Source organism: Rattus norvegicus, chromosome 1 (genome assembly GCF_021556685.1).
Source record: "Rattus norvegicus strain SHRSP/BbbUtx chromosome 1, alternate assembly SHRSP_T2T, whole genome shotgun sequence".
Taxonomy (NCBI): Eukaryota; Metazoa; Chordata; class Mammalia; order Rodentia; family Muridae; genus Rattus; species Rattus norvegicus.
In genome coordinates this window covers 70,239,396-70,311,484 of record NC_141534.1, presented here as the reverse complement: position 1 = coordinate 70,311,484, position 72,089 = coordinate 70,239,396, and the positions used below count along the sequence as shown (strand labels likewise).

The following is a 72,089-nucleotide window of genomic DNA, read 5'->3' as shown; positions in this document are numbered from 1 at the left end:
AAAACTTTGGCTCAGTGTACACTTCATTACATTCTGAAATTTCTAAAATCCAACATTAGGCAGAGGGAGGCAATCAACTATGAGATAAAAGTCAATGTCTGTGACATCATCTGCCTTATTATCTTCAGATTAATTTATATCTGCAGCTGCAATGACATTTGTTTTGGGAGCCAATAAATTTTCAGGTGCTTTTTTGATATCTATATACCTAAGCTTATCATTAAATTCATGTGAGTGTCTCCAAAGAGACAATCTAAAGCGTGTTTGAAGCACCTATACTTACATTCTTATGATCCCTGAAGGATAACGATTTCAGAGTATACCAAGCACACTGATGTCTGTGTGTAAAAATTTTACAAAGAGGTTTCTGTGACTTATTCTACTCAATCCTTCTCTCAATTCTTCTACAGAAAGTTCAGTCTGTCATTAATTTTCAGATTCTAGCACTGCCCATTTGAATCACATTAGGCCAAATATAGCCACTCAGAAATTCAGGAATAGCTACTGAAGTGTTCATGTTAATGATTTACACCAAAAATCATTGTTGTTCTCTTAAAAACAGCCTACAAATTACAATGCATAATGATAAGGAAATATGCTTGAAAGAGTTACAAATATCATCATGGACCTGACAATATCTCTGAGCAAGGCTCTATTCATTGAGGAATTTACATGCAAATATCTCTCTTTCCCAAAAGCAATCAATTGTCTTCTTTAAATAGAAGATATAATATGTTGCACTTTTAATATAAATTCCTTTAGTGAACTTAGAGTATTCACAATTAATCTTGATGAAAAATATTGTGAACATTAATATTTTATCATTAGTAAGAAAGATAGTGGATAATATAGCAAATTAATATTTACGTTCTAACCAAGAAGAATATTTCTTTGAGTATTTAAATATGTCAGAGACACTAAAGCAATATAGTCCATGTCAGACATCTAAATTTTTGATTCAACTGTGCATTCCGTTCCCAGAATTCTCTGAATTTCAAGAATTAAATTAAATAAATTTCAACCATAGAAATTTGTTCTGGCCTGAGCAAATATCACCACTGACAGAAAAACAAAATCATCAAAACAACAAAAACAAACAAACAAAAAAAAAAAAACAAAATCACCTGTTGCCTAAAGTGAAAAAATTATAGGATCTTTGCATAGTCAGTTGTTTGGATGGTGTTTTGTTGGGTTAAACATATGAAGTAATATTTGGTTGAAGAAAACACATTTGAAAGGCTAAGGCAGACTTGTAAAGGAATGTTTGGTTGAAGCAAACACAGGTGAAAGACTGTTCTGTTAAACAAAAATGTAAAAGAATAAATAATGAAGGATTATCCATTAATAAAACATGTATTGGTCTGGCTAACATTGTGTGGTTTAACTTCCTTTCTGAGGACTGTATATAAAGAGAGGCACCAAATATTTTCTGGTGGAATGGTTTAGCTTTTTCTTGCTCTTTTGGACTCAGAATGGTTGGCAGAGTGATATCACCTGAGACAGACCTACGTGTTAATCCTAGGCATGTTTTGAGACAAGACCCATCAAGGACACTTGATTTTTGTAGGGACTATAAAGATTTCACAGACAGTGACAGGGACTTAGGTTGGCCTGTTTATCTCTCTAAAGTTTGTTAGTCATGTGTCTTCATTGATATTTATTCTTCTGGGAGAGGTACAGCCAAGAACTTTTCTGGGCTTTCATGTTGGCCCTGATCAGTCCTGTTGACTTGCGGTGAGGTTGAGTTCTGGCTGTGTCTGTTTGATAGAGTCACTGCTGTTGACTTGTGTTTATTGTCGAAACTCTACTGAGCTGGATTGTTTGAATATCTTTGAAGTATTTGTGAGTGGATCAAGAAGTCGTTGCTGATGTGCAAACTGAACTGTCAATATCTAAACATATATGAGAGTTGCTCTAAGAACTATTTTAAACATGTCCACTTCTCACATTTTTTTTACTAACTCTGGTAGTAGGTGAGATAAAAGTGAGTTTAACACATTTGAGAACCATCATTAAACATAGGCTTTAAAAAAGTTAGAGTTCCCATTGGTTTATGCTGTTTAGAGAGGCAATCTTAATGGAGAAAGGTTTGCATTGAAGAGGGAATTGATAACGACAACTTTGTAAATATGTGGTAATCTTCCTGCTATTTCTGAAGACATGTATATTCCACATATTATTTCTGAATCCATGGATCTTGTTTTCTGCTCTACTTCCCAACCATGATAAACAGTCTATAAGGATACAGACAGAGCACTACCAAATTCCTTCTATGAAGCCAAGATCAAGAATCAGCAAATGGGACCTCATAAAACTACAAAGCCTAAGTTCCTGTGTTTTTTGGATATTTTGGATATTAGCCCTCGATCAGATTTAGGATTGATTGGTAAAAACTGTTTCCCAATTTGTTGATTACCATTTTGTCTTAATGACAGTGTCATTTGCCTTACAGAAGCTTTGCTATTTTCTGAGGTCCTGTTTGTCAATTCTTGATCTTAGAGCATAAGTCAATGGAATTTTTTCAGTAAAATTTCCCCACTGTCCATTTGTTTGAGACTGTTCCCCACTTTTTCTTCTATTAGTTCAAGTGGATCTGAATTAATGTGAAGGTCCTTGATAAAGTTGGATTTAAGCTTTTTACAGGGTGATAAGTATGAATTGATTTGCATTCTTCTGCATGCTGACTACAAGATGAACCAGCATTTGTTGAAAAGGCTATCTTTTTTGCATGGGATACTTTTCTTTCCTCTGTCAAAGTTCAAGTGACCATAGGAGTGTGGTTCATTTCTGGGTCTTCAATTCTATTCCAAAGATCTTCCTGCCTGTCTCTGTACCAATACCATACAACATTTATCACTATTGCTCTGTAATACTGCTTGAAGTCGGGGATGGCGATTCCCCCAGAAGTTCTTTTATTGTTGAGTTATTTTGCTATCCTGGGTTTTTTGTTATCCCAAATGAATTTGCAAATTGCTCTTGCTAACTCTATAAAAAATTGAGTTGGAATTTGACAGGGATTGCATTGAATCTGTAGATTATTTTTGGCAAAGTGGCCATTTTTACTATGTTAATCCTGGTAATCCATGAGAATGGGAGAACCTCCCATTATTTGAGATTTTCTCCTATTTCTTTTTTCAGAGACTTGAAGTTCTTGTCATACAGATGATTCATTTGCTTGGTTAGAGTCACACCAAGGTATTTTATGTTATTTATGACTATTTTGAAGGCTGTCATTTCCCTAATTTCTTTCTCAGCCTGTTTATCATTTGAGGGGAGGAAGGCTACAGATTCGTTTGAGTTAATTTTACACCCCGTCACTTTGATGAAGTTGTTTATCAGTCTTCAGAGTTCTCTGGTAGAATTTTTGGGTTCACTTAAGTATACTATCATATCACCTTTAAATAGTAGTATTTTGACTTCTTCCTTTCCAATTCATATCCATTTGACCTCCTTTTCTTGTCTGAGTGCTCTGGCTAGGACTTTGAGTACTATATTGAATAAGTAGGGAGATAGTGGGCAGTCTTGCCTGGTCCCTGATTTTACTGGGATTGCTTCAAGTTTCTATTCATTTAGTTTAATGTTGGCTACTGGTTTGCTGTATATTGCTTTTACAGTGTTTTCATATGGACCTTGAACTCCTTATTTTTCCAGGACTTTTATCATGAAGGTGTGTTGAACTTTGTTAAATGCTTTCTAGCATCTAATGAAACGTGGTTCTTTTTTCCCTTTGAGTTACTTTTTATCATGGATTACATTGATGCATTAAACTATCCCTTCATCCCTCTGATGATGCCTACTAGATCATGATGGATGACTGTTCTGATGTATTTTTGGATTTTTTTGGAGAATTTTATTGAGGATTTTTGATTCAATATTCATAACGGAAATTGTTCTTATGTACTCTTTCTTTGTTGGGTCTTTGTGTGGTTTAGGTATTAGTGTAATTCTGGCTTCATAGAAAGAATTGTGTAATGCTATGTCTGGTTTTTGTTTGTTTCTTTGTTTGTTTGTTTTTGTGAAATAGTTTGGACAGTATTGGTATGAGGTCTTCTATGAAGGTCTGAGAGATTTCTGCACTAAAATCTTCTGGTCCCAGGATCTTTACAGTTGAGAGACTTTTATTTCCTACTTCTATTTGTTTATGAGTTATCGGATTGTTTAAATGGTTTTACTGATCCTGTTAAGATGTGATTTTTAATTCCAATCTTGCATTTCTGTTGTGTTTGTATATCCAGTATTTGCATTGGTGGGAGAACTGGGTTCTAATGTTGCGAAGTAAACTTGGTATCTGTTGCTTAGGTTCCTGTGCTTGCCTCTTGCCATCAGGATGTCTCTGGTGTTAGCCTGTCTTGCTCTCTCTGACAGTGGCTATATCCTCCTGTAGGGCTGTGTGTCAGCACTCCTGTTTTCTTTCAGCTGGATCTGGGAACAGAGAGCTGCTCCTGGGTCTGTGTGACCTGAAACCTCCAGGTGGTTTGCTTGGCACAAAACAATTGGTCTTATCTCTGATTACATGTGTATAGGTCCTCCTGGCAACTGCCTTTCAGCTCTCAGCACAGGCAAAAACCTGAAGGGTCCTGCCTCAGATGGCACAAATGGCACTAGAGAGTTTTCTCTTGGTTCAGAAATGTGGGCAGAAAGTAGTTGTGTCCTCTGAGTTCTCAGGATTGTCTGCACTTGTGACTGTCCTGGATTTGGGTGTGGAGAGCTATGGGCCTTATTCAGTTAAGTTCAGGAAGCAGGCAGAAACCAGAAGGTTCCTGCCACTGACTGATCCTATATTCTAGTATCCGGAGGCCACTATGCAGATTATTCTTGGGCCAGAATGTGAGTAGAAGTAGTGGTCTCCCCTGAGATCTCTGGATTGTCTGCCCTTCTGGGAGTTCAGCTCTCTACTCATTGGATTTGGGTGCAGGGAGCAGATCTTTTTTTTTTTCTCCATCATTATTAAATTGGGTACCTTTCCTGGTTTCCAGGCAAACATCCCCCTAACCCTCCCCGTCCCCTTCTATATGGATGTTCCACTCCCCATCCTCCTCCCATTACTGCCCTCCTCACAACAATCCCGTTCACTGGAGGTTCAGTCTTGGCAGGACCAAGGACTTCCCCTTCCATTGTTCACTAGTGGTTCAGTCTTGGCAGGACCGAGGACTTCCCCTTCCATTGGTGTCGGGGACTGGACTGCCAGACTAGGCAAAGCTAGACCCCTGCCCTGAGCAGATTCCTGAGAAGGGCTGGACCTTTTCAAAGAACAAGTCCCCCGAAGACTGTTGCCTCATTGTCTAAGGAGAATAACTTGCTGTTTAATGATTCACCTTATGTCCTTGGGCACTTCCCAGTACTCCTCCCAGGCCTAAGCTTCAGTTCCTGCTTCAGTTCCTGCTTCAGAGCTTTAAATGCTGTACATTTTTCTCAATAAACAGATCTTGACAAGGACACTGCTTGGTCTTGCTCCTCTTTCTTGCCCATTCCTCCTCAGGTTTGGATCCCCCTCGGTTCCTGTAAATTACGAAGCCCCTGCAGGCAGGGGCACACTAGTGCTCTTACTAGGCTATTCATTCCTATCTATGCAGTTGGAGCCCAGGATCAGTCCATGTATAGTCTTTGGGTAGTGGCTTAGTCCCTGGAGGCTCTGGTTGGCTGGAATTGTTGTTCATATGGTGCCTCAAGCCCCTTCAAGCTCTTTCAGTCCTTTCTCTGATTCCTTCAACGGGGTTCCCGTTCTCAGTTCAGTGGTTTGCTGCTGGAATTCACCTATGTATTTGCCATATTCTGGCTGTGTCTCACAGGAGAGATCTACATCTGGTTCCTGTCAGCCTACACTTCTTTGCTTCATCGATCTTATCTAGTTTGGTGGCTGTATATGTAGGGGTCACACGTGGGGCAGGCTCTGAATGTGCTTTCCTTCAGCCTCTGTTCTAAACTTTTCTTCAGGGAGCAGATCTTAATAAGCTAATGTGCTTGTAATCTGGAAGACTGTTAAGCTGAGAGAAAAGTAGATGTCCATTATTAAAGCTTGTGTTTCAGAAGTACTTAGGGAATATAGCAGTAACTGTTATAAAATTCACTTTTATCATCCTGAGTGGGAGAGGGGCCTAGCTTAACTCTTCTGTGACCAGCTCTCCCCAGAAGCTAAAAGAAACAGACTCAGATAATAATAGCCAAACATTAGACAAAGCATTGGGATCCTTATGGAATAGTTGGTAGAAAGATTGAAGGCCCTGAAGAGGATAGGAACTCCACAAGAAGATCAATAGAGTTAAATAACCTGGACACCTGGGAGCTCTCAGAATCTAGGCCACCAATCAAAGACCATAAACATGCTTCACTGTGGACCCCTATACATTTGTAGCAGACAAACAGCTCAGTTTCCATGTGGGTGTAAACCACAACTACTGGAGAAGTGGCTATCCCTACTAAAGCTGTAGGAGATCGTGTGATTAAATTTCATATAGGGCTGTCTTTTCTGGCTTCAGTGGAAGAGTTTTGCCATAATCCTATAGAAAATCGATATGGCAGGGAATGTAGAAGCCTAGGTGCATGTGTATACTCCCAGAGGAGAGCAGAATGTGGTATGAGGAGAGGGAGACTGTGATGGGGCACCATAATGAGGCATTAATTGGCATACAAAAAAATTGAAAAAAGAAAAAAATGAAAGAAACTAAGATACAAAATTAGAGAGATGGTGGTACAAAGAAAAAGGAAGGAAGGAAGGAAGAAAAAAGAAAAAGAAAGAAAGAAAGAGAAAGAAAGAAAGAAAGAAAGAAAGAAAGAAAGAAAGAAAGAAAGAAAGAAAGAAAGGCAGGAAGAAAGAAGGAAAGAAATTGTTAGGAGCCATAGTATGGTCAGGTTATTGAGTATAGAATATATATCTCAATAAATGAATTAGGAAAAAAACATCACTTTTTGATAGGCACAATGTTTATGGAAATTTTCTGCCAAATCCTGAATTTTTTATGAGATGGCCTTTAGGAGTAAAGGTTTAAAATATTTGGCCCAGTAAATTTAAAGTTGGCATATCATTGTCACCATGGAAACTTAACTACTGCTAATTTTTATTCTGATTGAGAGTGAAAATGGCAGTTGAGGCAGGAAGTGCTGTAAAATGTATTGTTTGGAAAGAAAAGATGTATGAGAGATACATGAAAACCAAGGCATAGGACAAAAGAGATGCAATATTTACTAAAAAGATTAATGACCTTGAAAGGAAATATCCTGATGCTTAGTTGAATTTGGGGTAGTAGTCTCAGGGAAAGACCCTACCAAGTTACTGTGCGTAAAAAAGAAAGTTTGAGGTGTTGCCTGCTAATGGCTTTTTTTTAATTAGTCTGTAATCTTTTGCACACTTAAATCATCATTCACTTCCCAGTCCACCCTGTTACCGTTCCTCATCCCATTCCTACCACCCTTCTCCAAGAGGATGTGCCCAACAACCTCTACCCCACCATGCCTCCCCCCTTTCTGGGGCCTCAAGTCTTTCAAGGATGAGGTGCATCTTTTCCCACTGAGACCACACTTGGCAGTCCCCTGCTATATAAGTGTTGGGGGCCTTATATCAGCTACCTGGCCTGTGGTTTAGTGTCTGAGAGATATCAGGGGTACAGGTTAGTTAATACTGCTGGTCTTCCTATGGGGGTCACCATCTTCCTCAGCTTCTTTCAGCTTTTCTCTAACTCAACCACAGGATTTCCCAGCTTCTATCCATTGGTTGGTTGTAAGTATGTGCTTCTGACTCTTTTTTTTTTGTATGTTTTTTTTTTTTTTATTAACTTCAGTATTTACATTTCGAGTGTTATTCCCTTTCCCGGTTTCCTGGCAAACATCCCCCTAATCCCTCCCCCTTCCCTTCTTTATGGGTGTTCCCCTCCCCATCCTCCCCCCATTGCCACCCTCCCCCCAACAATCACGTTCACAGGGGGTTGAGTCTTAGCAGGACCAAGGGCTCCCCCTCCCACTGGTGATCTTACCAGAATATTCATTGCTACCTGTGAGGTCAGAGTCCAGGGTCAGTCCATGTATAGTCTTTAGGTAGTGGCTTAGTCCCTGGAAGCTCTGGTTGCTTGGCATTGTTGTTCATAAGGGGTCTCGAGCTCCTTCAAGCTCTTCCAGTTCTTTCTCTGATTCCTTCAACGGGGGTCCCGTTCTCAGTTCAGTGGTTTGCTGCTGGCATTCGCCTTTGTATTTGCTGTATTCTGGCTGTGTCTCTCAAGAGAGATCTACATCCGGCTCCTGTCGGCCTGCACTTCTTTGCTTCCATCTTGTCTAATTGGGTGGCTGTATATGTATGGGTCACATGTGGGGCAGGCTCTGAATGGGTGTTCATTCTGTCTCTGTTTTAATCTTTGACTCTCTATTCCCTGCCAAGAGTATTCTTGTTCCCCTTTTAAAGAAGGAGTGAAGCATTCACATTTTGATCATCCGTCTTGAGTTTCATGTGTTCTAGGCATCTAGGGTAATTCAAGCATTAGAGCTAATCGCCACTTATCAATGATTGCATACCATGTTTGTTTTTCTGATTGGGTTACCTCACTCAGGATGATATTTTCCAGATCCAACCATTTGCATACGAATTTCATAAAGTCATTGTTTTTCATAGCTGAGTAATATTCCATTGTGTAGATGTACCACATTTTCTGTATCCATTCCTCTGTTGAAGGGCATCTGGCTTCTTTCCAGCTTCTGGCTATTATAAATAAGGCTGCTATGAACATAGTGGAGCACGCGTCTTTTTTATATGTTGGGGCATCTTGTGGGTATATGCCCAAGAGAGGTATAGCTTGATCCTCAGTTAGTTCAATGTCCAATTTTCTGAGCAACCTCCAGACTGATTTCCAGAATGGTTGTACCAGTCTGCAATCCCACTGACAATGGAGGAGTGTTCCTCTTTTTCCACATCCTCGCCAGCATTTGTTGTCACCTGAGTTTTTGATGTTGGCCATTCTCACTGGTGTGAGGTGAAATCTCAGGGTTGTTTTGATTTGCATTTCCCTTATGACTAGTTGCTTGTTGGGCTTCACAGAAGGCAGCCATGCTAGGTTCCTGTTTGTAAGCACATCATAGAATAGAAAACCTACCATGATGCCATATAGTTGGTGTTTGTAAGGGTGCATCTCAAGCTGTATTACTTATGTGTCCTTATATCACATGGAGTGTTACATTTGGAAGGTTGTCAAATGGAGAACAAGTGATTCGCTGAATCTTCTTTAGATTTAACAGAGCCAGAGCATATATGCAGTGTATATTATAGCATCTGGAAAGCCATAAGAAGTCATCCCATATAGCTATTGAATTGTAAGCTAGATTTCAGTGCAGAAATAGGAAATTAGAAAGATTGTTCAGATACTGAAAAATCTGAATTAGATACAGGGAGTAGACCTAATGTGAGAGAAAATGAATGTTATACTTCTAAATGGATTTGTGTAGTTTTCTAAGCCTTTAAATCAAAAGTTCCAGAGAATAACTAAGGAGATACAGTCTTTGGTAATATCCTGCTTAGTTACTGTATTGATTTTATCCAGTGTTTCCTTACCAGGTTGCCATTTCATATTGGGAATAGAAAAACATATTCTTTACTGTACTGTATAGGAATTATTAGTATACATTTAGATATTAAATAAGATCACATTTAAGATACTGCCCTGTGTCTCAGAAGAAAATTTAAATGTTGGACTTTTGATTCTAATATTGTAAACAAAGCATAAATTGCATGCTGATCATGAGCCTAAACATAGTTTTATTTCATATTTTTATCTATTTATTGAGAATTTCACACAGTATATCTTAATCATAGTCATCCTTATTTCCAAATTTCCTCAGATCTACCCACTCCTTCAAGTTATTGCATTTTAAAATCCATCAAGGTTTCCTTGTGTTACTTAAGTACTCTTAGTTCTAGTGTAAAACAGTGAAAGTGTGCAGCCTAATAACTACTCACACAGTTACAGAAAAGTGAATCTCTACTTTCCCCAACTGCTATCAAATATTACTAGGATTTCCTGTAGTCTTTGGAAATCATGAATGTTAGCTCCCTCCCCACCACATTGTTGGAATATTATTTGACTTGATCTTGCATAAGTCTGATATATACTGACACTTAATATCTTCATGAATAGATATATCTGGAAAATTATGAGTGATAAAATATGAGGGTATCCAAAAGGTACTTACTTGCAAGGCTTAGGTGTAGTCTTTTATACTCATTGTTCTGGAAAGTTATACACTATCTACTAGAGGAAAAAAACATGCATGAACACTGGTTTCCACAAAAAAAAAGACTAAATTTACAAATGGGCTGACATGTGAAATAACTGGGCAAATACATCAGAAGGAATCATCCACAATATAATAGAATCATAGGCTCACTGAACGAAATAAAGTCTATACTTATAAAATATTATTGGTGAAAATCCTATGTCTATAGATTACTAGGAAAATATGGATCAATTCTGCCGTGAAATTATAATAACTTTGAAATAATCTCTCCACATATGATCTCCCTGATATATTGAAAGATACAAGTGACTCATTCTAAGTTCATCAACGAAAAATTTCGTATAGCATTTATTATTATTATTATTATTATTATTATTATTATTATTATATTTCTTAACTAGGTAAAGCAAAATCTGGAAAACGTGGAATGATGGCTCATCACAAATGGGCCTAATGTAGGAAAACACATAGAAATGATGGATGTGATATTTATTGTCCACCAACTGGAGTTATGTGAAAGTGCAATATTATCTTGTAAAATGGAAGAGAGAGTACAAAAAGCTAGAAAGGTGCAAACCAAGACCAGGATTGTCTGTGTGGCTCTGTTTTCAGGGTACATTCTTTGGAAAGCATGTGTGCTGAGAATCTGTTGAACCCTCTTCTTGTGCCCATAAAGTGTGACAATCATGAAGGTGCTGGAACATACAATGAGCACAGAAATTAAAACTTCAGGGAACACCCAAAGTGCTGTGTATATTAAATCGATGATTTTGTCACGACTTAGAGAGAGGCAGAATTCATAACCTCTCCTTTTTGTCCTATTTTGCTATTCCTTTGTGTAGATGTGGACACAGGAAAAAACATATTTATTAGCAGGAACAGGCTCCAGCAGAGTGAAATTAACAGTCCCATAAACTTTGTAGTTTTAATTTTAATTTCCTTACAGTAGAAATTTCTGGGGCTGGTGATAATTGCCTGAAAGACACTCAAGAGACAGGTGGTACTGATGGACATGCTCCTGTCAAGCCATTGAAAATATAAAATATGTTTGCATCCAACATCATTGAAGAACTGGTTCCAACCAAAGGCCCCCATTATCTGGGCAAGACCTTTGGAGAGAATTATAAAGAGTTAGATATGAACACATGTGTAAGAATCATGTCTACAATCTTTAATGTACATTCCTTGTAGTAAAGAATTAGATAGTAGAAAAGAAGAGAAAAGTTTCCGAAAATTCCATGTATACTCTGTACTAAGAGTATTATTCCTATTGCCATGTTCCTATTTTCCATTCTGTCAATTAGTAGTTTCTCCTTTAATTTATAGAAGCAATCACATTTGTGTACCAAAGCATGTATTGAGGATTTCTAGGTAGGACATTTGTGAGCAAGAACCATATGTGCTCAAATTCATAAAGCCATGGTGGGCAGCATATCATGACTCTCTTTCAAAGCAAATATATTTCATCAATAATAACATGTAATCAAATTATTGAAGCCTATAAATGAACACATTTAAGAAGAGAGCTTCCAAGATATTTGGTAGAAAAGTTATTATAAATAAAGAGCATGCCTTCCCACTGTAAGAGCCAATGGCTAGTAAATTCAAGGGACTAATTGTTGTATTCTACAATATTAGATGTAAGTGTTGTTTAAAAGTCATACTCGAGGAAAGAAATAAGAAAGAAAATCATGCAATTCTCATGTGGTATAAAAGACATAAAATTATACATGTTATACAACAAGGTAGATATGTAATCTTATAAAATATATTAACTATTAGGGGTCGAAGATAATAACCATAAGTATACACTAAAATTTCAAATAGGTTATGCTGGGAATAATGATCATCAAATTTATTAGAAGCTCATACATAATGAAACATGAATGATCTCTTAGGTTCAGAGTGCGGTAGAGAGTCAAAATATGCATTCTCTGTGAAAACTTATACCAAGTGACAATTTAATTAAAGTAGGTGATTCAAACTAAAAAAAAAACATTAATGAAGAGAATACAGGGGAAGAATGTCTGATGTTCTTAATAGATACATGGTTTAGTATAATTGTGATATAGTAAAAATATAATTAAAATAACATTGGAAATAACAGTTCTTATAGATGTGGATAATCTCAGGAAACTTTGATAGGTTTACCTGACTGAAATATTTAATAGAATAGATAAAAACATATCTGTCAAAACTCATTCTTCTAATAGAATTTTCAAAGTCAAAGGTCGAGGTTAACAACCAGCTGTGGTCTCTAATAAGAAACCTCTTTACATATCCATTAGAAATGCACTGCCCAAGTTGAAACACAGTGAGGTTCTCTAGACATTGTGGTTGAAAGATCAAGACTAGCAAAAAAATCAAACACATCAAATTGTCTACCCACAAAAGTGTTTATTTTTTTTTTATTTTTGCATTCATCAAAGTACAGCTTAAATCTGTTTTTATCGTACTTCTTAAAGGTTAAAATAAATAGGAATCTAAGAATGCATGAACACTCACCACCTCCAAAAAACACAGAGCAGTGTAACAAATACATTGGCAATATTCTCTTTCTCTTTTGTAAAGCTTAGGAATTTTGGTAGTATCTCAGTCTAAATAATTAATAGCTAGATCTTACCAAGACATTTCTAAAATCTCAATACAACAACCTACGGATTCATGTAATTGCTACTATAGATGATATTCTGTTCTTTCATGTGTGTGCTTAATAGTAAGATATATTTCATTTATGAATTACAGTGAATAATTTTTACCTCATATAACTAAAAACACAATATGGATTGGTACAAGGGTTCTGTAAATGCAGTGCATACACAGTAGGCAGGAATATCTTTGTAGGATTACTTAAAAGGATTAACAGAACCAGATTATGAACACTAACTTCAAAAGACTCATAAATATCAATGAAAATCTCAAAAATGAGTACTTTACTACTTTTTAAGATTCACCCTAAATTGAATTTAAAACTAAAAAAATAGCTAGCAATAATCACTGAATATATCCAGGTACATTTCTCACCATTTCTAAAAACAGAGAGAAGATTTTGTAGATGATTGCCTGTATTCAAATGGTAATTCAGTAATGCTAAATTTTGAAATATTTAACTTAATATTCAGTTTATTTTCACTGCAACTTAAATTTGTGACATCTTATAAAAATACAGTTTTTATTCAGGTTAAATCAACAGAACTTACCTATATCTAAGTTTCATTTTATAAGTTAATGCAGACCCAATAGGTAGTTTTACATCAAATGCTTATGGTTTCATGAAACCAAAAAAGCAGTGACGGTATAACTTAAATGAAGACAAGTGCAGGATTATTTTTAAGAACCTTGTTCAAAATATATAATCTGCTATAAAACATGAAAAGGATTATGTGAAATTAGATTGTTGCAAACATTGTTATTACAGGAGTGGGCAGAAATTGATAACTTGTTTTCTTAAAATCTTAACTAAAAAAATAATTAGTGTGCTGTCACGTATTCTTTAAAAACTTATAATTATTTCATTATAATAAAGTTAATAAGATTTTTCCTTTTTCTATTATATATGCCAACAAGTATAGGTATATATAATATATAAAATATGAAATATATCATATAATTACTTATGATTTTTGTAACATATGTATGTATAATATATATTATATAGATGTGAATATATACACATATTATGGTATATCATATACAATGTGTTTATATATACACATGTTTTAATGTATCAATTAAGTATGTGCAAATTATATACAATATAATTTAGGTTCAGGATGGAGAGCCATCTGATTTTACTCTCTAAGCTGGCTCAACTAACAAAAAGTTTTCCAGAACTAGATAGCTGTTATTTCATTTCATTCTTCAGAAGAAATATGAAGATTTTATATAAGAAATTATGATGTTCACATTGAAAATTAATGTATAAGTCATGTAGAATAAGGGGACTAAAAACAAAAAAAAATGCCAAAATTACTATGATATCTAAGCACCTTTGATGTAAGATAAATTTGAACTGGGATGATTTACTAAAAATCAGCATTAGAGAAGATTTTAACACGCAATATCTAGAAGTCAGAATTGAGCAGCAGGTTAGTTACACTGTTCGTTTAAGCAAATCTACTTATACCTTATAAAGTTTCCTTCTCATTTAGATGAGATTTGTATACATGTTTTCACCCTAGAATCCTTTCTTTAAACTTGAGCAATTACCCAAACTATCATTTTTTTTCTGCTTCCCAGACTCAGTAAAAGTTGCATACCTCACTCCTTTTCTCAATATGTCTTGGTGTGAAGGTCCTGAAATTGCAGTACTATGAGGGAGGAAGGGAGAGTAAGACTCAGATAAAGATCAGAGCATGTGATTTCATCGCCATCATAATTGTAATCTTTTTGTCACATCACCTGGCAACGACAGCACTTGCTTTGTGAAACTATACCTGTCCTGAGACTTGCCAGGTATTTCCATGCACTTAAGATGATTTCTCTTTGTTATTAGTGTCTCAAAAGAGACAAAGTGCTTGGAGAATATCATAACATTTCATGATTACTGAAGGCTGACATAGAGGGAACCTGCTAGGAATATCAGTGTTGATGTAGGGAAGTTTGTAATGAAGCCTGGGATTCTCATTAGATTCCATCTTTCTTTTGTATAGTTCTTACACACACACACACAAACACACACACACACACACTCAGAGAGAGAAAGAGAGAGAGAGAGAGAGTGAGAGAAAGAGAGAGAGAGAGAAAAGAGAGAGAAAGACGGAGAGAAACACAAATGATCACACAAACACAAGATACACATGTATTGATACATATATATGTATGTATAAGTATGTATAAGTATACACATACACTTATACATATATTTTAATTTTCAGGTTTGAGGGATTTCTCATATTAGAGGTGTAATATGAGACAAAGAGAAGCTTGTCAGGAATTCAGGGATAGCTAATCATTATCAGTAAGACGGAAAGAATCTGTACTAGAAAATATTTCACTCTTTGTAAGACAGGATGCAGAATAACTAAATTTGAGTTATTAAATGTTCTAAAAATGTTTTCATTGTTATCCCAAAAATACCAAGAATAAAGATCAAGTGGCTAGTAGGACAATGAAGAGCTTCTGTATGATTGAACTTCACATATCCTTTTTGACAATTTTCAGAAATAGAGCTAGGCAGCAGGTCATGATTTTTTGAAAGAGGTATTCTGACCATAGCAATGAGTCCAATTTCCCATTTCTCAACACCTGTGATGTTTAGAAGTTAAAACACACTCATCATCCCTGCCTTATATGCAACTAGAGTGATTATTTTTGTTTAATTCCAACTAGGCATTCTCCCACTGTCATATTCCTGTAGTGCATCTTTGTTCAGCATATCCAGGAACCCAGGCATTATTATTTTTGTTTCTTTGCCCTTTTCTTATAACTGACTCAGTTGAAATATCTGAGCCCTTTGAATTGAATGCTTCTCCAAACACTATATAATCCCATGGTACACGAACTTAAGGCATTTCCATTTTTTATGTTAATACCTGACTGTGAACACTGTTTTCTGTCCCAGTGCTCTGTAGCCCTTGAAAATTATTCGTATTTCTTCTAACTCACCATGCTCACCGTCCTTCACATGTTATTGTCTCATACTTTTATCCTTTTTCATCCTTCTTAAGCAGCATCATCTCTTTACAAGCCCACGTTTCTTTCCTTATACAGTTTACTTATTAAATATCAACTTCTCAGATTCATATTTTGAACTCATGTTACAAAGTTTATACCATTAATTTTCAATTTTTTTTGAAACTTAAGCAATGAGACATAACTAGAGACTATGAGATGTGGGTCAAGAGAGGGACCTGGTCGGTAAATATGGGTAGTAATACCTGACAACACTCTTGAGGTATCACCATTTTCTAGTACTTCAACTGTTGATGTGCACAGGATTTCTTCCATTCATGCTGCTGCTGAGAATGGAAGTTCTGTATTTATTTTTATTTGTATTGGCCACACAACTAGGCTTTTCTATCCAATGTAAACCATGTAAGCACAAGGAATATAGTGAAGAAAATCCTTTATGAGTATAATAGAACAAAATGAAAGATTAAGACTCAACAGACATAGAAGTCCAGATGACCAACCTGCTCATTTAACGTTAACATACTGGTATATAAAAATTATCATTCTCTTAATCATGTCCATACATATTCATGCCTTCCTGGCATATCAGTAGGAAAACACAAAAAAACAAAAAAACAAAAAAAAACAAAAAAAAAAAACATGACTCCAGCCAGTTCTTAGGCTGAAACAGATGTTTATGTTTACAATCTTTTTTGGGGGGGGTATTAAAAGCCAAAAATTTTTTTAACTTCATATGTGTAAACAAATACAGAAAATCAACGTGTAGCAACTAGTTTTATTTGTTATAATGTTAAAGATGTTTTTGTCACCAGTTCCAGTAAGTACTCTTATCTAACTATTAAGATGCCAACTCTCTACAAAGTAATTTCATAGACTCAGAGCTAAAGAAAATAAGATTTATGATAATCAAGCCACCTGGAATATCTCATCTTTTCTCAAAAATAGTATGTTTAAAATTGTTAACTGATCTTTCAAATAACCCTTAAAAGCGATGCCAGGGGTTCCAGAGTAAATCCTGTGCGAAAGCTTCCCTCTGGGTGGCAGGAACACACCAGGAAGATACACTGGAAACTAGGGAAGAAGTCACCGCCAATGCAGATCCCAGATTTGTAGAGTTCTGTGCAGGTTTGTACAGAACCAGAGAGTGTCTATGAATGGGATCTTATTTGGCCCTGGTACCAAATGTTAGAGAATAAAGTACTTTTTATTCCCAAATAACAGCATTTGCCATAACTAAAAACTTTATGTAAGTTTCCCAACACACTGAATCTTTAAAGACTTGTTTTCTACTCAGAATCTTACCACATTTTTATAAGCTCCTGGGAACTGGAGTAAGTCACATGCATTCAGTACAGCATTACACTGTCAAGATGGCCTCATGCCCATCAGGAAGTACTAAGGAGGCACTGCCATTCAAAGGAGTCCTTCCCTGAGAGAGCAATTTTGGGATCTCTCCAGCTCACACAAATAAACTACGGTTTCTAACACAGACTCAAGATTGGAAAATTATAACTCAACAGGAAACTGTTCTCATAACTATTTCACTTTCTAGAGTATAATTTCTTACAGAGCAAACATAAAATTTAAGACACGATTTTTTCTGTAACATAAAAGACAGCATATTTGGTCAATAGTGATTACAGTCTAAACACTACAAATTTTCCTATAATTTTTTATAGGCAATTGTTTACAAGTGGATAAACTAAGGCACACAAACTTAAGTTAATATCAAAGTTATCTTGATCCTGAGAGAAAAAGCAGCCTTCAGTTTCTAGGTCAGAGATTAATGAGTAACAAGTCTCCCCAATGGGAAAAAATGATTTTTTCCTGTAGGCAAATACTTTTAATATTTTAAGTTTTGAGATGTACGTGATGAATTCGCTTGAAAATCTTTGGCATGTAAAAAAGCCCTCGAGGTGAAAGATTCTGGAAATTTTCTCCTGCAAAATATAAAACTGCAGGGGAGTCACCCTGTAAGTTAAAACAAGATGAATCGATCAAAATTTCAAAATGACCTGAGTTCATTTTACATGATAATATATAATTTACTTGAAGTTATGAATCTTGTGAAAGACAAAGGAAGGCATAACCCTTCACAATACAGACACACACACACACACACACACACACACACACACACACACACACACACACCATTATAGGACTTATTTCCAGTTACGTCCAGAATTAAGCATATGTCTCAGGTTTTTCCCCCCACAGGCCCACCAAGTTGAAAATGTCAGACTCATTACAGGAGAATTATTAATTCACACATTGAATACTGTATGGCTTGGAGTTATCCCCAAGGCCAAGCCCTGATAACCTTCCACCCATGTGACAGTCTTTGTTGTGGTTGCGATGTAAACTGAAATCGACTTGGTGTTTGCCAAGAGCCTGTTTCCTATCAGTAAATCCTTCATCTCCTAAGTCTGTTTTGTTAAGAACTCAGGTACGTTTACAAGGTCACAGCATGATAAAACAGAATGTACTAGGTAAGAAACACCATTGTCAGTTTGTGTTTAAAGTGCCCCACATGCAGTATTAATAGAAATGACTAGGAACACTCTACCACCGGTCAGCAGGTGAGCCAGAGTGACCTTTTCCAACTGAACACGCAGACCGAATAATGCTAAATATCGTTAGAAACACTCAAATCCAGAGCAAACAAAAGCTAAAGAACCCCACTACTGCATTGCATAATCAGAGATGTGGCAGAGGTAATGGAGTAAGGTCACACGGGTGTAAACACAAAGTCATTCTGAAGAGTTGGATATGAATTTGTCAGACAGAACACTGAACAACAGAAAATATGCACTTAATCCTTATCCAAAATCAAGTCCATACAAATTCTCAAAGTTTTATTGGCAAAACATCTGGAGACTTTCATGGCTAGTAGGTGGCTTCCTCCATGTTGTCATCGCTGTCTACCACAAAATCATCCCCCTTGTCGAAGTAGGAGTTAATGTATTCATTCTCCTCCTCTTGTTCCTATTCCTCATACTCCTCCTTTTCTGCATCTTCCTCGCCGATTCTTTCCCATCGTTTTCTTCATCCGACCTTTCGCCCTCGCCTCTCCTTATCAGTTCCTCAATCTTTTTCAACACATCTGCAGAATTCATGAGAAAGTACCCTTGCTTGTGGCTTTGGCCGGTTTGGATTTTGGATACGCTCTTTTTCACTTTTTCCTTGGCATTATCTCTCTTGGAAGTCTTCTCCAATCTAGTTCCCATTCTTCTTTATAGACCTTCACGCATCACTTGCTATACCTTTAATATCATCTTGTTTTTCTTCGGGTGTTCCGATAAATTAAGGCAATCTGTCACTGTTTCCCTTAACTCCTGTTTCAAGGCCAGCATGTAATCGTCATCTTCTCCTGTTTTCAGGGGCACTGGCTCGTTATTTGTGTCAGGAAATAGTGGTGTGGGTTCATCACAACATCAGGTAACTTCTCCCCTCTGATGAATCCAATAGCTATGATATTAAAGGTATAGGCAGCACGGCATCTTCCTATATTGCCAGTCACCAGAAGCTATAGCAGCAGTATGGTCCAAGGCAAGGCTTGAGACTTGAGCTATGGTGGCAGGAAAGCTGGTAGTCGCACCAGCAAGGAGTGGCAGATTCCAACTCCTGAACAGCCTGTACCTCACCCATGTCTCCAATCTCCTTTTATACCACTTTAATTACATACAGAATAATTAAGATCAGTTCTGAGTCAAGGAACAGGCAATGTTCCTGGAAACACCTTACTAAGGGTTAGTCAGGAGGACCAAGACAAAAGACTGCCACACATGCTTCTGTTGAGCCTGCTTTAAACTTTGCATTAACTCAAATGTAAATCAGAGTTCATTTCCTGGGACCAAACCCAAAACCAGATTCCTCCTCTCAGCTTATTTCCTTTGTCCTGATATAAGGTCAGATTCCCACCAAGTGTCTAGAAGGGAAGCAAGTGGCCCCCAAAGTCTCTCTACATCTCCCCCTTATTTATTTCATAAACAAGACTGAGACTGTCTTAGGTCATTCTGACAAGAATGCCTTACTTTCCTGTCATAAATTATGAATTATTCAAAGCAGTGCTATTCTGTCTTAGGTTGGTAAATTCTTGGCTTGCTAGCCTGTTAGATTAATAAGTCTGTATGGGAATCTATTTTTAATTTCAAGTCATGTACTTTGGCGGCCAACATATTGATGCTGTTAAAAGCAAGCTTTATCACAATGGGCAGGAATAAAAGCATTCCCAGGACAAAAAGGGCTAGCATAATGAAGCTATATACCTTGTTCTCCAAGTTTGACTAAGATGGATATTCAGGCCATGAATATAACTTTACCAGCAATATCAGCAACATCAAAGCTTAGTGGAGCAGCATTATTTAAAATTATAATCTCGGTAATCAAGGTTAAAACATTCAGGAGGTAGAATTATGTCAAATACCCTGCAAGTGTCCTTGAACCTTTTTCCAATTATAGTGACTATCATTGTAAATTTTAGAAGTAACACAAATCTATTGGTAATTAGCATGACACTCAAGATGGCTTCTTTCTCTAAAACTCTGAACATCCTCTCCAATTATTTTAAGAACAGTATCATGAAGAGCATAAATCTGTTATTCCAAACACCTGAATCCACTTGAATACTCAAAATATTAGTAATATTTTTGCTAAAAGATTAACAAAAAAAAGTTGTCTTAGCTTCAAGTCAAAGCAATTGAGAAAGCAGTTGTGCTACCTATTAATGTAATTAAATCTGCTACACTAGCACATCAAGTCCACTACCCTCTTGCTTCTGCTTAAAGCCTGACTCACTTCTTCGAATTTTTGCAAGGTTTTGTCAGAATACCAGAGTCCTGTATTACACACAAGCAATAAAACAAAAGCTGGTGGATAGATCATCATAACAGACATGTCAGATTTCAGCACATTAACACAATTAGAAAATGTACAATCAACAAAACTTATTTTGAATATCATAGAAGAAACAAGAATAATTTTAACAAGATCAATTATTAAAAGATTAGAAGCGGGTTGGGGATTTAGCTCAGTGGTAGAGCGCTTGCCTAGGAAGCACAAGGCCCTGGGTTCGGTCCCCAGCTCCGAAAAAAAGAAAAAAAAATATTAGAAGCTTTATAACACGTACACAACATTTGTTAGAAACCTAGATCCTGTCCTAATTTTATTGACTGTAAATATAACTTCATACAAGGCAATTGTGAAATTTTAAATGTCTCTGAACATGTCTAGAACCAGTCTTCCAAATGAATAATGTTATTTCCAATTTGATTGATTTCCAGACCAGTCCATGATTGAGTTGGTCACATTAAAGGAAAGAAACGACTTGTTAGAACTTCTCTTATTTGATTAATGTTTTGAAGGTAGTTTTCACAGTCCCTACCTTCTCTATTGCAGAATGTTTAAAAGATTGAGCAAGGCTGCTTGTCCAATCTGAGATATAGGCAAGCAAAGGTAGGTCAGGCACATATATCCAAAACAGCTTCCTAGTCACCACTGTCAGGGCACTCAGCAAACTCACAGGTCAGCATCATTCTTTGTCCCAGCATCTGCTTGTCTCACCAGTCACTCTGGAAGGTAGCACACACCTGCAGCATCCTGCAAAGAAAAAGCATAAACATGCCCTTTTCCCCATATTAATATCTGATGAGGATCATGCCATATGCCATTAAGTGGATGCTGTTATTTCATCTAGGCATAAGTATGCTTCGTTGTAGGGTGCCCTATCCACTTAGAGAGTTCCTTGGGATCCAAATTGTAAAATAAAAAGAGCATTATCTAAATATTTGTATAATATACAGGGATATATCTCCCCTTGCTATTTTATGAAGTTATTGTTTTAAAGTTTTACAATACCTGTTTCACAATACCTTGTCCTTGAAGATTAAGAAATCCTAGTAATAAGAGTAATATTAAATTGTTGAATAAACATCTCAGATGTTTGACTGCAATAGCCAATTAGAAAACAATGTAGGCAATGACTGATTACATTTTTACTTGCTTCTCCGGTTAAAGTAGCGCAATCAGAAAGCTTGAAAAGATGTCAATAGTCACATGTACATATTTTCTAAAATCAGAAAGGAGTAAAGTCTATTGTCATAATTGATTAGGTATAAGTCCTAGGGGATCAACACCATCATGTAGTACAGGAAGAAATTGAAGACACTGAGGACAAGTATTTACGATTTGACTTGTACATTCTCTAGGAATATCAAATTTTTGTATGAAGCTATTACTATTTTGATGATGTAAAGAATGAGATTGTTTGCTTAATTGTTCCTAGGTATGGCCTATAATCTATCTGGTATACAAATCTGCTGTGGCAGTGCACTCACTAAAGGATCCAGGCAGTCCAGTCTGAGTTCTTAAATGGCCTATAAAGGAACAGTATGTTTTCTTAAATCAAGTTGTACTTGCATAAATAATTGTAAATTTTGGGGGTTAGCAGTATCTAAAAAAGAAAAAAATTTCAAGCAATTGTAAACCTATCAGTATACATATTGAAAGCTTAGTTTTCTAACATTTCTAAAACAGTGGCTACAGTGCATAATTTAATAATCTGTGCTGAAGCAGGGGGAAACTCAAGATAATAAACATGTGATCCTAATATATTTGCTGCCTCATATCTTTCAATAATCAGATTTATATGAGAACCAATAACAAGTCTTGCAAGAGTCACCATTTATGTTGATATAGACTTTATGATGAGTTACAAAGGGTAGTGATCTTTCTTTTACAGACATTAACAAGTGCAACTATGATATAGAAGGACTCAAAGCAGCTCTTGAAATCTGAAGAAGTAGTTAAAGACAGTATCATTAGAAGGTTAGAACTGAAGTGAATCCTCTCACACATTTGCAACCCACTTTTGTAATGCTAGAATAAATCACACTGAAAATTAATTCTGCAATTTTCTTAGGATACATATTATCAATTTCTTTTGAATCTTTCTTTCTTTTTTTCTTTCTTTTCTTTTCTTTCTTTCTCTCTCTCTTTTTTTTCTTTCTTTTTTCTTTTTGGTTTCTATGTCATGATTAAGGTACCCTATATAAACAGATGACTTTTTTAATAATAACAAAGTTCTATTATGATTGTGCAGTTCCTAATGCTGTGGTTCACAATTCATAGGTCTAAGAAGTGTAAATCAAAGTACCAAGTTCGTAATTATCTTAGATAGATCAAAGAAAACTAAATATTAAAAAGTATTTATCATGATTATATCTTAACACATTAAAATTCCATTTTCTCATAGATTAAATCTCAACTTCACCCTCAAAACTTTACACTCTTCCATGGTCCACCCTACTACCATTCTGCCCCAGATCTACTGCTCTTCAGAAGCTTTCCTTCAGAAAAGAGAAGCACTTAGAGAGATATCAAGATGATACTATACAACAAGATCTGATAAGGTGATGCATAAAACCTCATATTAAAGATGAATGAGACAACCCAGTAGAAGAGTAGGCAAAAGAGTCAGAGGTACTCCCACTTTCATTGTTATGAGGCCCACAAAAATCACAACTTAATTAGCCACAGCACTGTGCAGCAGGACTAACTTAGAAACAGGCAAACTGCGATTGCAGGTTCAGTGTCTGCGAGTCCCTATAAGCCCTGCTTAGTTAATTCTGTGGACTTTGTTCTTGTGAAGTTCTTGAATCTTTTGGCCCCTACAGTCCTTATCACTCTATTGCCAGGATATTTGCCTAACTCCAACTAAATTTTTGACTATTTGTTCTGTCTCTGCTTCTACCAACTGCTGGAGTAAGCCTTTGGTCTAGGCACTGATCTAAGAGTAAAGCAACATATTGCTTCCCATCCTTTTGGCTCATATAAAATGTAGCATCTGTTCTTATCAGTTTAATATTAATCATGCTATTATTTCTTTTTCTTAATTTCATTTTTCTTTTTAAGACCACAATAATTACATTTCCTTTTTCACTTTCCTTTAGTCAAACTTTCTTTTACATTCCCTTTAAATCTTTAAAACTAGTTGCTTCTTTCCATTTTTTTTTTTTTTTTTTTTTTTTTTTTTTGGAGCTGGGGACCGAACCCAGGGCCTTGCGCTTCCTAGGTAAGCGCTCTACCACTGAGCTAAATCCCCAGCCCCTTATTTTTTATTAACATACAAACACACACATACAGAGAGAGAGAGAGAGAGAGAGAGAGAGAGAAAGAGAGAGAGAGAGATGGGGAGAGAAAGAAAAAGAGATAGAAAAATATTTACATATTTAAATACAAATTTTTATTCTGTATATTTCTACTTCTATGTTTATATTTTAAGTGCCAATTATTTGTTATTAGATATCTACAGGTTTCTTCTCATATGAAGACATTTTACTAAATATCTCTATTCTTTATTTCCTTGCACTTATAAGTTTATGGTTGAAGCCTCAATAGACCTTCATGACTAGTAAGTCTGTCTATTGGTTTCTTCCTTCTTCAGCTTATTTTTGAGCAATTACGTTTGTGAGGTTATTAGAGTTTCTGACAAGGCTCACACACGCACATACACATTTTTGTGTGTGTGTATGTATGTCATCTGCAGAAAACTCTATCTTCTTGTCCCTATACTCTTTCCACTCTTTCTTTCACAATTAAGTGCATGCTTAAGGTACAATAGTTATATCATCAAGGATTATGCCATTGTTACTCTGGCAGTTGGCAGTTTGGACTTAGCCTCAAAACTGTACATTGTTGAGTTGGAGTTTTCTATTCTGATTGTCATCTGTTTCTGAGAGACATTTTCCTTGAGAATATATATATATATATATATATATTGTACTTATATATAAGAATATGAATAGACAGTGTGAATGTACTAAGGATTTATGCTCTTTCAGGAAAATGGTGGTTGTATATTCACCTTCGAGATGCATGATATCACTAAATGAGATGCTGCTAGGTTTTTAGTAAAAAGCATGATTTACTTATTGCTTGGGAGATACAACACACCCAAACTTATGGATATAATGCAAGCTGGGCTTGGAGGAACTAGAATAGCTCTGAGTACCTGCAAAAAGAAAAAGGAGAGAGCATATGTAAGCAGATTGACAGCACACTTAAAAGCTCTAGACAAAAAGAATTAAATAAACTGAAGAGGAGTAGAAGGCAGGAAATAATTAAACTCAGGGCTGAAATCAACCCTGAGTAGAAACAAAAAGAACTATACAAAGAATCAAAAAAAAACAAAAACAAAAAAAAAAAAACTAGGAGTTGGTTCTTTCAGAAAAAAACAAAAACAAAACAAAACAAACAAATAAAAAAACACAACAAGTTAGATAAACCCTTAGCCAGACTAATCAGAGGTCACAGAGAGTGTACACAAATTAACAAAATCAGAAATGAAAAGGGCTACATAACAACAGATTCTGAGGAAATTTAAAAAAACCATCAAATCCTACTACAAAAGCCTGTATTTAACAAAACTGGAAAATCTGGTGAAATGGACAGCTTTCTAGAAAAATACCAGGTACCAAAATTAAGTCAGGAACAAAGAATCTATCTAAAGAATGCCAAAGCTCATAAAGAAATAAGTCATTAAAATTCTCCCAACCAAAATGAGCCCAGGACCAGATGGGTTTAGTGCAGAATTCTATCAGACCTTCATAGAAGACCTCAAAACAAAACTGTCCAAAATATTCCACAAAATAGACACAGCACTTCCAAATTCTTTCTATGAAGTCATAATTACTCTTATACCTAAACCACACAAAGACCCAACAATGAAAGAGAACTTCGTGGGGTTGGGGATTTAGCTCAGTGGTAGAGCGCTTGCCTAGGAAGCGCAAGGCCCTGGGTTCGGTCCCCAGCTCCGAAAAAAAGAACCAAAAAAAAAAAAAAAAGAGAACTTCAGAACAATTTCCCTTATGAACATCAACATAAATATACTCAAAAAAACTCTTGCAAATGGAATCCAAGAACACATCCAAATGATCATCCATCATGATCTAGTAGGCTTCATCCCAAGGATGCAGGGATGTTCAATATATGGAAAAACCATCAACATAATCCACTATACAAACAAACTGAAAGATGAAAAGCACATGGTCATTTCATTAGATGCTGAAAAAGCATTTGACAAAATTCAATACCGCTTCATGATTAAAGTCCTGGAAAGAGCAGGAATTCAAGGCCCATACTTAAACATAGTAAAAGCCACATACAGCAAACCAGCAGCTAGCATTAAACTAAATGGAGAGAAACTGGAAGCAATTCCACTAAAATCAGGAACTAGACAGGGCTGCCAATTCTATCCCTACTTATTCAATAAAATTCTCAAAGTCCTAGCCAGAGCAATTAGACAACAAAAGGAGGTCAAAGGGATATAAATTGGAAAGGAAGAAGTAAAAACATCACTATTTGCAGATGATATGATTGTATACTTAAGAGACACAAAAAGTTCCACCAGAGAAATATTAAGTCTGATAAACACCTTCAGTAAAGTGGGTGGGTATAAAATTAACTCAAACAAATCAGCAGTCTTCCTCTACACAAAAGACAAACAGGCCAAGAAAGAAATTAGGCAAATGATACCCTTCATAACAGTCCCAAATAATATAGAATACCATGGTGTGACTTTAACCAACCAATGTATATGATAAGAACTTCAAGTCTTTGAAGAAAGAAATTGAAGAAGATCTCAGATGTTGGAAAGATCTCCCATGGTCATGGATTGTCAGGACTAATATAGTAAAACTGGCCATTTTACCAAAAGCAATCTACATATGGAATAGAATATTCATCAAAATCCCAATTCAATTCTTCCTAGAATTAGAAAGAACAATTTGCAAACTCATTTGGAATAACAAAAAATCCAGGCTAGCTAAAACTATCCTCAACAATATAATGGCTTCTGGGGAGGAATCACCATTGCTGACCTCAAGCAGAATTACAGAGCAATAGTGATAAAAACTCTTTGGTATTGTTACAGAGACAGGAAGATATACCAGGGGAATAGAATTGAAGACCCAGAAATGAACCCACACACCTATGGTCACTTGATTTTTGACAAAGGAGCCAAAACCATCCAATGTAAGAAAAGATAACTTTTTCAACAAATGACGCTGGTTCAACTGGAGGTCAGCATGTAGAAGAATGCAAATCATTCCATTCTTATTGCCCTGTAGAAATCTTAATTCCAAGTGCATAGAGAATCTCCACAACAAACTAGATATACTCTAAGTAATAGAAGAAAAAGTGAGGAAGAATCTTGAAAACATGGGCACTGGGGAAATTTTCCTAAACAGAACACCTGTGTCTTATGCTGTACGTTAAAGAATTGACAAATGGGGTCTCATAGAACTGCAAAGCTTCTGTAAAGCAAAGGACACTGTCATTAGGACAAAATGACAACAAACAGACTGGGAAAAGATCTTTACCAATCCTACATCTGATAGATGGCTAATATCCAAAATATACAAAGAACTCACAAAGTAATTCCCCAGAGAGCTATATAAACCGATTAAAAATGGGGTACAGACCTAAACAAAGAATTCACACCTGAGTAATATTGAATGGCTGAGAAGCACCTAAGAAATGTTCAACATCCTTAGTCATCAGCAAAATGCAAATCAAAACAACCCTGAGATTTCACCTCAAACCAGTCAGAATGGCTAAGATCAAAAAACTCAGGTGACAACACATGCTGGCAAGAATCTGGAGAAAGAGCAACACTCCTTCATTGTTGGTGGGATTGCAAACTGGTACGACTTCTCTGGATATCATTCTGAAAGTTCCTCAGAAAATTGGACATTGCACTAACTGAGGATACAGCTATACCACTCCTGGGCATATGTCCAAAAGGTGCTCCAATGTACAACAAAGACAAATACTCCACTATGTTCATAGCAGCCTTATTTATAATAGCCAGAAGCTGGAAAGTACCCAGGTGCCCAGTGGAATGGATACAGAAAATGTGGTACATCTACACAATTGAATACTCCTCAGCTATGCAAAACAATGACTTCATGAAATTCATAGGCAAATGAATGGAACGAGAAAATATCATCCTGAGTGCGGTAACCCAATCACAGGAAAACACACATGGTATGCACTCATTGATAAGTGGATATTAGCCCAAATGCTTGAATTACCCAAGATGTAATGCACCGACCACATGAAACTCAAGAAGGATGACCAGAATGAGGATGCTTCACTCCTTCTTTAAAAGGGGAACAAAAATATCCATAGTAGGATAGGAAGGCAGTGTTTAGTGCAGATACTGAATGAACGGCCATTCAGAGGCTGCCCCCCCATGTGAATATATATATATATATATATATATATATATATATATATATATATATATATCCACAAAAAATAGATAAGATGAATGTAGCTAAGAAGTGCTTGTTGAGAGAAACCGGATATGGATCTCTCCTGAAAGACACAGCCAGAACATGTCAAATACAGAGGCGAATGCTAGCAGCAAACCAGTGAACTGAGAACGAGAACGGGACCCTGTTGGAGGAATTAGAGAAAGGAATGAAAGAACTGAAGGGGCTTGTGACCCAATAAGAACAACCATAGCTTCCAGGGAATAAACCACTACTCAAAGACTATACATGGCCTGACCCTGGGCTCCAACTCCATATGTAGCAGTGAATAGCCTTGTAGGGTGGAAGCCCTTGGTCCTGCCAAGGTTGGACCCCCAATGTAGGGGATTTTTGGCGGACAGCAATGGGGGTCAGATGGAGAGGGGAACACCACATTGAAGGGGAGGGGAAGGGATTAGGGGGTTGATGAATAGGAAACCGGGAAAGGGAATAACATTTGAAATGTAAATAAGAAATATCCAATTTAATCAATATATTTCCTGTGTGAATAGTTTACATTTCTTAAATACTGTTATAATTTGGGGTTAAATGGGTGGCTATTGTTTGGGAAATGATGGCTTATAAACAGTCAAGACCAAGGAATGAAGTAGAAGAGTGACTTTCTCTTTCTGGAGTTAATTAAGTACCACGTTTTATATACTCCCAGTTTATGTATATTTTTAGTTGTATGTATTTTTCATCAACAAAGGGAGTTGTATATAAATATATTGTTCTTGATGTTAAAACAGTCCCTACTGGCTCCTAAAGAAATCTCTGAAATGGCTTGCTTGTAGGATATAATATTAAACTGATTTCTTTGGCTTATTAAATACAGAAATATTTTTGCCCTTTCCTGAATGGAGTATATTGTAAAATTTATGTATATATTTCTTTTTTGATTAACTTGACTTTTTCTATGAATGTTTTACAGTTGTTTATTAAGTAAATACTCCATGGAAAACAAAACAAACAGAAAAAAGAAATACCCATTTAATAAAAATGGAAAAAAATTAAAATTAAAAACTGGAAATAAATAAATAATTTTTTAAAAATTAGAATGTGTATAATGCAGATGACTACTATAAAATGTGTAAAAGAATTTCCTCAAAGAAGTAATACAAGATGATTAACAACTATAATATTAATTGGAAATAGTTTCAATAACATTTGGCTAAAATTTATCTGGTAAAGTTAATAGAATATATTTTTGTGCAATTGTAACAAAATTGGTGTTCTTGAGTCCTGTTTTTATATTTAATGTGTATTTAGTAATGAGAATTATAAGGATTATCTCAAAACATGTATTGATTTCATCACGATAGTAGTTCTTCCAAAAACAACTTGCCAGAACCATATATATCTATCAATATGTGGAGGGTAATACCTGTAATTCCAGCATTCAGAGGATCAAGATTTTATGGTAAGCCTTAGTCATATAGGCAGTTAGAAGGCTTGCCTGAGTGATCTAAGACCCTGTATTATAATAATAGTAATAATAATAATAATAACAATAATTATATTATAATGATAACAACAGTATGATTTCTTTCGTTTCTCCATCTTTATTAAATTGAGTATTTCTTATTTACATTTCAATTGTTATTCGTTTTCCTGGTTTCCAGGCCAACATCCCCCTAACCCCACAACCTCCCCTTCTATTTGGGTGTTCCCCAACCAATCCTCCCCCATTACCGCCCTCCCCCTAACAATCATGTTCACTGGGGGATCAGTCTTGGCAGGACCAAGGGCTTCCCCTTCCACTGGTACTCTTACTAGGCTATTCATTGTTACCTATGAGATTGGAGTCCAGGGTCAGTCCATGTATAGTCTTTGGGTAGTGGCTTAGTCCCTGGAAGATCTGGTTGGTTGGCATTGTTGTTCATATGGGTCTCAAGCCATATCAAGCTCTTTCGGTCCTTTGTCTAATTCCTTCAACAGGGGTCCCGTTCTCATTTCAGTGGTTTGCTGCTGGCATTCGCCTACATATTTGTGTATTCTGGCTGTGACTCTCAGGAGAGATCTACATTCAGTTCCTGTCAGCCTGCACTTCTTGGCTTCATCCATCTTATCGAGTTTGGTGGCTGTATATGTCTGGGCCACATGTGGGGCAGGCTCTGAATGGGTATTCCTTCTGCCTCTATTCTAAACTTTGCCTCCCTATTCCCTCCCAAGGGTATTCTTGTTCCCCTTTTAAAGAAGGAGTGAAGCATTCGCACTTTGGTCATCCCTCTTGAGTTTCATTTGTTCTGTGCATCTAGGGCAATTCAAGCATTTGGGCTAATTTCCACTTATCAATGAGTGCATACCATGTGTGTTTTCCTGTAATTTTGTTACCTCACTCAGGATGATATTTTCCAGTTCCATCCATTTTCCTTTGAATTTCATAAAGTCATTGTTTATGTTAGCTGAGTAATATTTCATTGGATAGTTGTACTAAATTTTCTGTATCCATTCCTCTGCTGAAGGGCATCTGGGTTCTTACCAGCTTCTGGCTATTATAAATAAGGCTGCTATGAACATAGTGTAGCATGTGTCTTGTTATATGTTGGGACATATTTTGGGTATATGCACAAGAGAGGTAAAGCTGGGTCCTCAGGTAGTTGAATGTCCAATTTTCTGAGGAACTTCCAGACTGAGTTCGAGAATTATTGTACCATTCTTCAATATCACCAACAAAGGAGGAATGGTCCTCTTTCTCCACATCTTCGCCAGCATCTGCTGTCACCTGAGTTTTTGATCTTAGTCATTCTGACTAGTGTGAGGTGGAATCTCAGGGTTGTTTTGATTTGCATTTCCCTTATGACTAAAGATGTTGAACATTTCTTTAGGTTTTTCTCAGCCATTCGGCAATCCTCAGCTGTGAATTCTTTGTTTAGCTCTGAACTCCATTTTTAATAGGGTTATTTGTCTCCCTGCAGTCTAACCTCATGAGTTCATTATATATTTTGGATATAAGTCCTCTATCAGTTATAGGATTGGTAAAGATCTTTTCCCAATCCATTGGTAGCTGTTTTCTCCTAACAACAGTGTCCTTTGCCTTCCAGAAGATTTGAAGTTTTATGAGATCCCATTTGTCGATTCTTGATCTTAGAGCATAAGCCATTGGTGTTTTGTTCAGGAAATTTTCTCCAGTGCCAATGTTTTCGAGATTCTTTACCACTTTTTTGTCTATTAGTTTGAGTGTATCTGATTAGGTGTGGAGGTCCTTGATCCCTTGCACTTAAGCTTTGGACCGGGTGTAAAGAATGGATCGCTATTCATTCTTCTACATGCTGATCTCCAGGTGAACCAGCACCATTTGCTGAAAATGCTATCTTTTTTTCCATTCGATGGTTTCTACACCTTTGTCAAAAATCAAGTGGCCATAGGTGTGTAAGTTCATTTCTGGGTCCTCAATACTATTCCACTGGTCTATCTGCCTGTCTCTGTACCAATACCATGTAGTTTTTATCCCTATTCCTCTCTAATACTGCTTGAATTCAGGGATAGTGATTCCCCAGTAAGTCTTTTTATTGTTGAGGATAGTTTTAGGTACCCTTGTTCTTTTGTTATTCCAGATGAATTTGCAAATTGTTCTAACTCTATGAAGAACTGGGTTGGGATTTTGATGGGGATTGCATTGGATCTGTACATTGCTTTTGGTTAAATGGCCATTTTTACTATATTAATCCTGCCAATCCAGGAGCATGGGAGTTCTTTCCATCTTCTGAGATCTTCGATTTCTTTCTTCAGAGGCTTGAAGTTATTATCATAGAGATCTTTCACTTGTTTAGTTAAAGTCACACCGAGGTATTGTATATTATTTGGGATTATTATGAATGGTGTTATTTCCCTAATTTCTTTTTCGGCTTCTTCCTCTTTTCTGTAGAGGAAGGATACTGATTTATTTGAGTTAATTTTATATCCAGTCATGTTCCTGAATGTGTTTATCAGGTTTAGTAGTTCTCCGGTGGAACTTTTAGGATCACTTAAATATACTATCATATCATCTGGAAATAGTGATATTTTGACATCTTCCTTTCTGATATGTATCCCTTTGATCTCCTTTTGTTGTCTGATTGCTCTGGCTAGAACTTCGAGAACTATATTGAATAAGTAGGGAGAGAGTGGGCAGTCTTGTCTAGTTATTGATTTTAGTGGGATTGCTTCAAGTTTCTCTCCATTTAGTTTAATGTTAGCTACTGGTTTGCTGTATATGGCTTTTACTATGATTAGGTATGGGTCTTGAATTCCTGTACTTTCCAGGACTTTTATCATGAAGGGGTTTTGATTTTTGTTAAATGCTTTCTCAGCATCTAATGAAATGATCGTGTGGTTTTTATCTTTCAGTTTGTTTATATAGTGGATTACGTTGATGGTTTTTCATATATTAAACCACCCATGCATCCCTGGAAGGAAGCTTACTTGATCATGATGGATGAATTTTTTAATGTGCTCTTGGATTTGGTTTGCAAGAATTTTATTGAGTATCTTTGAGTCGATATTCATCAGGAAAATTGGTCTGGAATTCTCTTTCTTTTTTGGATCTTTCTGTAGTTTAGGTATAAGAGTAATTGTGGCTTCATAGAAGGAATTCGGTAGGGCTCCATCTGTTTGAATTTTGTTGAATAGTTTGGATAGTATTGGTATGAAGTCTTCTATGAAGGTCTGATAGAATTCTGCACTGAACCTGTCTGGACCTCGGCTTTTTTTGGTTGGGAGACCTTTAATGACTGCTTCTATTTCTTTAGGCATTATGGGGTGGTTTAAATGATTTATCTGTTCCTGATTTAAATTCAGTACCTGGTATCTGTCTAGGAAATTGTCCATTTCCTGCAGATTTTCAAGTTTTCTTTTCTTTTTTTAGTAAGATCTGATGATTTTTTGAATTTCCTCTGATTCTCTAGATTTGTCTCCCTTTTCATTTCTGACTTTGTTAATTTGGACACACTCTCTGTGTCCTCTCATTAGTCTGGCTAAGGGTTTATCTATCTTAGATTTTCTCAAAGAAACAAGTTTTGGTTCTGTTGATTCTTTGTATGGTCCTTTTTGTTTCTACTTGGTTGATTTCTGTACTGAGTTTGATTATTTCTTGCCTTCTACTCCTCCTGGGTGTATTTGTTGCTTTTTTTATAGAGCTTTGAGGTATGCTGTCAAGCTGCTGATATATGCTCTCTCCTGTTTTTTGTTTTTTTTTTTTGTTTTTTGTTTTTGTTTTTGCAGGCACTCAGAGCTATGACTTTTCTTCTTAGCAGAGCTTTCATTGTGTCCCATAAGTTTGAGTATTTTGTACCTTCATTTTCATTAAATTATTAGAAGTCTTTAATTTATTTCTTTATTCCTTCCTTGACCAGGTTATCATTGAGTAGAGCATTTTTCAACTTCCATGTAAATGTGGGCATTCTTCCCTTATTTTTATTGAAGACCTGCTTTAGCCGGTGGTGGTCTGATAGGACGCATGGGATTATTTATTTCTTTCTGTATCTGTTGAGGCCTGTTTTATGAAGAATTATATGGTCAATTTTGGAGAAAGTACCATGAGATGGTGAAAAGAAGAAGGTATATCTCTTTTTTTTTTTTTGGATAGAATGTTCTATAAATATCTGAAAAGTCCATTTGGTTCATGATTTCTCTTAGTCTGTCTATGTCTCTGTTTAATTTCTGTTTCCATGATCTGTCCATTTATGAGAGTGGGGTGTTGAAATCTCCGACTATTATTGTGTGAGGTGCAATGTGTGCTTTGAGCTTTACTAAGGTTTCTTTTATGTATGTAGAAGCCATTGTATTTGAAGTATAGATATTCAGGATTGGAGTTCATCTTGATGGATTTTTCCTTTGATGAATATGAAGTGTCCTTTCTTATCTTTTTTGTTGACTTTTAGTTGAAAATTGATTTTTTTCGATATTAGAATGGCTACTCCAGCTTGTTTCTTAAGATCGTTTGCTTGGAAAGTTGATTTCCAGCCTTTCACTCTGAGGTAGTGTCTCTCTTTTTGTCTAAGTTGTGTTTTCTCTAGGCAGCAGAATGCGTATCCAGTTTGTTAATCTATGTCTTTTTATTGGAGAGAGCAGACCATTGATGTTGAGAGATATTAATGAATAGTGGTCACTGCTTCCTGTTACATTCATATTTGATGTGAGGTTATGTTTGTGTGCTTTTCTTCTCTTTGTTTTGTTGCCAAGACGATTAGTTTCTTGCTTTTTCTAGGGTGTAGATTGCCTCCTAATGTTGGGCTTTACCATTTATTATTCTTTATAGCACTGGATTTGTAGAAAGATATTGTGTAATTTTGATTTTTTTCATGGAATGTCTTGATTTTTCCACCTATCTTAATTGAGAGTTTTGTAGAGTACAGTAGGCTGGGCTGGCATTTGGGTTCTCTTAGGGTCTGTATGACATCTGTCCAGGATCTTCTGGCTTTCATATTCTATGGTGAGAAGTCTGGTGTGATTCTGATAGGTCTGCCTTTATATGTAACCTGACCATTTTCCTTTACTCTTTTTAATGTTCCCTCTTTATTTTGTGCATTTGGTGTTTTGACTATTATGTGACAGGAGGATTTTCTTTTCTGGTCTAATCTATTTGGAGTTCAGTAGGCTTCTTGTATGTTCATGGGCATCTCTTCTTTAGGTTAGGGACTTTTTCTTTTATGATTTTGTTGAAGATATTTTCTGGTCCTTTAAGCTGGGCTTCTTCACTCTCTTCTATCCCTATTATCCTGAGGTTTGATCTTCTCATTGAGTCCTGGATTTCCTGTATGTTTTGGACCAGTAGCTTTTTCCGCTTTACATTATCTTTGACAGTTGAGTCAATGATTTCTATGGAATCTTCTGCTCCTGAGATTCTCTCTTCTATCTCTTGTATTCTGTTTGTCATGCTTGTATCTACAGCTCCTTGTCTCTTCCTTTGGTTTTCTATATCCAAGGTTGTTTCCCTGTGTCCTTTCTTTATTGTTTTATTTCCATTTTTAATTCCTTTACCTGTTTGTATTTTCCTGGAATTCTTTCAGGGATTTTTGTGATTGCTCTCTATAGGCTTCTACTTGTTTATTTATGTTTTCCTGTGTTTCTCTAAGGGAGTTCCTTATGTCTTTCTTGAAGTCCTCCAGCATCATGATAAAATGTGATTTTAAATCTAGAAATGTGGTCAGAGTGTAGTCTCTTCTGGCTTCCCAGTTGTGTCTGCTACTCTGAAGGTTTAGCTCTCCCTCCATCGGCTTTTGGGTACAGAGAATTGTTGACCAGTTCCCTTCAGTTCCAGGCAGTTTCTGGACTGCAGAGGATCTGCTGTTCAAGTGCCCCTATCTTCCGTTTCCCAGAAGCCATATACAGTTTCCTCTTGGGCCAGGGATATGGGCAAGGGTGAGCATTATTGGTGGTCTCTCCCGCTCTGTAGTCTCAGGCGTGCCCACCTGTCCGGGCAGTGGGTGAGCTCTCTCTCCCAAGGGGTTTGTGGGCCGGGATCAGCGAGATTGGGGCTCCAGCTAAAAACTGGAAATGTCCGGTCCGAGACGTATTTTTCCCCTGTGTGTCATGAATCCATCATGCAGGTCGCTTGGAGCAGAAAAGTTGGTCTTACCTGTTCTTCCACAGTTCAAGTTGCTTGTGGGGGTCTGCTTTGGAGCTCTCCTTGAGGGCAGCAACTAGGACGGTCTGCACAGCTTTTTCCCAGAGTCCATGTGCACTGGGGTCCCAGATGGTGTTCTTTATATTGCTTTTTAAGTAGCAGTTCTTCCCTCTTTCCTTTCTTCTTTTTATGTTTTTTTTTATTCTATCTTTCATTCTATCTCTTCATGTGTAGTCACGTTTTTCTATGTAGTCCTTGCTGATCCCTGACTCTATTTCCTCAGCCTTCAGAATTCTGGAACTGAAGGGTTGTACTACTACAATAATTTCTCTGTTTTCAAAATAAAACATAAAATTAGGCTATACTTCATTTCTGCATGAACTATAATTATGTTGTGCAAACTTGTTCTCACCTCTTCTAAAGTTTTGAATTTTATAATTGGTGCTGTCAAAGTTATCAAGTCTGTAATGTTCTAAGGATCTATTGATAATAAACACTCCTATGTATAAATGGTTTCCGTGCTTACTCTTACCCTATGACTATTGCTTCTCACCTTACAAATGAAATTTGTGTCTTTTTATTTTCTCCCAGATATTCATTGGTCCACATCTACAAATCTTTTTTTTTCTCCATTTTTATTAAATTGGGTATTTCTTATTTACATTTCAATTGTTATTCCTTTTCTCGGTTTCCAGGCCAACATCCCCCTAACCCCTCTCCATCCCCTTCTATATGGGTGTTCCCCTCACCATCCTCCCCCCATTACCACCCTGCCCCCAACAATCACGTTCTCTGGGGGTCAGTCTTGGCAGGAGCAAGGGCTTCCCCTTCCACTGTTGCTCTTACTAGGCTATTCATTGCTACCTATGCAGTTGGAGCCCAGGGTCAGTCCATTTATCGTCTTTGGGTAGTGGCTAAGTCCCTGGAAGCTCTGGTTGGTTGGCATTGTTGTTCATAGGGGGTCTCAAGTCCCTACAAGCTCTATACAAATCCTTTAAAAATAAAAATGATATTTGTTTGTGAGGTAACTTTAGATTTATTATTTGGTAGCCAGCATTTTTGTGATAATATGACTTTTTAATCAATTGTCTAATCTTCCATATGATTAAAATTTCCATCTACTAAAGATCTTTCAGTAAAACATTACACATGGATATAGAGAGATAGCTTTGGTTACTACGAGACTTTGTGTTGGTGATTCGAAAATGGATTCACAGAGTCACAAGAGGTCATCAGGAATGGAAGACTTACCTGAAAAATAGTACATTGAAACAAAACCAAGGAAGGAAATGTACAAACATGACTGTAGTTTTAATGGATTCTTATTTCTTAGTTCTTTCACATGTATCTATGACTAATCTAGTTGTTTCTTGTTGGCCTGGATTCAAGTGTCCTTTATGGTTTCTATGCTGTTTCTTGGGCTTTAATTATTAGAGAACTACCATTATGATTATTAGGTAGATCATTAGTAAAGATAAAGCTAGCAGTTTCACTGGTTTTTTTTATTAGAGAGAAGTTTGTATATTTATAAGATACATTGCAGAAAATGTGAATTTAATCAAATTATATTGAATTCAAAGCACTATAAACACTATACAGTTCTGAGACCTGAACAGGAGACTGAGACTATTAATCAAGAGTCACCCAAAGGTTGAGGAAGCAAAATTCCTAAATCACAATAAATCTATGAACCTAACTAGGGCATTCAATTAGAACCCTTATTGAAGATAATAGACAAATAATCTTTCCAAATGACATTACAATTAACTATAGTAACACCATAGAATATTTAAAATGTAATTAAAAATATCCAAGGCGTAAGGCCAGCCCATATGAGTAACTGCTGACCTCGCAACAGGCATCCTTAAGTCAGGAAATTCCAATGTTTGTCAAGGCCTGATAGACAGTAATTCTGTGTATCACCCTATTAATCAAAGTTACCCTTGAAATCAAAAGAAAAATAAGCAAAAACCAAAGTAATCCATATCAAATAAGTCAAGGCTGCTAAATACCAAGGAGTTCTACTTGTAGAAAGTGAAGGGAAACACAGTGAGATTAGAGAATTTCCACTGGTTTCTGAGGTTGTATTGGTATTCTTTTTTCTCCACGCTATAGTTGTCACCTCAAAGTTCATGCCTGAAACAGATGTCTATGAGTTCACCTATTTAAGCCTGAAATGCTTTAGCTAATATTTTAAAATGTGAAGTGTGTGTTTGGCCAACTTAATTGTCAAAGAAAAACAATAATCTTTTATTTTGATGTATGGAAATGCAATACATCATTATCTATCTGTCTGTCTGATTAGTGTTTGATTGCTTTTTTCTATGTAAATTTCCTTTTTCAGTCAATTTGGTGTTTTATATGATTTTGGTAATTTGATTGGCATCCAGTTAGGTGAATAGAATATTTTATCTGTTATTTTGTTAAAACTCTTCTTTGTACCTTCATTTACCCTCTCTGTCTCTGTCTCTCTGTCTCTCTGTCTCTCTGTCTCTCTGTCTCTCTGTCTCTCTCTCTCTCTCTGTCTGCCTCTCTCTCTCTCCCTCTCTCTCTCTGTCTCTGTCTATATATATATATATATATATATATATATATATATATATATATATATATATATATATATTTCATGGTATCACAAATTTCCTGGCTATTTTGGTCTTGAATTTGCTTTATATTTAAATGATTCTTTCAGGTAAATTTCAATTACTTTAAACTTTTCTTCAAAATTTCAATTTGTATCTTCCATGTATCATAATCTATAGATGAGGTTTAACTATGTGGGTTTTATTTGACTCCCTAAATTTAGCCATTTCAGATTTAGATTTCATTAGTTAATTTATTTCTACTATCATATGTTCAATGGTTTCCACTATTCCATTTAACTGAATGTTTCATTGTTTCATTACTCATTAAGGAATTAATTAATATCTTCTCTGAAGTTTTTCTACATACTTGTAATTATTGTACTGAAGGAGTTTCCTTGTGCTTTATCCATATTACATGTAGGATGAATTAACCTCACATGCTTATTGTGTTCTGTTGGAAGCACAATGTCATAGTTGCATATTTATATATATATATATATATATATATATATATATATATATATATATATATATATATATATATATATATATTTGTCCAGGGTCTACGTATCTGAGGAAATTGAGGAGTCCCTCATTGTCAGTGGGTGATTTTATCTTTGTTGGGTGAAAATTCTTTTCTTTGGTTGCTTTTACCTTCTATCTTTTCTAGTCAAGAATTGTAGCCGTATGATCTTTGAGTATAATACTAGTGTGGACAAAGTGTTTCTGCAAGAAAGAGTTTCTGGATATGAATCTGATGCAAAGAAATATAAATGACTGAGAAGAGATGGCTAGTCTCCACTCCAGTGTGGCCATTGTGTGCTTAGTAGAAATTACTCTTGGTTTCAGTTACATGGTCTGCGTTTGGTTTTCCCAGTGAGAGTCACTGGTAGAAAATATATGACCATATGGTTTTTGACACAAAATGATGGATTGTCAGTATAAATGATCTTATCTGAGTCTACACGATTTACTGTTGCAACTCAGGAATAGGAAAATATGAAAATTAGCACAGTTTAACCTTGTTGGACCTTTTGGTGAGAGATGAGGTATACTGTGTCTCATTATTAGAAAGTTGTATAATAAATGTAAAGTCTTTACATTTCTATGTCAGGTAATCTTATCATGATCACCCTTAATTACACCCTTCAATGAGGTTATGTGTATTGTTCATTACAGGTCATCAGTCAAATGTAAAAAGCCCCAATTTAACCTATTTAAGTTTTATTGTAATTTCTGTTATTGTTGCAACATTAGTGTTTTCCTTCACTCTGGCTTTCATTCTTCTTAAAGAGTTTATTTGTGGGGACACCCCTTCATTGATATATTATAATCCGAAGTGTTTTCACTAATGTATCCTACTCCTACAGACTTTTAAATAAAGCCCTGCTAATTAAAGCTCCGTTAAAGGGATTGTATAGCAGGAAAATCAAGTACTTTTCATTATTGTCTGATATTGAGGAAAGTTATGGATATCTAATATATGCCAATATACTAAAAAAGTGATATATATATATGTGTGTGTGTATATATATATATATATATATATATATATATATATATATAGTGATCCAAGTATTTGAGTGGTAAAGATGGATTGTGATATAAAATAAGTTTAATGAGTTATAAAATATAAAAGAAACCATTGCTAGTGAAAGATTTAAAGCTTCAAGTAAATAGAATTAATATATGAAGAGGGGCCAGTCATTTCCCTAAACTGAAAGAAAAAATATACTTTGTTTTTCTCATGTGTGTTGACCTAATAATGATATGCTTTGCATATTTAACATGAAAGTAAATGTCTAAAACTTGAACAGAATACAAAGAGTACATATTTACATATTTTGATCTTTGAGAGCATGATGACCCATTAATTTTTAGTAGTAATAACTACAATACATTCTTTTTGGCTATTTCTGCTTTCACCAAGTTGGATTCCTCTGATGTAACCATTGGGGATCAGCCTAACTTGTTTACACATGAAGTGTTTTCTACTTCATCTTTTTAGCTATTCATCCCAAGAGTTAGTCAACCATGAGCTCTTGGTACCTGAAGTCTTGGGTGAAATCATACTGCCTTTGGATAGTAAAATATATCCACAAAAATATTTTTCAGCACATTTTACACATAAATTGATATGCTCAGGTTCAGGAGCAGCAGAACTCAAGGGAAGAAATAGTTTCAGAAGTCCCAGTGGCAAGGAAGGAGGCAATAGAAAATACTTGGAATCATTAGTGTGATTACATCACTCAAAAATGTTCAAACAAACATCTTCACAAAAACATAAGCACATATCTACTGGATACTTGTGATCTGAATCAAGCAGTCATATGTATGAAGATGTTCTCCTGGATTTTTATCACCAGCTTTTTGCAGACTCCTTATCTTGTTTTCACCTTTAACCTGAGTATCTGCTATTACTTAATCACTGAAGATTTTCATCATGAAGGAGATTTGATGATTGGTGCATTTTTTCCAGTTCATACTTACTACACCGTGAACAAAATTCCAAATGTACAATTTCCTAATATATACTATTATCAAGACTATTACCTACAGTAAGTACAACTATTCGTTTTTAGAGATCAGAATTCTTAGAGCTTATAAGATGTAACCATTAAAACTTGAATGTTACTTATGGTATTTGTTGTGAAAATTATCCTGTTAGAGATTCAAAAATCTCTTTAATATTATTTGTATTTTGACTTATTTTCACCTCTTACTGGGGAAGTAAAATGGTAAAGTTTTCTTTGGTCTTTTAAGTTTCCTTATTTGATTACAAATTTAACCTCCTTCAATGTAGATAATTCTACAGGGTCTGAATATTTTGAATCTTAATGTATGTCAGAAAATCACACTTTAATTTCAACCTGTCCTTGTTGCTCAAGTCATAACTGAACTCCTGCTCTGTTTTTTGTGATAATAGATGATGCCACTGAATGGAAAACCTCTTGAATGTTTATATGTGATGCTCAGTTATAAAAGCTATTTTGTTTTACATATAACTAGTTCCAGACTTAGTGTGACAATTAGAAGTTTTAAATACTTCTGTGTTCTACAGACATATCATTTATCTCATGTTTTTATTATTTCTTGTTTGTTAATTTGTTATGTTCATTCTCAGATAGCTTTCCTATGCTTATCTATTTGTTCCATCTGTTGCAGTAGTTATTCTAATTTTTATTTATGTGTTTATAAAGACACAATGACTGTAAGAATGACAACATTTTACTGTTTCATAACTTGAGTAAATTACCCATGATTAAAGGATAGTGTCAGATAGGGCTTGCTAAATTCAAGAGTAATACTGATGAATGTTTCTGAATAAAGGTAAAAGGATATGTTTATCCCAATCAGACATTTATATCTTATGCACTCTATTTTGTATCCGTATTGTTCCAAAAAGCAATGGCCTGTCATAGAGTGCTGACAATTATAAATCCCTATGAAGACATAATTCACAATTCAACAGGTAGAAAATAACAAAAGAAAATATAGGTGTGAGGGAGAATTTTGCTGTGTGACAATATTTTGTGTTTGTAAAGACCTATATGTAATATCAAGTCAGTTAATCAAACACCATTAAGAAGGAAATATGTTGAGATATGAAAGGCCACTAAATTTTTGTTACCATGACAGATGCCTTTGAAATTTAAAACATAGCAGTGACAGCTATCAAAAATTTGTTTCCATGAAATATTTCATGGTAGGTCTAATTTCTTAGGACATCTTAGTTTACCTCAATTAAGATCACAAAAATTTCTCATATGCTTAACAAATATGCTCATTTTTCATGTTGGATGGAGCCTACTCTATTTCATCATAATTAATACTCTGTATAATGCTATTTTGCCTCTCTCCCCTTTTCTGAACAATTCAGGCACTAGCATGCACTGGTAGGTGCTTCACTTTATATATTGAAGGATCAAATTCTGCACTACAAAGATTATATTTTCAGTTACATGAGCATTTAGTGCTTATGTAAGCAAAAGATTGTGTCCTGCTAAAATATAAACTTTTTATATATTCAGAAAAAGTATTGAAATTCATGACAGTAGTACAGTTAATTTATTATTAGAATTAACTAATCATGTTATACACTGCACTAACCAACCATATATTTTTCTATACAATGTGAGCCACAGGAAGACATATTTACCAAAAAGCTGAGAAACTACTTTTTTTCTTTTTCATTTAATATTTTATTTACCTATCTGTAAATTTGTATGTACATAAAGGGATGATTTTTATCTCTCTTGATTTCTTATTCCTTGTATGGTTTATGTGCTTAAACATATTTTTTGTAATTATGCTGTTTATAAATGAATTCATGGGTGCTCATTAAATTTGCTACATTAGCTTTTGTGTGGTTTCCTTCCCCTAATAGATCTTTCTTTTAGTCTATCACAACAGGATGGGAACCAATGAGTTTTTGTTTTATAGAGTATTGAAGAAATGCATGTACAGAACAATTCTAAGAGAAAAGTGGCTTGTCCTATCATCACATTGATGATAAAATCTTTTCAAAGTTCTTATCAAAGACATTGTGTGTGAGCTTGTGTGTGCACATGCCTTTGATGCAATTCACACATGCTAGAGAAAGTTAAACTCTAAGAACAAATTTTTGCATTCTACAATGAGTGTGCTGAGATTAAATTCAGGCCCCCTTGCCCAGCAGCATGATCCTGAACTGGCTATTTTATTTTATTTGCCAGTAAATATAAAGAACAGTAAATATTTTATTGATCTTGCTCATATATTTAAAAATATAATCTGGAATTTCCTCTAGATGTTTATGAAGGTGAATTATTTTCTTTTGCATGAATAAAATATGTTTGATCTTATAAAGAAAGTATATTTTATTAACATATATTGAATTATTTTGTTCATATTTTCATAAATTTGATGCATCACAAGAATAAACTTGTTGACAGTTTGGATTTAATAAGCTTTTTATTTTAATAAATTATGTACTATTATGAGCAGTTTTCATTTTAAAAGGCAAATTGATTCCTGGTAGGTTATTCCAAAATATATTACTTTATAATGTATTTTCAAACATATTTGATATTTTATATTCATTATCCAGTGTATATTATGTTTCATTTTGACTAAGTTTAATCAATATTAGTTTAATAGCAATTAAAAATTGGATTATAATTTGAAAAACATAAGTGTATAGTTAGACATAAACATATACATTAAATAAATGAGCACATTATTTTCAAGAATGGGAAACCTATAAAATATTTCATTGCCCATTAAATGGAATACTTTTCACTTAGAAAATTCTATTCTGGATACTTTTAAACATGTTTTACCTTTCCTATACTAGCAGTGAATATGGCTCCATTCCTAACTCTATTTGATACTGAGTTGTCCTTCTAATTGATATCTGTCTATCGTTGAACTCCAGCTATGTGATTTATAGTACACAAAGATAGACTGAATCTTGAGTGTTCTCTAACTTCTTTCTGATATTCTTTTCATTTACCATAACTTGTAAAGTCATCCTTTGTTGTTTACCTTGTTTTACCTGCCATAGACCTTCATTTGTCTCCAGTTTGTGCTTTTCCTTGGGACATAGGCATTGTGGTGTAGTTCTAGTTTTTCTAGTGTAATTTATAAGGAAAATATAATATGCAGAGATATATTCTATTAAATCCAAAAATAAAAACAGAATTAACTCATTAGATATGACTCAAAGTTCAGTGTAAGAGTTTTGGACAAGATTTTAGGGAGGTAAGTTGATGGTTGTTATTTGTCAGTATTATAGGAATTCTGTTATAATTCATCTTATGTAGTCACTTGTAGAGATAAATATGTGCATCCAACTTCAATATTCATATCCAGTAAAGATTTAAACCTTTGTAAATTGATTTTTCTGTGAAAACCATTCAAAGCTCAGAATCAATGCAAATATATTATGTAATTTTTTTTTCCGGAGCTGAGGACTGAACCCAGGGCCTTGCGCTTGCTAGGCAAGCGCTCTACCACTGAGCTAAATTCCCAACTCCTTTATGTAATATTTTTATCTTGGTTCTATTTTAAGTAAAAATAGGTCATGATATTTTCTTTTAATTTAGTAAAGACTATAGATGCAGAAGGTACACACAATGCATTTCTTAGATTGCTGACATTTTTAAATCATTAGTCTGTATATTCAGAAATCAGTTCCATCCTTTTAAAAATATTATCAAATATCATTCATTAAATTTCTTTTCTCTGAGCATTCATAATCTTACACTTTAATTATAAACTGAATTTACCAATTTCTGAACAGTTTCACATGGCAAAAATCACAATAAAAATACTCATTCAAAAACATGTAGATACGTTACATATATTAATAAAAAATAACTTTTGATCCAATCTGTGTGATTCAAGTTTTAAATTTTGTGTAAAATGGAATGACCACTAAACAGTGTTGTTGAGTATTTGTTCTTTAAACCATTGCTGTATTGTTTACTCTTCACATTAACTTACCTTTTCTTTTCTCTGGGTCATTCCTGGATGCTATCCTGGACCTAAATGTTTTTTCTGTGATTCAATGACATGTTCTAATTTATTTATGTCTATCATTCCATCATGTATAGGCTAGTCTATCATGGCTCTGAATTCTGATCCTGCTTATTCAAGCTCCATGATGTCTATTGTCCTTACCTTGATTTTCCTCTAGACAGTTTCTCAGATTGATAGCTGGCTTTCCCTCTGAAGTTTTTAAATAAACGCTACTGTTACTGTGTTTAGTTTTTAAAAACCTTTCAGTCTTTATGATTTTATACATATATGAATATATATTGAGCCCTGACAATTTCATACAAGATAACCAAGTATATTTACTATATACAATGTGTTTTCCTAAACAAATATTCAAAAGAGAGTTATCATATTTTGTAATTAAAATTTTCTCCTGGCTTTGCTATGTGGTATATTTTTGAGTTTCACTTTGCATTGTCCTAGTATGCTTGAGTGTTGGAAAACCTTTATTCCATGTACTCATCAGCCAAAGGCAGGTTAACAATTTTATATTAAAGGCCAGCCTGATATACGTGGCAATTCTGAGCAAAGTCATAACAAATATTTAACCTTTATCTTATTAAACTATGCAGTAAAACAATCACAAAATCAATTTAATGCATAAATAAATAAAATAGCAAATGAGTGAAGAATTTGGATAGCTAGGAATAATTAGAGCATGTCCTGTCTTGTATTCATATGTAGTGACCCCCATACACCTGCTCATACAGAAAATTATATATGAACACAAGTGATAAATACAATCAAAGTAAATAAACACAGTTTTATCTATTTATAAAAGATAAATAGTGATGCTTTTGCCATATATAAACTGCTAGTTAATACTAGAATATCTTGCTGAATTCTAAAACATGTACCCAACATAGTTCCAGCGATTAATAGTAAATTAATTAGGAAATATATTTTATAGAAACCAAAGTAACATGTGAAAGTTAGTGCACTAAATTTGCAGACATATGTGGTCTATGTAATACTTCTCTTGTTTATTTTTATGCCATTTACACAGGTTTAATTTTAAGAACTACCAGTATGTTTTGGCTCTGGAATTTGCCATTGAGGAGATCAATAGGAATCCCAATCTTTTACCCAACCTAACTCTTGGATTTGATTTCTACAATGTCAAATTCACAGAAAAGGAAACTCTAATGAATGTATGTATGTGGCTTACAGCTCACAAAAGGGGAAAGGTTTTACCTAATTACAACTGCGAAGAGAAAAATTTTACTGCTGCATTCACAGGAACATCATGGACAACGTCTGCACACATTGGGACATTGCTACAACTCTTCAGATTCCCACAGGTGAGACAATGTGCCTATGGGGACTGGAAATTAGGGCTCCTTTGTTGATATTACAGGTGTCTCAAAAACCGAATCAGGGATAGACTTGAACTATGCAACCATCAAATTCAGACATGTGGTGATCAATTCAAACTTCTCTCCTTTCCAGTAGAAAGGAAAATGAAGTGAAGGAAACCAGGTATGTACTTGAAAATAATGGGCTTAGTTAGATTTCTGTAAATTTCTGTATGTGGAATTTGCATTTAAACTGTGATAAACCATTAATTTTCAGTGTTATTAGTGGAAAATATATGTTAAATCTTGCTATTTTGTTGCCTTTATGATGTTTTCTTAGGCTGATATTGATAAAATGTTCTGATATTGTTTAGTTATTACTTATGACCTCTTGAATGTGTTTGTCCTTTTCAAGCTGAAATATCCTTTCTACTATTCTTGGAATAGCTACTTGGTAACAAATTCTTCTACTTTCTAAGGGAGGTATTTATTTCCCTTTCCCTTATTTTTACAATATATTATTCTGTTCTTAGATGTATATCAATTCAAAGACAATTTTAAAATGCTATTCTATTCTTTTTGCACAGAAAACATCTCAAAGCATTATTCATATTATTTATCTTCACCTAAATTTAACATACTTTATTGCCATATGGGTAATAATTTACTGATGTTCATTTAAACTTGTAATAAAATAGATAGTTCTGCTAGGATTATTACCGTTAATTGAAAGTTATGATCTTTCTGGACTTGTAAAACACCTTTATAGACCTTCCTAGCTTTAATGCATTCTGACAAAAAATTGTTATAATTAATAAAAACATTATTATAATCCTCTCTTTATAAGCGATCTATCCTTTATGTCTTTAATGTTTCAGTGCCATTTCTTTCTTTTGTGCTTTTTTTTAATCTTTATTAACTTGAATATTTCTTATTTACATTTTAATTATTATTCCCCTTCCCGGTTTCCTGGCCAACATCCCACAAGCCCCTCCCCCTCCCCTTCCATATGGGCTTCCCCTCCCCATCCTCCCCCCATTACCACCCTCTCCCCAACAATCACATTCACTGGGGGTTCAGTCTTGGCAGAACCAAGGGCTTCCCCTTCCACTGGTGCTCTTACTAGGCTATACATTGCTACCTATGAGGTTGGAGCCCAGTGTTTTTAATATTTTAAAATTTATTCTTATTAATGATCTCAATTCCCCCATAAAAAGATACAATTTAGAATATTAGAACACAGGACTCATGTTTATCCTGCTTTCAAGAAACATAAGAGACAATCAACACTGGATACATCCTTTAAAGAGACAGGATGGAAATTCATAGGCAAATGGATGGAACTGTAAAATACCACCATGAGTGAGGTAACCCAATCACAAAAACACATGGTATGCACTCACTGATAAGTCGATATTAGTCAAAAGCTCAGATAACTCAAGATAGAATCCACAGACCATATGAAGATCAAGGAGGATGCCCAATGTGCATATGCTTCAGTCCTTCTTAGAAAGGGGAACAATGATATTAACAGGAGGAATATGGACACAAAGTTTGGAGGAGAGACTGAAGAAAAGGCCATCCAGAGACCACCCCACTTGGGGATACAGATCATACACATACAGCCACCAAACCCAGACAATATTACTGATGCCAAGAAATGCATGCTGACAGGAGCTGTCTCCTGAGAGACTCTGCCAGAGAATGACATATACAGAGGCAGATGCTTGAAACCAACCATTGAACTGAGAGCAGTGTCCCCAATGAAGGAGTTAGAGAAAAGATTGAAGGAACTGAAGGGTTTTGCAACCCCTTAAGCACAACCATACCAACCAACCAGAGGTCCCAGTGAAAAAAACCACCATCCAAAGAGCATACATGGACAGACCTATGGCTCCAGATGCATATGTAGAGGATGGCCTTGTTGGGTACCAATAGGTGGAGAAGCCCTTGGTAATGCCAAGGCTTGACCCCACAGTATGAGGCAATGTCAGGGTGAGGAGGTGGGAAGGGGTGGGCAGATAGATAGGGGAACACCCTCATAGAAGAAGGCAGATAGAGATTAGGATAGGGTTTTATGGACAGGAAACAGAATGGGGATAACATTTAAAATGTAATTAAAAAGTATACAATAAGAAAAGAAAAAAAACAAAACAAGAACAAAACAAAACAAAACAAAACAAACAAGCAAAAAACAGTGCAGTGTGGTGACATGCACCTATAGTTTTAAGTCTAGAAAGGTAAAGATATAAAAAATAAAAGAAAGAAAGGAAGGAAGGAAGGAAGGAAGGAAGGAAGGAAAAAAGAAAGAAAGAAAGAAAGGAAGGAAGGAAGGAAGAAAGAAAGGAAGAAAGAAAGAAAGAGAAAGAAAGAGAGAAAGAAAAGACAAGACAAGAAAAGAAAAGAAAACAGATGCCATAAACAAATGAACTAGCAGGAAAAATGTGAGTACAGGTATTTTACTATTTGACATTGTAGACTGCACAGCAAAAGTAATAAAAATGCTGATTAGTATCAATCTTGGTAATCAAAAGTACAATATCATAGAAGGGAGATGCACCAAATTTCATTTAAAATATGGCTAGATATAAAAAAATTAAAGTGACAGAATAACCCCAAAACAATGATAGAAGGTGATTTCAATATCCCACTCTCACCAATTGACAGGTCATGTATACAAAACCTAAATAAAATAACGGAATACTGAACAAATTAATGTCCACAATATGTGCTAGTTTTTAAAATATATATTGTGGGATTCGAAAAATTCTTGGTCATTTGCTATTCCTCAGATGAGAATTCTGTTTTTTAGTTCTGTATACCTTATATTGTTAGGGTTATTTGGTTCTCTTGAGTCTAACATTTTGAATTTTTGTATATATTGGATATTAGCCCTCTATCAGAAGCAGGATTAATGAAGATCTTTCCCCAATCTGTGGGTTGCCATTTTGTCCTATTGACAGGGTCCTTTGCCTTACGAAAGCTTTGCAATTTTATGAGCTCCTATTTGTTGAACACTGATCTTAGAGCATAAGACATTATTGGTCTGTTAAGGAAAATTTCCATTGTGCCCATGTGTTCGAGGCTCTTCTCCACTTTCTCTTCTATTAGATTCAGTGTATCTGGTTTTATATGGAGGTTTTTGAAACACTTGTACTTTGTACAAGGAGATAAGAATGGGTATATTTGCATTCTTCTACATGCTAACCTCCAGTTGAACCAGCACCATTTGTTGAAAATGTTGATTTTTTTCCATTGGATGCTTTCAGTTCCTTTGTCAAAGATCAAGTGACCATAGGTGTGTAGATTAATTTTTGGAACTTCAGTACAATTCCATTGATCTGCCAGCCTGTCTCTGTACCAATACCATGCAGTTTTTATCACGATTGCTCTGTAATACAGTTTGATACTTAACATCCTTAGTCATCAGGAAAATGCAAATCAAAACAACCCTGAGATTCCACCTTACACTAGTCAAATTGGCTAATATTAAAAACTCAGGTGATAACCCATGCTGGTGAGGATATGGAGAAAGAGCAATAATCCCTCATGGTCATTGGGATAGCAAGTTGGTACAACCACCCTGAAAATCAGTCTGATGGTTCCTCAGAAAATTGGACATATTACTATATAAGGTCCCAGCTCTACCACTCCTGAGTATATATCCAAATGATGCTCCAACATATAACAAAGACTCATCCTCCACTATGTTCACTGAAGCCTTATTTATAGTAGCCAGAAACTGGAAAGAACCGAGATGTCCTTCAATAGAGGAATGGATACAGAAAATGTGGTATATTTACACAGTGTATTACTAGTCAGCCATTAAAAGCAATGACTTCTTGAATTTCTTAGGCAAATAAATGGAATTTGAAAATATCATCTTGAGTGAGGTAACCCATCACAAAAGAACACACGTGGTATGCACTCACTGATAAATGAATATTAGCTCAAAAGCTTGAAATATGGAAGATACAATTCACAGACCACAGGAAGCTCAAGAAAAAGGGTCACCAAAGTGTGGATGCTTCAGTCCTTAAAAGGGGGAGCAAAATACTCACAGGAGGAAAAACGGAGACAAATTGTGGAGCTGAGATTGAAGGAAAGGACATTCAGAGACTGCCCCTCTTGGGGAACCATATCACATATAGTCGCCAAACCAAGACACTATTGCAAATGTTAAGAAGTACAAGCTGACGGGAGCCCTATATAACTGTTTCCTGAGAGTATCTGCCATGTCTGACCAATACAGGTGTGGAAGCTTACAGCCAATCATCAGTCTTATCGCGATACCCCAGTGGAGGAGTTAGGGGAAGGAATGAAGGAGCTGAAGGGCCTTGCCACCCCATAGGATGAACAACCAATCAGACCCTCCAGACCTCCCAGAGACTAAACTACCATCAACGAATACACATGGAGGAATCCATTGCTTAAGTTGCATATGTATTAGAGAATGACCTTATCTAGCATTAATGACAGGGGAGGCCCTTTGACTTGTGAAGGCTTGATATACCAGCATAGGGAAATGGTAGGGCAGTGAGGCAGACATAGGTGGGTGGATGGGGAAGCACCCTCAGGGTGAGGGGGATGAGATAGGGGGTTTCTGAGGGGAACCTGGAAAAGGGGTAACATGTAATGTAAATATATATAAAATATCCAATTTAAAAAATACATCCCAAAGACCTGGTCTTGAAAAAAAGAAAGAAAGAAAGCAAAGAAAAAACAAAACAAAAAAGCTGTGATCAACCTAACTTTTTTCCTGTTGTCATCAAATGTTTCATGATTGAAACTGTCTTCGATATTAACGTTTTTTCTATTTCTTTCTAATTTGGTTAAGCTTTCTATTGGACCTTATGATACTGCCTTGAATGATCATGGCCAGTATTCTTCGCTCTACCAGATGGCCACTAAGGACACATCTCTCTCACATGGCATTGTCTCCTTGATGCTTTATTTTAGGTGGTCCTGGGTTGGTCTCCTCCTCCCAGATGACCATAAAGGGAATAAAGTTTTATCAGAGTTCAGGGATGAGATGGAGAGAGAAAGAGTCTGCATAGCTTTTGTGAAAATGATCCCAACCACCTGGACTTTATATTTTAACAAACAATGGAAAAATATGGAAGAGATCGAGGAATCTTCGACAAATGTGATAATTATTTATGGTGATGTTGATTCTTTACAAGGTCTCATGCGAAATATTGGGCAAAGGTTACTGACAGGGAAAGTATGGGTAATGAATTTTGAACAGGATATTACCGACCATGCTGATTATTTCCTGTTAGACTCATTCCATGGGAGTTTCATTTTTACACAACATTACGGGGAGAGTTTTGAGTTTACCAAGTTTATTCAAACTGTTAATCCTTACAAATATCCAGAAGACATTTATCTTCCTAAAATGTGGCATTATTTCTTCAAGTGCTCATATTCTGAAGTTGATTGTAAACTTTTGGACAACTGTCAAGCCAATGCAACTTTGAATGTATTACCGAGACACATATTTGATGTGTCCATGAGTAAGGAGAGCTATAATATATACAATGCTGTGTATGCTGTGGCTCACAGTCTCCATGAGATTACTCTTAAGCAAGTACAAATGCAACCATGCAAAAACGGAGAAGAGCTGTTGTTTTATCCCTGGCAGGTAATATTATTTCTATTGTAATAACAATAACTGTGATATATAAAATTTGCAAAGATATTAACAGATATTATAATATTCAGTATATTTTATCCAAACCTACAGGAGTATTTGTGTTTCTAGTCTTCCATGGAAGTCAAGGCAGTCTCAGTTTTGTGTTGTAGAGAAACATTGCATGATGCCAGAAGGAAATCTGTTTAGTCAGCATCAAGATCATATCAAGACTTGCTACCTGCATTCTCATGTAAATAGTATCAATAATAAAGAAAACGTGCCATAGTTTCCTTATACATTTTTTTACAACAGCAATTTTTTTAAATGGATATTTAAGGGAAAGGAAAACAGTGTTTTTATTTTGTGGTTTGCTTTTTGTTTGTTTGATTTTTTTGTTTTTTGTGTTTTTTTTTACTTAAATTATTCCTTTTAATTTTTTTTAGACATCAGTACCCTCATTTTAAATATTGGATCTCTGAAGATATTCTGAGGGTAAATAGTTCTGAATTGCTTTCAAAAGTTAACATTTGAATGACTCAGCAGTCATGAATTCATTATTTGTGGATGGTTCAAACATTTCTCTTGAAGTTAAATGATCTTTCAGAAGCAGAATGGTACCCCCACTCACCCAGGATATTATTTATTCAACTTAATTCATGCTGACATTTATATCCTTGAGTAAAAGAAATTTGAAACTTACCATAGCATAGGATCTGTTCTGACTTTTTGTATACAGTATACTATAAAGTAATTAATCTATTTCAGATTAACTCTTTCCTGAGGAAAAACATGGGATTAGATTGGAGACAGAAAAGAAATGAAGAGTATGATATTCTTAATCTTTGGAATTTTCCAAAGGGTCTTGGACTAAAGATTAAAATAGGAAAGTATTCAGAAAATGCTCCCGATGGGCAACAGTTGACTTTATCTGACCAGATGATTCAATGGCCAGAAAAGTTTTCAGAGGTGGGTTTGCTATATTTTAAGATATAACAAAAATTGTTTTCTGATGCAAGGCACATTGATCTTTCATTACTTATATAAAATACCACAGAAGCATTAGTATAGTAAATTTTCTCTTTCTTTGAATCAGAACATGGCAGTATTTAATGTTTATATGTCACCCAAATTTCATTCATATAATGGTTAGTTTATCTCAACATGACACAGATTCTAAATATATTAGAAGAGTGAATTTACCTGGGCAAAATGTCACATAGGTAGGTTTGTTTTATTTTTTATTTGCTTGTTTTTTTGGTTTTTTTGTTTGTTTGTTTGTTTGTTTGTTTGTTTTGAGAAAATCTGTCATTTGTGTTTGACAACATGAAACAATGTTAAATCATTTTTTGTTACTATGATCAAACACCATGACCAACAGTGACTTTGAAAGAAAGAACTTATGTGCCTTATTTTTCCAGAGGTATAAGATTCTACCATGGATGGCAGAATGACAACAAGAGGTAGCTCTGGATAGAAGACAAGGAACAAATAGGTTTCTGTTCCACATACAATTATAGTAATTATAATTACAGCCTGAGGCAAGAATCAAAATCTTTCAATCCCTACCTAAGTTAATAGTTTTAATAATAAAATCAATATTTTCCTATATATTTTTACAGTTAAAATAAAAAGTTAGATATGACTTTTTTTCACTTAAATTATAAATTTTCACTACCCTTTAGACATCAGTTACCATATTTTAACTTCTGAATCTCTGAAGATATTCTTCAAGCAAATAGACTTTTCTTGCTTTCAAAAAAGTTAATATTTGAATGTTTACTTTGAGAATTTCTCCAGCAAGTCTGCATATCCTAAAGTCTAATAACTCCCTGAATAGTGCAATTCACATGTAAATAAGCAGTCAAATGCATGAGCATGTTGTGTTCTTTTTCATTGAAAGTGCCATATAGTAACTCTATTTGCATACCTTTACTGTCTATATTCAGCAGATTCAGTGTTATTGCATGCTTAGATGTTTTAATACATGATCAGCTATTCTTTGCTTTTAAGTCCTCTGGAAAAGGAAAACTATGATATGTGTATTTGTTTAAAGTAATGACTTGTCAGGCTACTGCAAATAAATACATAGGAAAAGAACTTATTAAAAAGATTGAGGGTATCCCCTTTACATTTTTTCAGGCACATAAACAAATAAATTATGACAAAAATTTAATGTAATTTGCCCTTTTCACCATAGCTAAATTTATTAATAAATTCCTTCAGAGAAATACACACCCATTGGTTTCCATGTTCATTCTAAAGCTGTCAAGTTGACAGTTAATTACAAAAAGCTTATGTAGAATAAACACTATGCTTTACTATTTTAACTTTGTTATATAAAATTAAGGCTCATTATTTAAAATTCTGATGTATTCTTTAAAAGCATTTTGCTTTTGATTCAAATATATGAAACATCATAATTATACTCAAGAGAATAAATGATTTGTATCATAGTAGAGATTATGAGAAATATATCAATGTTAGATATTTAGAACAATGCCAAGATCAGAGTTTTTCATATTTTAAAATTTCTGCTAAGCATCTACAGTATTAATCTGAGCTCAGCATTTAGCAATCTGTTTACATAAAATATTGTAACTAAAACAGGATCATTGGCTGCTTGTTATTTTTAAAATCTCATTTAAATGAGATACTAGAAAACTTTATATTCTTAATATCATAAACTTTCTTTTTGATCACTATATTTTTATGATGTCTAATTACTTTCAAAATATTTTTTCATACTATTTTCTGCTATCCTTTTGAAAGGCATCCAAAGCAGGTAGATTTTATTTCTCTCCATATAATAGAGGAAGTTTTATTACTTTAATCTTTTTGTTTATTTTATAGCCTAAAATATATTGTATTGTTTGTCTTCATATTTATTGATCAAATTGTTTAATATAGGCCAATTTTTTAAGATTATGTCAAGAAAATTAGGAGAGAACTTGAGTAGGTACTCTTTCTCTTTCTGATTACATTTGAAAGAACTCAAAAGTAAAATATTTGAATGGCATGTGAAATGAATTATAGGAGCTAATGCACTTATTGTGACATTAGTATACATTAGTATACATATATTCACTTTCCTAGTGAACATCAAGCTGTAAGTACTTGACAAGATACAGAAGGTTTTAAACTTAAATATTAAAATATTTAATGAAAGAAAAGACAATTTACAATCATGGTAGAATTAAAGCGGCTCAACCCAGGAGTCAGTGAATACATTGACCATATCAGCCTGGAGAGACGCTATACCCTTCTATATTATGATTCCTGTAAGCTACCTTCCTCAAAAATGTCCCTGCCTTATTAGGATTTCAGTTTTTCCAACACTGTTAAAATATTCTGACTGTGCTTTAAACATGTTTTCCTTTTGAAGGGCACACTGATACCACAATTTTTCTGTATTTATAAAAATATTGAAAATTGGCTGCTTTAGATAACACATTTTATTCTGCTCAGATTCCTCAATCTGTGTGCAGTGAGAGTTGTGGGCCTGGATTCAGGAAAGTCACCTTGGAGGGTCAAGCAGTCTGCTGCTACAATTGCACACCTTGCGCAGAAAATGAGATTTCCAATGAGACAGGTAAATGCCTACTTTACAGGAAACTTCCCCATTCTCCACAGTTTTCACAATACCCTGGGAAATATAGATGGTATAAAGAGAAGTTAGAGATAAATGATTTATTTTTGTGTGTCTTTTAGCAAAATTGAATATTTATGTACTTCAAACTGTATTTCCATCACTTTTAGGACACATGCAAGGTTCAGATCTGTTGCACCTTCATTGTGACCATTTAGAGCTCATTTCAAAATACAAGTTGGCAGTAATTTCAGAGATGTGCTTTTCTATTGCATGCCTTTAGATTCTTAAAATATGGTAAACAAATGGAGAAATAATTAGGAGTATTTTGATAAAAATAAATTTTCTCATTTGTATTATTTTTTAAATAATTTGGTGCAATATATTTTGATGGTCTGCACATCTACCATTCCTCATATATCCATTCCTCTGTTCCATAAAAACTCACATTTATGTAGTTATGTGTAATTTACATAACTAATAATGTCTGTGATGGATGTCACTTGAGGAATGTCAAACAAGCAGGGGCAGAACTCTTTAAAATTAAACTGACTCCCCTCCCAAAGCTACCATCTTCACATAATTCTTTATCTGGAGATGTGTCTTCATGGCAACTAACAATTTCTATGTTAGAGTTTTGTCTGGCTTAAATCTGAACACATCTAATGAATTATCTTAAATGCTATAAATTTGTAAATACAATTGTCCTATATGTCTAAATAAAGTGTTTTCTTGAAGTAATCTGAATATTTCTGCAAAAGGGAATAACATCTAAAAATTTTTCCCCTGCATGAATTTTTTTATTTGTATTATCTTGAGTATTTCTTATTTACATTTTGATAGTTATTCCCCTTCCTGGTTTCTGGGCCAATATCCCCCCCTCTTCTATATGGGCTTCCCCTCCCCATCCTCCCCCCAACAATCACCTTCACTGGGGGTTCAGTCTTGGCAGGACTAAGGGCTTCCCCTTTCACTGGTGCTCTTACTAGGCTATTTATTGCTACCTATGAGGTTGGAGCCCAGGGTCAGCCCATGTATAGTCTTTGGGTAGTGGCTTAGTCCCTGGAAGCTCTGGTTGGTTGGCATTGTTCCAATAAATAAGTAAAGAAGTTGCATTTCCTTAATGTGTAGGATTATTTATATATTTTCCATCTACATGTAAGAGAAACAATACAGTTATAACAGCAATGAAGTTTAGAACTCAGTAAAGATATACTGAGTTCTAAGTGCATAAATAGAAGATAGAATACTAGTTCATGGTTCATGGACATAATCATGGCATCTTCCACAACTGAAAAAGAATTAGCATTCAATTTTTCTGTACATGGTTAAGTTGAATATAGGGTTGTATTAATTCTGTTTAAAATAGAGTTTATTTTTTTCTTTCAAAATAGCACACAATGTATTTTAAACATACTCATGCCCTATGAGCTTTCTAGATGTACCTTTTTTTCTATACGTACCGAATTTTTCTCTCTTTAAAAAATCCCCTCACTTTTTTTTTTGCTCTACCTGAATACTCTTGAATGACCTATACTATAGAATTATCTACATTGTTGTTGTCATAATCTTAAAGAACACTAAATTCTACTCTCATACCAGAAAAGAAATTAAAAGAGATCTTCTGATATTAATATGAGTTCCTGTGAATTTCACTTCTGTGATGATGAATCAGACCCAATCATGAGCAGATCATGAACATGCTATAACAGCAATGAGTTTATATATATATATATATATATATATATATATATATATATATATATATATACATATGTGTGTGTGTGTGTGTGTGTGTGTGTGTGTATGTATGACTATCTTACTTTGGCTGTATATCACTGTTTCTTTAGAGTAGTATGAGTCTACTGACTTTATGAAGTTTCCATAATTTCTTCTATAAATTTCATCCTTTTTATGTTGCAGCATATTTTTAAGTTTTTAGCCAAAGAGACCTTTCCACATATGTATATATCTATGTATGTATATATACATGCATTCATACACATTTGTTGCAAAGTGGGTTTGTCAGTGTATCTAATGATACATAATAAAAGTAATTCACCCACCCATAAAAATATGACTATACTGCTATACAATAAGCATATTTTAATAGCATGTACTTCAAAGAATTGCTAAACACTTCACGTTTGTTGCTGATTGACAATTGAACAATAAGCTAATATTATCTTTAAATTGGAGAGATGCTAATTCTATGTTATTAATGAAATAAAATTCAGAGTATGGTAGTAATTTCAGGTTTTAAGAAATATTTGGATATGTTGATAATATGACACATAATTAAGCATACAAATATTTCATTTTAAACATGAAATTTACAAAATTCTAAGGGAGTATAGTAAAACTTTATTCTTCTTTACTCTTCACAAATTTTATGTAAAAATTGAGGATTGCCATGAAATCTTATGCATAGATTTTCCTTAGAGTATTTTGAGCACTTAATAATTTAATAGGGCTTATTCAGTAAACTTCAGTAGAGAATAAAATGAACTTGAATATAAAAGGAATTTTGAGAAGATAAGTAAATTTAGGGATTAGATATGAAAAAAGCATTACTTTAAGACTATTGCAAATAAAAAGCATTCTTCTTCTTTCATTGATTTCAGAGATCAAATTCAAAATTTATATAGGTAATTCATGTGGTGATATAAAGGCCCAGGTATATTTATGCAATATGTCTTAGTATTCTACTTACTTTCAAGAAAAATACACTAATTTCCTAAACGGTAGAGAAAATTTGTACATAAAGAGAATAAATGCAAAAGGCTATTTTAATTATATCAGTATGAAGGAGATGAGTTAAGGAAGAAAAACTACTGGTAGTCTTTTACTATCTATATAGAAACATCACTTTTTAAGAATATCTATTTATCTATCTATCTGTTATCTATCTATCTATCTATCTCTATCTATAACTCTGTCTATAACTCTATCTATAATCTATAAGTCTATCTATATCTATATATCTATATATCTATATATCTATATATCTATATATCATCTATATATCTATATGTCTATATATCTATCTATATATCTATATATCTATCTATATATCATCTATATATCTATATGTCTATATAGATATATATGCTGGCAGCACAAAATATGCTCAGTGATAGTAAAATATAAAAAATCAGAGACAGAGAGTTCATTGAGTTTGTAGTAAAAACTGATACGTAGCAAGGAATATCATAGTAGGAAAGAGAGAGATTGGATAAAAACCTATTATAAACCAACACAAAATATTAAAAGAAATATATAGGAAGAAATTGTCAGTATCAATATGGAATCATTCATAAGAGTACATATATCTTTTTTTCCTTGAGGCCACAAGGGTATGTGACTTTTGCATCTGTCCTAAATAAGCATGTACTTAGTAATGTCTCAGCAAGGACTCATGAATACCTTCACTTCTGACCAGATGTAGATCATTGTGTGAAGTGTCCAGAAAGTTATTATGCAAATACAGAGAAGAACCACTGCCTCCAGAAAGATCAAAGCTTTCTGGCCTATGAGGACCCCTTGGGAATGGCTCTCACCAGCATATCCCTGTTATTTTCTGCCCTCACAGTCATTGTTGTTGGGATCTTTGTAAGACACAGACACACTCCAATGGTCAAGGCTAATAATCGAGCTCTCAGTTACACTTTGCTCATCTCACTCAACTTCTGTTTTCTCTGCTCTTTGAACTTCATTGGCCAGCCCAACACAGCCACCTGCATTCTGCAGCAGACAATATTTGGAGTTGCATTCACTGTGGCTCTTGCCACTGTGTTAGCCAAAGCAATCACTGTGGTCATTGCTTTCAAGGCCACTTTTCCAGGGAGAATAATAAGGTGGCTAATGATATCAAGGGCCCCAAACTATACCATTCCTATCTGCACCCTGATTCAACTTGTTCTTTGTGGAATATGGATGGCAACATTTCCTCCATTTGTTGACCAAGATGATCATACTGAACATGGGCATGTCATCATTTTTTGCAACAAGGGCTCATCTGTAGCTTTTCACTGTGCTCTGGGATACCTCTGTTTCTTGGCACTTGGGAGTTATGCCATGGCCTTTTTCTCAAGGAATCTGCCAGATACATTCAATGAATCCAAATTTCTGTCATTCAGCATGCTGGTGTTCTTCTGTGTCTGGATCACCTTCCTCCCTGTCTACCACAGCACTAAGGGGAAAATTATGTTGGCTATGGAAGTCTTCTGTATTTTGGCTTCCAGTGCAGCACTCCTTGGCTTCATATTTACCCCTAAGTGTTACATTATATTGTTGAGACCAGAAAAAAACTCCTTTCATCGTATTAGGAACAAAATACATTCTAAAGGAAATGTTTCACAAACCATAGTTCAAAAACCAATTTAGCTTTTATAATAACAAATTAATATAAGATTTGAATTCATAAAACTATAACATTCTAAATATGTAACAGTTTTATCATGTGGGATTGATTTTATCAGAATCTGTGTCTGTATCCAATTGTATTAAGAGTGGTTCTACTTTGTGCATCAATTTTTTCTCATGGTATCAAATTATAATATACTTTTTGCATGATTACTTTCTTAATATAAACACAGGTTTTCTGGCATCTTTTTTGTAGAACAGTATATTTTTTTACCTACATACATTTCCTCTCTTGTGTTTCAATGACTCTGAATTCCAAAATCAGTGAAACTACACCAGTATCTTTTTAGCATCCTTCTTTGATGTGAACAGTTTATTTTCATGTTACTGTATGAATTTGCTTATTAGCTTGATAAATAGTATTTCCTCTTCCTGAAATAATAACATTTTTATTTCAAAAATGCATTCTAATATAATTTCTTGATGTCCTTTAATAACATTTATTAAAAGTATACTTGTTTACAAATACATTGTAATGTTTTTATATAGTCAATTATAAGTACATCAGTTTTTAAGTGAATAACATGGTATTTTTGAAGCTTTTAAGACATTTACTGAAGTTGTTATGTTTCAAGGTTATGTGTTTGTATAGGGAAACACCAGATGATGTGCTGCATAATAACCTAGTATGTAGCATTGTAATGAGGGAACCTAAGGGCCTTTTTAGTCCCACACTGTTCTTACAGCTTACCCATCTCACGTGGGGCCAGCTATTTTCCACCCACAGAAACATTTTTGAGTAAAAAATTCTCAGAATGTTCTGATTGATAGTCAACTGATCCTCGGAAAGCCCCAGATATAGTGTCATGTTTGTTAGCCAATGAATTTAAAGGTTAATATGCTTAGCCAATAAGTTTGAATTATAACCTTGCTGATTTAACCTGTGCACCCAAGTAATAGCCAATCAAGGTTGCCTTCTTATTATATGCCTCAAGGGACTGAACATCTTGCATTTGTTTCGATCTGCATCTCAGTGTCTCACTTGGGGGCATCGTGATGTAAGTAACACTGACCAAGGGTTGGGGTCTTATAGTATAATGATTTACATACCTATTTAGGATATAGAATTATTTAGAACTGGTTTTTACTACCTAGGGTCAAATGTCAGTCAATTCAAACATCATCTTACAGTGGATTATATAGCCCATATTCATAGTGTGAGAAAATATGTCTCATGTTTTCCTGTTTGAAGTCCAGTTGACTCAGCTCACTTTGCTTCAAATATAGAACTTTCTACATACATCTCTCATTTACTGACTTCTAATTCAATACTTTCCCAAAAATTGATATACATTCCTCAATTAAAAATCACTAAATATATACAACATTCAATTTTATTACTACCTATTTCCATGCCATTATTAATGCGTAAAATGATGTACTATATTCTAAAAATAATTTCTTTGCATCCCCCATTGTTATGTAAAGGAAAACATCTATACATTTGTTAGTATGCTAGTGTCTGATTTGTGTCTTACTAGCTGTCACTCTTTCCCTTCTCATTATATCTCCCTCGATGCACTTTCAAAAAATGGCATTGGTAACTCTGCACCTAGATTGAAAATCAGATTATAAAGATGGAAACCATGTCTGTACCAACAAACCATCCACAATGTCCAAGTGCCAGAGAATGAGTGGGTCCTGGAGGAAATTAAACAGCTTCCATTTTACTAAAATATTAGAATACCTAAATATTCTAAATAAATGTGCTTATAAACACACAAAATTATTCTTCCCTCCACTCATCAATGAACCTTAATTTTTCTTTTTCTCTTTTGAAAAAGACATGTGATTCAAGAAAGTCACAACAATCAACTGTAGAATTGTTAAGCACAGTCTAAACTCATGGAACTACAACATACACCCACATATAACAGACACATTTCATTGATGGAGAGAGAAGAGAAAGTTTAAAACCCAGAGACTCAGGTAAATTCCTGACTGCTTGTATCTCTAGAACATCAGCAGCAACCTATTGTTGTTTCCTGTTATTTTTGTTGTTATAAGTGGAATTTTGACTATATGTCTCTCTTCTTTTGATTTTGTTGCAAGGAGACTACATTTTGCTCTTTCTAGCATGTACTTTTCTTCTTTTTGTTAGAGTTTCCCATTTATTATCCTTTGTAGGGTTGGATCTGTAGAATGACATTTTGTAAATTTGTTTTTTTTCATGGAATATCTTGGTTTCTTCATCTATGTTAATTGAGAATTTTGCTGGATATAGTAGCCTGACTGGCATTTGTGTTCTCTTAGTGTTTGTATGACATCTGCCCAGGGACTTCTGACTTCCATAGTCTCTGGAGAGAAGTCTGATGTAATTCCAATAGGTCTCCCTTTGTTACTTGACCTGTTTCCCTTACTACTTTTAATATTCTCTCTCTCTCTCTCTCTCTCTCTCTCTCTCTCTCTCTCTCTCTCTCTCTCTCTCTCATTGTGCATTTGATGTTTTGACTATTATGTTATGTGTGGAATTTCTTTTCTGATCGAATCTATTTGGAGTCCTGTAGGCTTCTAGTATGGGCATCTCTTTCTTTCAGTTAGGGGAGCTTTCTTCTATAATTTTGTTGAAGATATTTACTGGACCTTTAAATTGGGAATCTTCACTCTCTTCTATACCTATTATCCTTACTTTCGATATTCTCATTGTGTCCTGGATTTCCTGAATGTTTTGGCTTAGGAGCTTTTTCAATTTTATATTATCTTCACTGGCTTTTTCAATGTTTTCTATGGTATCTTCTGCCCCAGAGATTCTCTCTTCTATCTCTTGTATTCTCTTTGTGGTGCTTACATTTATGACTCCTAATCGCTTTCCTAGGTTTTCTATCTCCAGGGTTGCTCCATTTGTTCTTTCTTTATTGTTTCTATTGATATTTTTAAATCTTTGATTGCTTTGTTCAATTCCTTTACCTGTTTGGTTGTTTTTTCCAGTAATTCTTTAAGTTTTTTGTGTTTCCTCTTTAAGACTTTTTACTTGTTTACTAGTATTGTCCTGTATTTCTTTATGGGAATTATTTATGTCCTTCTTAAAGTCCTCCATCTTTATCACAAGATGTGATTTTAAATCCAAATCTCACTTTTCTAGTGTGTTGGGATATCCAGTATTTACTTTTTTGCAAGAACTCATTTCTGATGATGTCAACTAGTCTTGATTTCTCTGGTTTAGTATTTTGTGCTTGCCTCTGGTCATCAGGTTGTCTCTGGTGTTAACTTGTTTTGCTGTCTTTGACAGTGGCTTTATCCTCCTGTAGGCCTTTGTCAGCATTCTTGAGTGTTGTTTTCTTTTAGCCAAACCAGGAATCAGAGAGCTGTTCCTGCATTTGTGTGACCTGAAACCTCCAAGCACATTGCTTAGCGCAGAAGAGTTGGTCTTACCTCTATTCTAAAGTTTATAGGTGCTCCTGGTGATTGCTTTCAGCTCTCAGTGCAGGTAGAAACCGAAAATGTCTTACCCCTTACTGCTGCTAGGTCCCTGTGCCCAGAGGGCATAGAAAGCACTAGGTGAGTTATTTGTGAATGTGGGCAGAAGTAGTTGTCTCCCCTGAGGTTGCAGGATTGACAGCACTTCTGAGTGTTCAGCTTTCTCCCCCACGGGATTTGGGTTCAGGGAGCTGTGGGACCAGTTCAGTTCCATTCAGGCACAGGCAGAACCCACATATCATTTTCTTATTTCGTCCATTTGCCTGAAAAACTCATGATGTCCTCACTTTTTATAGCTGAATAGTATTCCATTGTGTAAATGAACAACATATTTTGTATTCATTCTTTAATTCCTGGGCATCTGGTTTCTTTCCAGTATCTGGTTATTATACATAAAACTGCTTGAAAATAGTGGAGCACTTGACTTTGGGGTGTAGTAGAACATCTTTACAATATATGCCCAGGAGTGGTACAGCTGGTTTTTCAGAGAGAATTAATTGCAATTTTCTGGGAAAACACCAGATTGATTTTTACAGTGGTTTTCAAAGTTTGCATTCCATGAGCAGTCGAGGAGAGTTCCCTTTTTACCACATCATTGGCAGTATATGCTTTCACTTGAGTTTTTGACCATAGGCATTCTGATTGTGCAAGGTGGAATGTCAGTGTGATTTTGATTTGCATTTCTTTGATGACTAAGGATGTTGGACATTTATTGAAGTGCTTCTTAGCCATTCAAGATTCCTCTGTTGAAAATTCTAGTTAGTTGTATACCCCGTTCTTTGACTGTATTCTTTTATTTTTATTTTGTAGTCTAACTTCTTAAATTATGTATATATTTTGGATATTTCTGCTCTGTCAGATGAAGGGTTAGTGAAGATATTTTCTTAATTTATATGCTGCTGGTTTGTCCTACTCACAGTGACGGTTTCCTTACAGAAGCTCTCCAGTTTAATGAAATGCCATTTATTAATCCCCAACCTTCCTAGCCAAATAATTGGTTTTCTGTTCAGAAAAATCTTTCCTGTGCCAATGTGTTGAAGGATTTTTTTCCAATTTCTCTTTAATTAGAATAAATGTCTCTTATTTTATGTTGAGTTTTTTTTATCTATTTGGACTTGAGTTTTGTGCTGGGTGATAAACATGGGTGTATTTGGATTCTTCTACATGCCAACATCCTTTTGGACCAGCACCCTTTGTTGAAGATGCTGCCCTTGTTCCTTTGTATAGTTTTGGCTTCTTTGATAATCAAAGGGCAAGAAGCAAGTGCAAGAACATAAGCAATAGAAACCCAGGCATCGTCAGAACCCAGTTCTCTCAACACAGCAAGACCTGGATACTTCAACACAACAGGAAAACAACAGTTGGATTTAAAACCATGTCTCATGATGATGATAGAGGATTTTAAGAAGGCCAGAAATAACTCCTTTAAAGAAAAGAAGAGAACACAGGTAGACAGGTAGGAGACTTTAAAGAGGAAACATACAAGTCCCTTAAAGAAATACAGGAAAACACAAACAAAAAGGTGAAGGAATTGAAGAAAATCGTTCAGGATCTAAAAATGGAATGAGGAACAATAAGAAAATCACAAAAGGAAGCAATCCTGGAGATAGAAAACCTAGGAAAAAGATCAGGAGTCATAGATGCAAGCATCCCCAAATGAATAGAAGAGATAGAAGAGAGAATCTCAGGGGCAGAAAATAACATAGACAACATTGACACAACAGTCAAAGAAAATGGAAAACGCAAAAAGCTCCTAAGCTAAAACATCCAGAAAATCCAGAACACAATGAAAAGACAATATTCAAGGAAGAAAATGAAGATACCTATCTGAAAGGACCAGTAAATATCTTTAACAAAATTATAGAAAAAATGTCTCTAACAAAAAGAAAGGGATACTTGTGAATATACAAGAAGCCCACAGAACTCCAAATAGATTGGACCAAAAATGAAATTCTGACCAAGTAATAATCAAAACACCAAATGAACAAATAAAAAATATTAAAAGAAGTAAAGGAAAAGACCAAGTAACATATAAAGACAGAGATACCAGAATTATACCAGATTTCTCATCAGAGACTATGGAAATCAAAAGATCCTGGTCAGGTGGCATATAGACCCTAAGAGAATACAAATGCCAGCCCAGGCTACTATTCCCAGCAACTCTCAATTACAACAAATGGCGAAACTAAGTTATTGCATGACACAAACAAATATTAAAAATATATTTCCACAAGTGCAGCCCTAAGAAAGATAATAGATGGAAACTCCAACACAAGGATGGTAACTACTCCCAAGAAAAAGAAGGAATTAGTCTTTCAAAAAAAATCAAAGGAAGATAGTCACACAAACTTAATTTTACTTCTAAAAACAAAAATAACAAGAAGCAATAATCACTAGTCCGTCATACCTCTTAACATAAAAGGACTCAATTCCCTGATAAGAAGACATAGACTAAGACTGGATATGGAAACATGATCCAGCATTATGCAGCATATAGGAAATGTACCTCAGTGACAAAGACCTCAAAATAAAGAGCTAGAAAAAATTTCAAGCAAATGGTCCAAAGAAACAAACTGGACTAGCCATTTTAATATCAAATAAAATTGAATTTCAATGAAAAATTCACCAAAAAGAGATGAGGAAGGACATTTCATACTAATCAAAGGAAGAACCTATCAAGATAAACTCTCAATTCACAACATCTATACCCCAAATTCTAGGGCACCCACATTCATAAAAGAAACTTTGCTGTACTTCAAAGCACACATTGAACTCACACAAAAATAGTGGGAGATTTCAACACCCAATTCTCACCAATGGAAAGAATATGGAAACAGAAAGTAAACAGTGAAATTAACAGAAATTATAAATGAAATAGATTTAACAGTTATCATTACAACTTTCATCCTAAGAAAAAGGAAAAAAAGGAATATATCTTCTCAGCACCTCATGGTACCTTCTCTAAAATTGATCAAATATTCATCAGATCAGGAAGATTGAAATAATAACATGCCTCCTATTAGACCACCCTGGAATAAAGCTGATTTTTAATAACAACAAAGACAACAGGAAGCCTACATATATATGGAAGCTGAACAACACTCTACTCAATGATAATTGGGTCAGAGAAGAAATAAAGAAAGAAATTATGGACTTTTTAGAATTTAAAGATAAAGAAGCCACAATATTCCTGAACCTCTGGACAAAATGAAGCCAATGCTAAAAGGAAAACCCAAAGCTTTGTGTGCCTCCATAAAGAAATTGGAAAGAGAAATTAGCTGCTTAACAGCAGATCTGAAAGCTATAGAAAAAAAGGGGGGGCAAGTAAGCACAAGGGGATAAATTGCAGGAAATAATCAACTCATGGCTGAAATCCTCAAGTAGAAACAAAGAGAACTATACAAAAAAAATCAATAAAACTGGGAGCTGGTTCTTTGAGAAAATTGAAAAGATAGATAAACCCTTATCCAGACTAACCAAAGGGCAGAGAGAAAGTATCCACATTAACAAAATCAGAAATAAAAAGGGAGACATAACAATAGGAACTGAAGAAATTCAAAAAATTACCATAAACTATTACAAAAGCCTATATTCCACAAAACTGAAAAACCTAGGTAAAATGGATAATTTTATCTACAAATACCATGTATCAAAGATAAATCAGGATCAAATAAACCTTCTAAACCAGCCCACCACCCCTAAAGATAGAGCAGTCATTAAAATTCTCCCAACCAAATATAGAAATAAGCAAACAAATAAAGAAATACCCATCATCAGATGGTTTTAGTGTGGAATTCTACCAGACCTTCAAAGAAGACCTATTTTAAATACTCTTCAAACCATTACACAAAATAAAAAGAGAAGGAACATTGCCTAATTTCTTCAAAGAAGCCATAGATACTCTGATACTAAAACCGCACAAAGACCCAACAAAGAATGAGAACTTCCAACCAATTTTTCTGATGAATATTGATGCAAATTTACTCGACATAATTCTTACAAAAAGAATCCAAGAACACATCAAAACATTCATTTGCACGAGCAATAGACTTCATTGCATGGATGCAGGGATGGCTCAATTTATGGGAATCCATCAGTGTAATACACTACATAAAGAAACTCAAAGGAAAAAAAATCATGCTCATTTCTTTAGAAACTGAAAAAGGATTTGACAAGTGTTAACACCCCTTCTTCTTAAAAGTCTTGCAAAGAACTAGAATTCAAGTTCTATACCTAAACATAGTAAAAGAAATATTTAGCAAAACCCTAGCCAACATCAAACTAAATAGAGTGAAATTTGAAACAACCCCACTACAATCAGAAACAATACATAGCTGCTCTCTCTCTCCCTACCTATTCAATATAGTGCTTGAAGTTCTAGCCCGAGAAATTAGACAACAAAATGAGGTCAAGTGGAAACAAAATAGAAAGGAAGAAGTCCAAATATTACTATTTGCAGGTGATAAGATAGTAAACTTAGAAGACTCCAAAAATGTAAGCAAAGGACATTTTCAGCTGACAAACAACTTCAGCAAAGTGACTCAATATAAAATTAACTAAAAAAAAAAATCAGTAGCCTTCTTCTACTCAAAGGATAAACAGGCCAGGCAGACAAATAATTTAGGGAAATGACATCCTTCACAATAATCACAAATATTATAAAAAGCATTATTATGACTCTAACCTTTCAAGTGAACAATCTATATGAGAAGAATGTAAAGTCTCTGAAGAATGAAATGAAGACCTCAGAAGATGAAAAGTTATTTCATACTCATAGATCATCAATCTACTAATTCAATGAAATTCACACCAAAATTCCAACTCAATTTTTCACAGAAATAGAAAGAGCAATCTTCAAATTAACTTGTAATAAAACAGAAAAAAACACCCAAAAACAAAACAAAACAAAAACAAAAACAAAAACAAATCAAAACACGGGATAGCAACAACTATGCTAAAGAATAAGAGAACCTTTGGGAAAAACATTATCCTTGATATCAAGCTCCAGTACAGAGCAATAGTGATAAAATCTGCATGATATTTGTACAAAGACAGCCATGTAGATCTGTGAAGTAAAATTGAAGACCCAGAAAAGAATTCACACACCTACAGTCACTTGATCTTTCACAAAAGCTAAAACTATCTAGTGGAAACAGACACCATATTTAACAAACGCTGCTAGTTCAACTAGAGGTCAGAATGTAGAAAATAGTAGAATAGAGTCGGAAAAATAAAGTGAGGAAGAGCCTGGAACACATGGGCACAGGGTCAAATTTTCCTGAACAGAACACAAATGGCTTAGGCTCTAAGATCAGCTAGCAACAAATGGGACACTTTAGTCTTGAAAAGATTCTGTAAGGCAAAGGACATTGGCAATAGTAGAGAACAGCAACTCATAGACTGGAAAAAGATCTTTTCAAACTCTATGTCCAATAGAGGGCTAATATCCAAAATATACAAAGAATTAAAAAAATAGACTCCAGAGAATCAAATATTTCTATTAAAAATGGTGTATAAAGCTGGACACCTTGTCTTGCATCAAAGGTAGGGAAGTCCCTTGAATCTTTGAAGGCTTGATGCCCCAGTGTAGGGGAATTCTTGGGGGACAGGCAGGACTGGTGGGTGTGAGACCACCCTTTGTGGAAGCAGGGGAGAGAGGAAATGGTATGTGGGAGAGGTTCAGAAAGGAAACCAGGAAGGGGGAAAACATTTGAAATATAAATAAACAAAATATCCAATATTTTATATATATGTACATATAAATTTATATATATATATGTATAAATACACATATATATATATATAAATTTATGTTTATATATGCATATATATATAAAAAACAGAACTAAAAATAAATGCAAAAATATACTCATATAAGAAATGCATGCCCAGACAGTTGCGCTGAAGTACATGTGCGCGCACACACACACACACACACACACACACACACACACACACCACACACACGCACACACACACACACACACCACACACATGCACACACACACACACACACACACACACACACACACACACACACAGAGTAAAATAATACTAATTTACAAAACAAGATATACTAGCAAATCACCAGTCAGATAAAAACTGCTCTGCAGGGCTGGAGAGATGGCTCAGTGGTTAAGAGCACCCGACTACTCTTCCAGAGGTCCCGAGTTCAATTCCCAGCAACCACATGGTGGCTCACAACCATCTGTAAAGAGATCCGATGCCCATTCTGGTGTATCTGAAGACAGCTACAGGTACTTATATATAATAAATGAGTAAATCTTTAAAAAAAACTGCCCTGCAAAGGCAGCATTTGATTAAAATTTAACAATTATCTCTTGCATTGTACAAGTAGTTTTGCAGCATAGCCTTAAGTGTGATTTCGATACTCAGTTAGAACTGCTTGAGTAAGATGTATTTTTATCTGCTTGAATTACCCTAGATGCCTAGAACAAATGAAACTCAAGACGGATGATCAAAATGTGAATGCTTCACTCCTTCTTTAAAAGGGGAACTAGAATACCCTTGGCAGGGAAGAGAGAGGCAAAGATTAAAACAGAGAGTGAAGGAACACCCATTCAGAGCCTGCCCCACATGTGGCCCATACATATACAGCCACCCAAGTAGACAAGATGGATGAAGCAAAGAAGTGCAGACCGACAGGAGCCGGATGTACATCGCTCCTGAGAGACACAGCCAGAATACAGCAAATACAGAGGCGAATGCCAGCAGCAAACCACTGAACTGAGAATAGGACCCCCGTTGAAGGAATTAGAGAAAGAATGGGAAGAGCTTGAAGGGGCTCGAGACCCCATATGTACAACAATGCCAAGCAACCAGAGCTTCCAGGGACTAAGCCACTACCTAAAGACTATACATGGACTGACCCTGGACTCTGACCTCATAGGTAGCAATGAATATCCTAGTAAGAGCACCAGTGGAAGGAGAAGCCCTGGGTCCTGCTAAGACTGAACCCCCAGTGAACTAGACTGTTGGGGGGAGGGCGGCAATGGGGGGAGGGTGGGAAGGGGAACACCCATAAGGAAGGGGAGGGGAGAGGGGGATGTTTGCCCGGAAACCGGGAAAGGAAATAACACTCGAAATGTATATAAGAAATACTCAAGTTAATAAAAAAAATAAATATATGTGAATCCGCCCTGTTTAAAAAAAAGATGTATTTTTATCTTTGAAAGCTCTTTTTCAGTTGGAGATAGCTTATTGATTAGAAACCTGTGCTCTTATCCATTATCTACCCTCAGCAATGAGACACATCTGATTTAAATATGCAGGACATGTACATACTGATACATTCTCTCTGAGTTCATATGTGCAAATATTGTAAAAAAATTATTCAACAGATGTTATTTCATATTCTCTGATAATTCTCTAAATGCATTTATGTTTAAATCCAATGAACATACTGCAGTAAATTGTCTCATTTAATAATTTTGCAAAGGAAGTTCTTATTCTGCAGACTTACCATCATTTGAGGTAAAATTTCAATGTTTGATGTACAAGATTACTATATGATCTAAGGTGAGCTGTGAATAGGTAAATTATAAGATTAGTTTTCTTGTAAGCAAATTTCAAAACTCTAATCCATTGAATGCTATCCTATTCATGATCTGTCTTTTTCTCCTCCATCTTTATTAGATTGGGTATTGCTTATTTACATTTCAAACGTTATTCCCTTTCCCTGTTTCCAGGCCAACATCCTCCTAATCCCAAAACATCCCCTTCTATATTGGTGTTCCCCTTCCAATCCTCCCCCCCATTACCACGCTTCCCACAACAACCCCATTCACTGGGAGTTCAGTCTTGGCAGGACCAAGGGCTTCCCCTTCCACTGGTGTCCTTACTAGGCTATTCATTGCTACCTATGCAGTTGGAGCACAGGGACAGTCCATGTACAGTATTTGGGTAATAGCTTAGTCCATGGAAGCTTTGTTTGGTAGGCATTGTTGTTCATAAGGTGTTTCAAGACCCTTCAAACTCTTTCAGTCCTTTCTCTGATTCCTTCAATGGGGATCCCGTTCACAATTCAATGGTTTGCTTCTGGCATTCACCTAGGTATTGTCCATATACTGGCTATGTCGCTCAGAAGAGATCTACATCCGGTTCCTGTCAGCCTGCACTTCTTTGCTGCATCAATTTTATCTAGTTTTGTGGCAGTATTTGTATAGGACACATGTGGGCAGGCTCTGAACGGACGTTCCTTCAGTCTCTGTTCTCAAATTTGCCTCTCTATTGCCTCCCAAGGGTATACTTGTTCCCTTATTAAAAAGCAGTGAAGCATTGGCATTTGGTCATCCTTCTTGAGTTTTATGTGTTTTGTGCATATAGGGTAATTCAAGCATTTAGGCTAATACCCACTTATCAATGAGTGCACACCATGTATGTTTTTCTGAGGTTGGGTTACGTCACTCAGGATGATATTTTCCAGTTCCATCCATTTGCCTATGAATTTCATAAAGTCATTGTTTTTGTTAGCTGAGTAGTATTCCATTGTGTAGATGTACCACATTTTCTGTATCCATTCCTCTGTTGAAGGGCATCTGGGTTCTTTCCAGCTTCTGGCTATTATAAATAAGGCTGCTGTGAACATAGCGGAGCCTGTGTCTTTGTTATATTTTGGAGCATCTATTGGGTATATGCCCAAGAGAGATATAGCTCGGTCCTCAGGTAGTTCAATGTCCAATTTTTTGAGGAACCTCCAGACTGATTTCCAGAATGATTGTACCAGTCTGTAATCCCAGCAATAATGGAGGAGTGTTCTTCTTTCTCCACATCCTCTCCAGCATCTGCTGTTGCTAGAGTTGTTGATTTTAGCCATTGTGACTGGTGTGAGTTGGAATCTGAGGGCTGTTTTGATTTGCATTTCCCTTTTGACTAAA

At 35.2% G+C, this 72,089-nt stretch overlaps 1 protein-coding gene and 2 pseudogenes across 1 annotated transcript; 1 reads left to right on the top strand and 2 right to left on the bottom strand.

The window, feature by feature from the left end:
- On the bottom strand, positions 10,610 to 11,504 carry Vom1r-ps8 (vomeronasal 1 receptor pseudogene 8; annotated as a pseudogene).
- Positions 18,736 to 19,497, bottom strand: Polr3g-ps2 (RNA polymerase III subunit G, pseudogene 2; annotated as a pseudogene).
- Positions 19,498 to 40,628: 21,131 nt separating this feature from the next.
- On the top strand, positions 40,629 to 59,736 carry Vom2r11 (vomeronasal 2 receptor, 11). Its single transcript, NM_001099470.1, is given in 6 exon segments — positions 40,629 to 40,852; positions 45,841 to 46,135; positions 50,967 to 51,773; positions 52,530 to 52,730; positions 55,230 to 55,353; positions 58,793 to 59,736. Coding segments are annotated over 6 exon segments (2,595 nt in total).
- Positions 59,737 to 72,089: the final 12,353 nt, after the last annotated feature.